This window comes from Aegilops tauschii, chromosome 1, assembly GCF_002575655.3.
Source record: "Aegilops tauschii subsp. strangulata cultivar AL8/78 chromosome 1, Aet v6.0, whole genome shotgun sequence".
Lineage (NCBI taxonomy): Eukaryota > Viridiplantae > Streptophyta > Magnoliopsida > Poales > Poaceae > Aegilops > Aegilops tauschii.
Genome location: NC_053035.3, coordinates 211,630,412 through 211,702,500, shown reverse-complemented (window position 1 = coordinate 211,702,500; position 72,089 = coordinate 211,630,412). Strand labels below are relative to the sequence as shown.

General features: G+C 47.9%; 2 protein-coding genes and 1 pseudogene across 2 annotated transcripts; 1 reads left to right on the top strand and 2 right to left on the bottom strand.

The window, feature by feature from the left end:
* Nucleotides 1-56,214: 56,214 nt before the first annotated feature.
* On the top strand, nucleotides 56,215-63,574 carry LOC109751533 (uncharacterized). The gene is made up of 2 exons (XM_020310417.4): nucleotides 56,215-56,397; nucleotides 62,687-63,574. Exon 2 carries the CDS (start codon nucleotides 62,705-62,707, stop codon nucleotides 63,167-63,169), a length of 465 nt encoding a protein of 154 aa, XP_020166006.1. The 5' UTR covers nucleotides 56,215-56,397; nucleotides 62,687-62,704; the 3' UTR covers nucleotides 63,170-63,574.
* LOC109751525 (uncharacterized) lies at nucleotides 58,551-60,342 on the bottom strand (annotated as a pseudogene).
* A 362-nt stretch (nucleotides 63,575-63,936) lies between the features above and the next one.
* Nucleotides 63,937-66,256, bottom strand: LOC109751530 (uncharacterized). The gene is made up of 7 exons (XM_020310416.4): nucleotides 66,037-66,256; nucleotides 65,736-65,853; nucleotides 65,595-65,638; nucleotides 65,270-65,380; nucleotides 64,746-64,838; nucleotides 64,543-64,661; nucleotides 63,937-64,195 (listed from the first exon to the last, which is right to left on the bottom strand). The coding sequence occupies exons 1-7, from the start codon at nucleotides 66,123-66,125 to the stop codon at nucleotides 64,071-64,073; spliced, it is 699 nt and encodes a 232-aa protein (XP_020166005.1). The 5' UTR covers nucleotides 66,126-66,256; the 3' UTR covers nucleotides 63,937-64,070.
* Nucleotides 66,257-72,089: the final 5,833 nt, after the last annotated feature.

The following is a 72,089-nucleotide window of genomic DNA, read 5'->3' as shown; positions in this document are numbered from 1 at the left end:
CATGAAGAAGCAGCTGGAGGATAGCCAAGGTATGCAGTAACCTGCGTGTATATTGAAGAATAAATGGTTCAAGCTGACTAAAGTGTCATGAGCTTTACTAGGGGCCATGACCGAGGTGGCGGCTAATACGTCCATTTTGCATCATGCTTTTATATCGATATTTACTGCATTATGAGCTGTTATTACACATTATGTCACAATACTTATGCCTATTCTCTCTTATTTTACAAGGTTTACATAAGGAGGGAGAATGCCGGCAGCTGGAATTCTGGGCTGGAAAAGTAGCAAATATTATAGACCTATTCCGCACAACTCCAAAAGTCCTAAAACTCCACGGAAGTTGTTTTTGGAAATAATAAAAAATACTGAGCGGAAGAAATACCAGAGGGGGCCCACACCATGGCCACGAGGGTGGGGGGCGCGCCCTACCCCCCTGGGCGCGCACCCCTGCCTCGTGCCCCCCCCCCCCGTTGGCCCTCCGGTGCCCATCTTCTGCTATATGAAGTCTTTCATCCGAAGAAAAATCATAAGCAAGCTTTCGGGACGAGACTCTGCCGCCACGAGGCGGAACCTTGGCGGAACCAATCTAGGGCTATGGCGGAGCTGTTCTGCCGGGGACACTTCCCTCCCGGAGGGGGGGAAATCATCGCCATCGTCATCACCAATTCTCCTCTCATCGGGAGGGGGCCAATCTCCATCAACATCTTCACCAGCACCATCTCCTCTCAAACCCTAGTTCATCTCTTGTATCCAATTCTTGTCTCTAAGTCCGGGATTGGTACGTGTAGGTTGCTAGTAGTGTTGATTACTCCTTGTAGTTGATGCTAGTTGGTTTATTTGGTGGAAGATCATATGTTCAGATCCTATATGCATATTAATACTCCTCTGATTATGAACATGAATATGCTTTGTGAGTAGTTACGTTTGTTCCTGAGGACATGGGAGAAGTCTTGCTATTAGTAGTCATGTGAATTTGGTATTCGTTCGATATTTTGATGAGATGTATGTTGTCTCTCCTCTAGTGGTGTTATGTGAACGTCGACTACATGACACTTCACCATTATTTGGGCCTAGAGGAAGGCATTGGGAAGTAATAAGTAGATGATGGGTTGCTAGAGTGACAGAAGCTTAAACCCTAGTTTATGCGTTGCTTCGTAAGGGGCTGATTTGGATCCATATGTTTCATGCTATGGTTAGGTTTACCTTAATACTTCTTTTGTAGTTGCAGATGCTTGCAATAGGAGTTAATCATAAGTGGGATGCTTGTCCAAGTAAGGACAACACCCAAGCACTGGTCCACCCACATATCAAATTATCAAAGTACCGAACGCGAATCATATGAACGTGATGAAAACTAGCTTGACGATAATTCCCATGTGTCCTCAGGAGCGCTTTTCTTTATATAAGAGTTCGTCCAGGCTTGTCCTTTGCTACAAAAAGGATTGGGCCACCTTGCTGCACTTTATTTACTTTTGTTACTTGTTGCTCGTTACAAATTATCTTATCACAAAACTATCTGTTACTTATAATTTCAGTGCTTGCAGAGAATACCTTGCTGAAAACTGCTTATCATTTCCTTCTGCTCCTCGTTGGGTTCGACACTCTTACTTATCGAAAGGACTATGATAGATCCCCTATACTTGTGGGTCATCAGCGGCCCTCAAAAAGGCGTTAGCCGAGGCCGAGGAAAAAGCGGCCAAGGAACGTGCCGCACGGGAGAAGCACGAGGCCAGGGTCAGCAAGATTCAGCAAGAGCTCCAGGACGTCGTCAAGAAGTACGAGTCCTTGGAGCGTGATTCTAAGGCACAAGAATCCGAACTTGCTAAGGCCCGCAAGAGCGCGCAAGATGCCCGAGCCAAAGCCCAGAGCGCCCTCCAGGAAATCCAGGCGGCCAAGAAGATTGCGGCGGGTAAGGCTGTCACTATGCAAGGCAAGTATGCAAAGGAAATAGTCCTTGAACTTACCCGAACTTGTGTTTTCTAGGGGCATTTACAGATCTGCCACGCAGCGTATCGGATGCTGCCGAGTTCTACCGGGCCGAAGAAGGGATGTCTACGGAGAAGTTGTTCTGGTCCCAATAACTTGGACCAGAACATCCGGTGCCCTTTAGCGACCAGTTGAAACAGCTGGTCGAGCTGCACAAGTTGGCCGAGTTAGCCATGAAGGACCTGATAGTCTGGATGTGGCCTGCCAAGCCCGTGCCCGGCAGCTACTTTGGACTTGTGAATCGGCTTTTGAGTGCCTGTCCATGGCTTGAAGTCGTGAAGCGGTCGGTCTACATTGAGGGTGCACGGATGGCATTCGCGCGTGTCAAGACTCACTGGGCGAAGATGGATGCCAAGAAGTTGATGACCGAAGGGCCACCTGAGGGCAAGGAGCATCGGCGACCCGAGCTGTATTTCGACGGTGTCCTAGAGGGATCCCGCCTTGTGGCAGAGCAATGTGCAAAGGACATGATATTCCCATGAAAACATTCGGGTTGTCCTGTAATATGAAACAAGATTCGTATGTAATATGATGCTTGTGATTTAAATTTTACCTCCTGTGCGGCCGTTTATTAACATCTGAGGGTTGACCAGTCATCGGCTTCTGCCCCCACGTAGATAATACGGGGGTGTTCGGGATAAATCTAAACACTCTTTACTCCACATTCTGATCCTTAAGGAGGTGTTTAGTGCAACGAACAAGGCAATCAGACTATACGGCCTTTATTACCCTCACTTAGCCATAGGAGTTTGACCATGAAAATTTCGGCGAAGCCCCTGGTGTTCGGAAGGCCGAACTAGGGGCGTTATATACGCCTAATCGCAGAAAACCGATTCCTCGCATAAAGCAGAAAAAAACTCTAGGGATTTGAGACCTCTCGAACAGCTGACTAGCTCTCGCCACATCATGACAGTCAGTTTTCTGCTTTCTCTACTGAGGTGCTTGTCCGGACGAACCGGGACACAATCGCAGTAGTTCTCCCTTTACTACCCTAGCCGATATAGCGGAACGTAAGGTAGCAAACACAGGAGTCGGGCAACCCAACTATTGACCAAAGACATGATTCGGAGCCAATGAATATAATGCTATAAGTTCGGGGTGCCGAACTATACTATAAAAGTGTTCGGACTTTTGTTGCCGTAATGCGGGGCGTGATGAAGCCCCTGGCGCAGTAATACGTACCAGAATGTACGCGTGCAACAAGTAATAAATACAAAGGAAGAAAAGGGAAGATTAAGTAAAAACTGACGCTGCCCTTTATTTTTATAATGTGATTAATACGTCGAGGCGTATTTGTACATGTAATATGATAAGCAAAAAAGGCTATTTAACATGCCAAGACCAAGTGCGAGCTGCGTGCGGGTATGTAAAACAGGTATAACAATCGTTAACGGAGGCCACCTGGCGGTTCCCTTGGGCGCCAAAGCTCCTTGCCTCCTTGGTGTGTCCGACAAACGGGTTGTCAGAAGAAACCTCGAAAAGAGAGAAGGGACCTGAAATGGAAAAGATAAGGTATGCGAATCCTGCGGTTGGTCAAGCCGCACTGTGGATCGCGAGCTAGCTATGCCTCCATCCATATTCATGGGTTTTTTGGGCGCGTAGTTATGTATGCGTGGGATGGAGGCCGAATTGCTAATCAAGCTCTTTATGAGCCGAGCTGTCCTGTTGCAGTGTAGTCCGGACGCTCTTAACGATGTCCGGGGGCTCGGCAGCCGGATTATAGTTCTGCTTGAGAAGGCCGTTCTGTACCTCTACCGCTAGGGCGGCTGTGTGCTCCTCAGTACGGAGGGAGCGTTCCGTGTTTCCATTGATTGTTATGACGCCACGTGGACCGGGCATCTTGAGCTTGAGATAAGCATAGTGTGGCACCGCGTTGAATCTAGCGAATGCGGTTCATCCGAGCAGTGCGTGGTAGCCACTGCGGAAGGGGATGATATCGAAGATTAGCTCTTCGCTTCGGAAGTTATCCGGGGAGCCGAAGACCACTTCCAGCGTGATTGAGCCCGTACAATGGGCCTCTACGCCTGGTATGACTCCTTTAAAGGTAGTCTTTGTGGGTTTGATTCGTGAGGGATTAATGCCCATCTTGCGCACTGTATCCTAATAGAGCAGGTTGAGGCTGCTGCCACCGTCCATTAGGACTCGTGTTAGGTGAAATCCGTCGATGATTGGGTCAAGGACCAGTGCGGCCGATCCGCCATGACAGATACTAGTTGGATAATCTCGACGATCAAAGGTGGTCGGAAATGACGACCACGGATTGAATTTTGGGGCGACTGGCTCTGCCGCATAGACGTCCCTGAGTGCGCGCTTGCGCTCCCTTTTGGGTATGTGTGTAGCATATATCATGTTCACTGTTTTGACTTGAGGGGGAAATTTCTTCTGCCGCCCAGTGTTCGGCTGTCGGGGCTCTTCATCGTCGTCCTCGCTTTGCTATCCCGTTTCCTTGCTCTCGGTATTTGACCTGCTGGCTTGCTTGAAAACTCGGCAATCTCTGTTGGTATGATTGGCTTGTTTGCCTGGGGTGCCATGTATCTGGAACGGACGATCGAGTATGCGGTCCAAGTTGGATGGTCCCTCGTTGTTCCTTTTATAAGGTTTCTTTCACTAGCCAGGCTTGGAGCCACTGAATCCGGTGTGAACTGCAGTGTCATCGGTGTTATCGCCATTACTTTGGCGTTTGTGTCTATTGCGTCGGGTCTTGCCGGTGCTGTTTTTGGCCTCGGAGGGGCCTGCCTCATTGGCTGTGTTTTTACTACGAGCCAGCCAACTATCTTCACCTGCGCAAAAGCAGGTCATGAGTGTCGTGAGGGCTGCCATAGACTTCGGCTTTTCTTGGCCGAGGTGGCGGGCGAGCCATTCGTCACGGGTGCTGTGTTTGAAGGCTGCTAGGGCTTCGGCATCCGGACAGTCAATGATTTGGTTCTTTTTGGTTAGGAACCTAGTCCAGAAATTTCTGGCTGATTCTCCAGGTTGTTGAACTATATGACTTAAGTCATCGGTATCTGGTGGCCGGACGTAAGTACCTTGGAAGCTGTCAAGAAAAGCTTCTTCCAAGTTCTCCCAACTGCGGATAGAATTTTCGGGCAGGCTATTTAACCAGTGTCTAGCTGGCCCTTTTAGTTTTAGTGGGAGGTATTTGATGGCGTGGAGGTCGTCTCCTCGGGCCATATGGATGTGGAGAATAAAATCTTCGATCCATACTGCGGGGTCGGTTGTTCCGTCGTATGATTCAATATTGACAGGCTTGAACCCCTCGGGGAATTCGTGATCCAGTACTTCATCTATGAAGCAGAGAGGGTGTGCGGCGCCCCTATATCGGGCCGCATCGCGGCGTACCTCCGATTGAGTCCGTCTGCGGTTATCAGCCCGGGCGTGACTAGGTTTGTTGCGTCCGAATAGGTAGCCGTCATCCCGAGTCGGGAAGCGTCCCCGCGATCCGTAGATTGATCTGGTGTGTCCTGCTCGACTGTCCAGGTCCTGCCGAAGGTCATATGTATGGTCCCGAGCTGTATTGTCTCTATTTTTATGAGGCGGTGGGGTGGGCTGTTGTTCAGCCTGAGTTGCCATTTTATCCCGACCGCGGGGTGGTCGGTCCGCCACACTATCCCGGCCACGTGGTGGTCGTTCCGCATTGCGTGAGGGAGGTATGGGCTCCGGTGCCTCCTCATCAAACTGAGGTAGCAGTCTGCGCTTCGGGTAACTCTTGGTTGGGCGCTTGAGGCCGTATTCTTCGGCTGCCAGGACATCAGTCCATTTGTCAATGAGTAGGTCTTGATCGGCTTGAAGCTGCTGCTGCTTTTTCTTCAGGCTTCTTGTAGTAGCTATTAGCTGGCGCTTGAAGCACTCCTGCTCGAGGGGTGCCTAAGGCACGATGAAATCCTCGCTGCCGAGGCTCTCCTCATCCTCGGAGAGTGGACGATAACTATCGTCATCCAGATCATTTGGCATGGCCTGTTTATCAGGGTTAACTTGCCCGTTGTCTTGTTCCTCCTGTTCGGATGTTGCTCCAACAGGGTCTTCGTTGTTTTCGGTGTCGTCCGGAGTACTATTTTCTTCGGTACCAGTGTTGCCATCTTTTGAGCGACGTGGCTTAGAGCGGCGTTTAGGGCGCCGGCGCTTGGACTGTGTCTCAGAAGGTTTATTCGCAACTGGGTCTTCTTTGTCATCGTCGCTAGCTTTTTTAGGTGTGTCAACTGTGTACACATCGTACAAAGAGGTGGCCGTCCAACGTCCAGTGAATGGCGGGTCTTGGCCTTCCTCCTTGTCGGCATCGTCGTCTATACCGTCGATGTCTTCGGAGCCATAATCAAGCACGTCGGTTAAGTCCTCGACAGTGGCTATGAAGTGGGTGGTGGGTGGGAAGCGAAATTCCCCATCATCAGCCTCTAGTTCGAACCGGACATAGTTCAGCTGTGAGTCCCCCACCAAGGACAGGTTTTTTTAATGAATTTAGCACATCGCCCAAGGGCGAGTGTTGGAAGACGTCTGCGACGCTGAACTCGAAGATCGATGACCGATCCAGCTCGGTGTCCGCAGGTGTACGCGGTTCGGAATTTATAGCCGGAAACGAGTCCGGAATTCCGTTGACGCGGATATTCCCAGGTGTTGAGTCTGTGTGCGGCTCCAACGCCGCGGACTCTATGGCTTTGGATGGTGCAATCTGCTCCGTGTCTAAGGCCGTGGCAGTTACAGGAACCATCTCCTGAATCTGGTCCGATGACAGATTTAAGTCATGTTCTCGGAGCGAGGGGGAGCGATCGCCGCAGTCTCAAATTGAAGATCAAGTCTCCACGGATATCCGCCACATAGTTCAAGCTTCCAAATCTGACCTGGTGGCCAGGGGCGTAGCCATTGATCTGCTCCAGATGGCCAAGCAAGTTGGCCCGCAGTACGAAGCCGCCGAATACGAAAATCTGTCCGGGGAGGAGGGTTTCTCCTTGGGCAGCATCACTACAGACGATTGAAGGGGCCATAGAACCTTTCGTTGACGGCACAGTGGAACTCTCAATGAAAGCAGCAAAGTGGGTGTCAAAACCGGCGGATCTCGGGTAGGGGGTCCCGAACCGTGCGTCTAAGGTCGATGGTTACAGGAGACAGGGGACACGATGTTTACCCAGGTTCGGGCCCTCTCTATGGAGGTAATACCCTACTTCCTGCTTGATTGATCTTGATGGATATGAGTGTTACAAGAGTTGAACTACCACGAGATCGTAATGGCTAAACCCTAGAAGTCTAGCCTGTATGAATATGGTAATGAGTATATCCTTTCCGGACTACACCCTCTGGTTTATATAGACACCGGGGGGATCTAGGGTTACATAGAGTCGGTTACATAATAAGGAATCTTCATAGTTGGTCGCCAAGCTTGCCTTCCACGCCAAGGAGAGTCCAATCCGGACATGGGTACAGTCTTCGGCCTTCATGTCTTCACAGCCCACCAGTCCGGCCCATGAATAACAGGCCGGACGCCCGAGGACCCCTTAGTCCAGGACTCCCTCAGAAGGCCAACGTCTTTCTGTCCTCGCTGGCCTTGCAGTGGCCTATGTAGACGATTTCCTCATAGACGTGGATGTGCAGGTCGACGGTTTCTTGCATGGCAAGGCGCTGCGCGACGAGCGCGGCCTCGAGGTGCACATTCTTCGTCGCGTCCTTCGGCACCTGCAGGGCCACTAGGGCTTGAAAGAGTTCGTCACCATGGAGGCCGATGAGGGTGGCAGGCAATGAGGAGCCTGGGCGCGCGGGCTGGAGCAGTACGGCAAGGTCGTCCGCGCGCTTCTTGACGGCGGTGAACTTGCGAATGGAGTTGACCATCATGTCGTCCATGCGAGAGGCGAAGCCGGCGTCGGTGAGGGCTACAACGCCGGCGGTCGTTAGCACCGTTTGGAAAAGCTGCACGGTGCAGGGCCGCAGGCCGGCGCCTTGGATGATTTGGCACAGCTGACTGCCGCTCGCGTCCATCTCCTCCATAGGTGCTTCTGGCTTCTGGTCACTTGGTCTTGGATTGGAGTGAGCAGTGTTGCGCAGAGACTAGGAGGAGATGGATTGGAGTGGTGGGGCACCTTTATATGAGAATCCAAACTCTGTTGCATTCACATCGTGCTGGCTCTATTCTGCTTCTCCAATTAATTCCCTCTGCATGTAATTTGAGGATGCATCAGTGACCGTTCAACGTCTCGGGAACCGCTACCCTCTCCCTCCTTGGCATTCAAGCACCTATGGAGGCGACCGCTGCTCGCGTCTATCGCATGTCAGGAGAAGTTCCCGTCGACGACGAGGTGCCTATGGTGACTTCGTAAATTTCAAGATGATAGTACTAGTATACTCAATATTGTGCATTGCGACCAAGGCGGAGAGGAAAACGAGAGAACTATGTATTTATTTACGGTGTAGATTCACTCATTTTGCTCCATATGTACTCCGTCTCGCTGTAGTCTAGTCACTTGTTGAAATCTCTAGAAAGGCAAATACTCCTTTCTGGTTTACAGGCTACACTAGCAAGTAATAGTGGGCTCACATAGCAATTTTGTCTCATGCAAGAGCCTGCTTATATGCATAGCTCAGTTGGCAAGGCGCGGGAGTTTGTAGCCAGCCCACCAGGGTTCAAGTCTCGGCTTGAGCGTTTGGTGCTCACGGAGTTTTCTTCTATAAAAAATGCCAACAGGCTAGTCTAGCCCGGGTTGGTCTCGTTTATTTATATGCGTGCTCCAAGGTTCGCAACTGCCACGTTCGGGTTGCGCTTGGCTCTTCGCCTCTTCGAGAAGACGAACAATGATGTTACTACTGCTGCTTCTACAGTATCGAATCCACCGTTGCATGTCCGCCCACCGCGTGCGGGAGGGATAGCCACCGTGCGCATGGGCGAGGGAGAAGGCGTGTAGTAGTAAAATCAAGCTTCTCCTCGTTGTACGAGTTGACGCGACACATCATAGCACTGGCCCCACATGGTTGCCTCTAAACTTGGCTGAAAGACCCGCAGTGTACAATTCTCCATTTGCTGCAACCTCTAACATTAACCCCACCACAAATTAAAATATATATTCCTGTCTTGACCAGATGAGCGTGCAAACTAGAATCACCAGGATGACAGGTAGGGCCAGAACATTATTTTAATCAAAAAGCATGGATCCGACCCTAACAATTTTAAGCTTAGAGGCACGGTACACGCTATCCTAGACTACTCTACACATGAAAGTGCCACACGAGCGTCCGGGCTGCGCTTGGCTCTTCGCCTCTTCGGGAAGTCAAACAATGATGGAGTACTACGGCAGTGGAGGAGTACTACAGTATGCTTCTGGCCATCTGACACCGATTGAACTGCTGCATGTCCACCGCGTGCGGGAGGGAGAGCATGTAGCGAACGAAAGCTTCTCCTAGTCTTGCCAGCCACCACGCTCATGGGCGAGGGAGGGACGCAGCTTCATTGACTTACTGCTCCTGCCTTTGTGTCTATGACAGGTGGGCCTAACAGGTGGGTGGCCCACCTGTCATGCAACCAAAGGCAGGTGCGGTTAAGGCGAGAGGGCGTTGTAGTAATCAAACTTCTCGGTCTTGTACGAGTTTACGCGACACATCAAAGCACTGCACTCGATATATTTCAATAATTTGCATTTACCGATGCATTAATTACAACGCATGCATGCCGTGACTCTCCTTTTGATACTTGCATGTGTTGATTTAATGCACCTTGAAGTAGTATGAATATGTGACGGTAAAGCTTTGTAATGCCCCGGCCCTAATAAAGCGAGAGATGGTTGTGCACGAGGAGGGCGAGATCATGCACACGGAACAGGACCCGACGATGGAGCTCTCCATGGTCTCGATGGACCTCACCTTGCTCCACTGCCCCTTGTGCCTCCGCCCCTTGAAGCCTCCAGTGTATGAGGTTCGAATACACCTCCTCCGTTCAGCTGATCGAGCAAGGTGCAGGTTTCTTGATTGATGTGATGTTCGATTGATTTGTGCAGTGCAAGGGAGGGCACCTGGCCTGCACGGACTGCCGCGTCGAGCGCCCCGAGAACCAGCGGCAGTGCCAGAAGTGCGAGCGCGGCAGTGGCTTCGACGTGCGGAACATGGCGGTGGACGCCATCCTCTCCTCGGCGAGGGTGGAGTGCCCGCACGAAGGTTGTGGGCTCTACGTCACTTACCACAAGCTCGACGATCACCAGAGCGTCTGTCCGCTCGCGCCCTGCAAATGCCCCATGCCCGTCTGCGGCTACGAAGGCCCGCCATCGGCGCTCTCCCACCACATCAGCACCGTGCATCCCATGCCCATGCACAGGATCTAGTATGGCAAGGTGCTCCAGCTGCAAGTGCCACTGTCAGAGCCACGGCTCTTGCTGTTCGCGGAGGAGGACGGCCGCGCATTTTTCTTGGTCGGCGGCGTGCTCGACATCAGCGCGCCTATCGCCGTGTTGGTCGTCTGCATCAGAGCGGGGTCATCCCCACTGCCACACTACATGGCCAAGCTGTGGGCAAATGGCCCGCCGGGGGAGCCCAAAGGCAGGACCGACGCCATCAAGGTGGAAATGGAGGTGACAAGCAGCAAGGATCCCGGCGACGTCGCCGTGCACGAGCTGACCTTCTTCACAGTTCCGCCCAAGCTGCTGGCCGGGGCTAAGCTGGTGTCCCTCCACATTCAGATTGACAAGCTCATGTCCTAAATGATTCTACAGTGCCTTCTGTTTATCTTAGTAATATGCTAATATAGGGGTTAGCTCGGTCTACTTTAGCTTAAGAGATGGTGGGCTTTGGTGGCGATGCAGCAATTACTTCAACATAGATCAGCAGTTAAAGTAATTTCCAACAGTCGAACGGATATTTTGTGTCTGTTGATTAGTATAAAGATCCTTTGGGTAAGAAGTATAACAGCTTATATGAAGTAAGTATAACAGCTTATATGCTTGTTTGTTCAGGAAGTGTTGCATACTTGTGCGAGTTGACGCGACACATCAAAGTAGTAGTACTACTACTACTAGTACTCCCTCCGATCCTAATTTCTCTGCGCATAAGGCTGGTCATAGTGGGAGTAATATAGGTAGTAACATAGATGCCACATAAGCAAAAATGATGAGGTGGCAAGTAATTAATGAGGAGAGAGGCAAATAGAGTAACATAATATGTTACCATCACATACGCTTTCCAATGCAAAATGAGTCTACAAAGTAATAAATGAAGACATCTAGTACTATCTCAAGGCCAAGGAGGAACGTGAAACCTATGATAGAGCCTATCGGATGGTTGAGAACACTACAATTCGTAGCTACAGATGCGTGTGTGAGAGAGGACGAGTGTGTGCGTGCACCTCTTCTCTTCCTGTATAACATACTAAACTCAGAGTACAAGTGTATGTGGGTGGCATCGACCTAGGGAGCTAGAGATGGTGCGTGCGAGAAGTCCCGAGAGATAGGTGTAATGCGTCTGGAAAAAAGACTAGTCTATAGCTCGCCACGAGACTATTCCTGTCGAATGCCCCAATAAGCGTAAGATATGTATCCGACGGTGCCAGTTATTGCACGTACACAGCAGTAGAAAAAGAACTAGTACCATGGCATATGCTACACCACGGCCGAGAACACGTGCCCATGTTACGCCATCCGGGAATAGTGCCGCACTTCGAAACTAAATCGTCAATAAATTTTGAGCGCGTCTCGTCACATTCCAAATTACTACTACTACCATGCTATATTTAATTGCAAACCTGTTCACACCGATCACAACCTACTCCGTCTGTCATCACCGGGACCAAGGAGGAGGGGAAAACGAGAGAACTTAATGTTTTATTTGCTAATTAATAGCATTGCATGCAATGAACTAACCACTGCATGTCGTGTTTGGTAGTTTTAAGTCATTAAAAGCATGCACACCCACATCTCTTATTGGTTGATATGTCAAGAAACAAGAAACGAGGTAGAAGTTAATGCACCGCGCCTAAGTGTTTTGGGATTATTTGGTTTCCCACTTAGAAGCGTATTAGTACTCGGTTATAAACACTACTATGCCAAGATGACGGCACATTCCTCCTAAACTCCTCATCCACAAAAACAAACAAGTCATTCAACATCCTTCCCTTGCGTTTGCCATGGCCAGCGTGAGTTCTGGGTCGAGAGATTACCACCAGGGAGAGGCGAGCATGGAAGCAGAAGCACGAGAGATGTCCTGCCTCGCCTCAAAAGCAGCCGACATGTCCCGCCGCGCGGAAGTAGCAGCACAGAGGTCTTGCCGCGCCGCCGAAGCAGCACGGAGGTCCCGCCGCGCCGTCGATGCAGCAGACTGCTCCAGCCGCGCCACGGAAGCAGCAGAGATGTCCCACCGCGCCATGAATGCAGCAGAGATGTCCCGCCGTGCCACGTCGGCCTGGGAAAATGTCTCGCGGGCAGGTGACGACTCTTACAGGCGCATGCATGCGATCGTCCATAGCCAGATGGATCAGATCTCCGACTGGGCGAGGTTGCAGGATGACATGAAAGCCTCGTTTGAACAGGCTACCGGCGTCATCCGGCAACTAAGGGAGGGCAATGAGAGGCTCCGGGCTGAGCGCGACCTGCTGAGGGCGAAGATCGTCCGAAGTGCAGAGCAGCAGGAGGTGACCAGTGCGTTGTTGAAGAGGACCGGCGTCATCGTCAAGAAACTTATGGACGATAATGGCATGCTCCGCATCGAGCGCCAAAGGCTGGTGGAGGAATCCGTGGATGCTCTTGAGGACACGACAGAGCTCATCGCCGCTCGCCGCGGAGACTAGTTCCTACGGCCTGCAGCAACGCATCAAGAAAGTAGAGATCAGCGAGCCAGATCGTTGTCTTCCTTCTTCTTTTGCCCTTCGGGCGTAGCCGCATGTGGCTTTTTTAATTATCTCCCTAATTATGTAAGACAATTATTATCCACTGTCGTCGTCCTTATATATTCATCAGTCTTGCTATAAGTCGCAGTAGATGCTATATAGGTCCGTCGGATCTTACATCAAGATCCGTGCAAAAATTTCTTTTCAGATTTTCTTTTTTGTCTCTTAAATCTCAGTCGAGGGAGACATAGCCACGCCATTAAACAGAGGCTCAGGCGCCATTAATGGAGACCTTGGGAGAGAGGTGGACGGCAGATGGAGGTCAAAGGGCTCTCCTCCCGATAAGCACGCGCACGGGTCTGATCGCACGCCTCCCGTACTCAAATAGCTACCCTACACGTCGCCTCCTAGCTAATAAAAAAGGGGACGCGTGGCTGCACGTAAATGGTAAATAGAACGCCCACAGTTTCAATAATACTTGTGTTTCCGATTGTAACGTGACAGCACTTGTTCCAAAATGACTTTGTTGATTGTTAATGTGTGCGCCTTCGCAAATCGGACAGCAAAATTACCACATCATGTTGGTGCCATGTCATGACACCAAGCCAAGTTTCATGATTTTCATGCGTGTTTTGGATTTACAGGAATTAAAAAACCAAGTTTCTCAATGTTTCCAGCCGAGCCACGACGCCCAGATGTTTGAATTTCATTCCCATTTCTTGCATGCATGGGACCTAGAAATTTACCCGAGGACACACATGTGATTTTTCAACCAACTTTGGTGCACTGGAGCATGTGCTTGTATTTCAAATTTGAATTATGCACACAAAGGTGACATGTTCCCTCTCAGAACCATGAGCCTTCTTGAGATAAGCTCCGGTTTGCAAGAAGCTTATACCAAAACTTGTTCCTATTCGGCCCATTTTTTTACCACGGCATGGTAGTACCATGACATGACACCATGCCGAGTTTCATGATTTTCAGGCGTGTTTTGGATTTACAAGAATTTAAAACCAAGTTTCTCAATGTTCTCGGCCGAGCCACGATGCCAAGATGTTTGAATTTCATTCCCATTTCTTGCATGGGACCTAGAAATTCACCCGAGGACACACATGTGATTTTTCAACCAACTTTGGTGCACGGGAGCATGTGCTTGTAGTTCAAATTTGAATTTATGCACATTAAATGACCAGAAACTCAATTAATGTATAAAAAGGCAAAACGAACCCGGAATAATTCCCAAATTTAATAGGGCACTCATGTAGTTCTATGTTGCCTCTGTAAATAAACTCAAGGGGGGCAGCGTATATCGTTTCGCACTCAAAGGTGACACGTTCCCTCTTAGAACCACGAGCCTTCTTGAGAGAAGCTCCGGTTTGCAAGAGCTTATACCAAAATTTGTTCCTATTCGGCCATTTTTTTACCACAACATGGTAGTACCATGACATGACACCATGCCAAGTTTCATGATTTTTAGGCGTGTTTTGGATTTACAAGAAATTTTAAAACCATGTTTCTCAATGTTCTCGGCCGAGCCACGATGCCCAGATGTTTGAATTTCATTCCCATTTCTTGCATGGGACCTAGAAATTCACCCGAGGACACACATGTGATTTTTCAACCAACTTTGGTGCACGGGAGCATGTGCTTGTAGTTCAAATTTGAATTATGCACATTAAATGACCAGAAACTCAATTAATGTATAAGAAGGTCAAACGAACCCGGAATAATTCCAAAATTTAACAGGGCACTCATGTAGTTCTATGTTGCCTCTGTAAAGAAACTCAAGGGGGGCAGCGTATATCATTTCACACTCAATGGTGACACGTTCCCTCAAGAACCACGATCCTTCTTGAGAGAAGCTCCGGTTTGCAAGAAGCTTATACCAAAACTTGTTCCAAATCGTACAATTTTTTACCACAACATGTTGTATGACATGACACCATGCCAAGTTTCATGATTTCCAGGCGAGTTTTGGATTTATATGAATTTTAAAACCAAGTTTCTCGATGTTCTCGGCCGAGTCACGACGCCAAGATGTTTGAATTTGATTCCCATTTCTTGCATGGGACCTAGAAATTCACCCAAGGACACACATGTGATTTTTCAACCAACTTTGGTGCACCGGAGCATGTGCTTGCAGTTCAAATTTGGGTTATGCACATTAAATGTCCAAAAACTCAATTAATGTATAAAAAGGCCAAACGAACCCGGAATAATTCCAAAATTTAACAGGGCACTCATATAGTTCTATGTTGCCTCTGTAAAGAAAATCACGGGGGAGGCAGCGTATATCGTTTCGCACACAAAGGTGACACATTCCCTCTCGGAACCACGAGGCTTGTTGAGAGAATCTCCGGTTTTGCAAGAAGCTTATACCAAAACTTGTCCCAATTCAGCCAAAAAATATACATATGAAAACAGGGTTTAGATTATCCCGAACATCTCGCAACCTAGACCAATGTACTCTTATTTGAATTCAACATAAAATGGATGCAAATATTTGAATTGGAGATCGTATGGTACATGTAGTTCATAGTGAAATATGATTACTGCTATATGCATGTTTTTTGTTATCAATATAATATTTAAATGATTGTATAACTTGACAACAATCGTATTCAAATAAGGAAAATTGATTCAAATTTAGTCCATATGGTAGACGACAATATATATGTTCATAGGGTGGAGTAATATGTTCATATATGATGGAAGATCAAAATGTAGGACTACATCCATTATAAACCGCAAGGTCACCTAACGATATATTCGAATTCAACATAACGTGGATTCAAAAATTGAAACTCGAGATCCTGGCATTTGTAACCATATAAAAAGGGATATGACTCTTTATTTTGGTGGGAATTGATTTGTTTTTTGTTGTTGTTGAGGGAAGTGCGAATCGATTTGGTACTGTACAGGGTAATCTAGTTCTCCCGATTTTTTTTACATTTTTCTTGTAGTTTTTTCAATGACATCTATAGCAATATAGTAAAGGGGGACATGACTCTCTAGTGTCTTGTATGAATTGTTTTTTGTACACGTTAAGTTTGTTCTGCCGAACAAGGAATCTGCGCCTTGTTATCCTGAAATTTTCAAGCTCGAGTATCTTTTGTCTCATCTGCTTTGAAACTCCCGCCTCTTCAACCCGCTCTGCGCCTTGTTCTCCCAAAATTTCGACGCGCGCGAAAACTCCCTCCTCATCCGAAATCGGTCCCGCAGCCCAGACACGTGAAATCCCCCTTCTACCCCTTAGCCGGAAATGTCGGCTCGATGTCGCGGTGTCAAAACCGGTGGGGGTACGCTGGTAACTTACCCTACATTTCGGACAAGCGCGTCCCTAAGCCATGGCTCCCCCTACCTTCCCCTTCGCCCCTCCCCCATTCGTACACCGAGGCCGCCAAAACCCGTGAAACCCCACGTTCCTCCATCGGCCTCCAGACCTCCGCCCAGCCGGAGACTCTTCCCCAACGACGTCGTCCACCGCAACAGCTCGCCGTCCCTCATCCACCGCACCGGATGAGGATCCATCGTCAATCTCGTTGTCCCGCCGGATCAGCCGCCCCGTCCTCCACCTCCAAGGAGCTTCCCTGATGTTCGCCTTGTCTATCGCGCCACCTCCATCCCCACAGCGCCGTCTTGACTTGCCCCACCGGAACCACAGCACCCTCACCAATTCCTCTGATGAAGCCGAGGCCCACTCGGCACCACCAAGGAGGTTCTGCACCCACCGCTGCATTTTATCTTTTATTCGATCTCACGGGGCTGCCGGTGCTCGATACCGAGCAGCCATGGCGGGTCTCCATCGACGGCACCGTCGCCGGCCATTTCATCCACGGCGTCTCTACCCCATGTCGTTGCTTCCTCGGCGGCGACTTCCACACCGGCACTAGCTGCAGCTGCTCCGGCTCTTGCTTGCGCTGCTGCTGCTGGCCCGGCTCTCGCTCGCGCTGCGGCTCTTTTGTTGCTGTCGGTCGCGCTGCTGCACTGCTCTTGCTTTCGTTCGTGCTGCTACTCTTCTCTGCTATTGTTGTCGGTCACGTTGCTGCTCCGCTCTAGCTCTCGTTCGTGCTGCTGCTCTACTCTTGCTCTCGCTCGCGCTGCTGCTGCTGCTGCACGACCTCCGGCAACTACAGGAGTTGGGTGGGCAACAAACAGTAGATGATCCATTCTCTATCTTTTTAAAACTGAAGCTATAATCTACCTGCTATCATTAGTTTTGGATCTATCCACTCGTTTGCTACCATCAGTCTTGATTTCTACATGCACACTTTAGGCCTTACAAAATCTAACTATTTTTTATTATGCATGTCAGTTATTGTACACAATCGTACTGAACATGTAGAGAAAAAGAGAAGACCGTTGCGTGGGAATATAATGTCATGCAGACGCCGCTCCATGGTGGGCGAAGTGCCCCCCCCAGATTGTATTCTAGAGGAAGATAACTATTCAGATGGGGATTCAGAGGGAGCCGACCACTCCTATTTACCACCTGAGGTGTTTGCTCTAACCTGGCATGCTGATGTTGGTCATATCATGCATATGGCGCCTCGCATTGCTTACATTATACATCTTATATGTCATCAGCTTAGTTTAGATTTGCTTTGTGTGAATGCCACCTGTTTGGTTTCTATATCATACTCCCACCGTTTCTAAATATTTGTCTTTTTAGAGATTTCAACAAGTGACTACATACGCAGCAAAATGAGTGAATCTACACTCTAAAATATGTCTATATACATCCGTATGTGGTAGTCCATTTGAAATCTCTAAAAATACAAATATTTAGGAACATAGGGAGTATATGGGAATTATGCAATGCCATCTTCTTTAGCCAGGCATCATATACATGAATCATGCAATGCCATCCTGTTTAGCCAGTCATTGTATATGTGAATTGTATCGTGCCATATTTTTTTCATAATTTATTCCATTTGTCAACAATGTTTATACATTCATCTACTCTTCCTGTGCATCAGCCATTTGAGTCGGTCATGGGAAAATCTGGAGTGAAAACAAGGTCTTCTGAGCAGTCAGTGCTACCTGTCGATGCAGATTTCTTGCTGGTTATAGATAGCTCCTCGGAGGAGGATTCAGACACAGATGACCAGTCGTATCCCCCCCCCCCGAGGTGCATGCTCTAACTTGGCAGGGTTATATTGCTCATATCATGCATATGGTGTCTTGCATTGCCATGCCATCTGCTTAGATTAGACATGCTTTGTGTGAATGCCTCATGTTTGCTTTCTATATCAGATATGTGAATTATGCAATGCCATGTTTTTCAGCCAGTTATCATATATGTGAATTATGCACCGCCATGTAGCCATGCATCATATATGTGAATTATCTCATGCCATCTTTTTTTTCATTACGTATTCCATTTGTCGACAATCTGTGTGTATTGAACTACTCTTCATGTGTATCAGCCATTTGAGCCGGTTATGGAAAAATTAGGAGTGAAAACAAGGTCTTCAGAGCAGGCAATGGTACCTGTTGAAGCATATATCTCGATGGTTACAGGGAGCTCCTCAGAGGAGGATTCAGAGACAGATGACCAGTCCTATATCCCACCTGAGGTGTATGCTCTAAGTTGCAATGTTTATATTTCTCATATCATGCATATGGTGTCTTGCATTGCTTAGTTTAGACATCATATGCACAATATTGAATTCCATCTGCTTAGTTTAGAGATCATACATGCGAGTGCCAGGTGCTTAGTATATGAATCAATTATGTCAATTGTATCATGCCATCCTGTAAACTTAGACAACATGTATGTGAATTATTTCATCCTAACCTATTTGAGAAAGACATCATATAGTTTTGTCATGTCATCTTGTTTAGCTACTCATCATATGTTGAATTATGCCATTATATCCTGTTAAGTTGTCCATCATATATCTAAAATTGTGTCATGCTATCCTGTTTAGTTAGGCATCATATATGTGAAATTGTGTCATGTTGTCCTGTTTGGTTAGACAACATATATGTGAATTAGCACATCTGTCTATCATACAATATCTGTACATTCAATTTCTTTTCTTGTTTATCAGCCATTTGAATTGGAGGGGGTGATGGCAGTATCTAAGGGAGCAAAAACCCGTTCTTCACAAAAGACAGTGCTACCCGTCGATGCAGATAGAACCATGGTTGTACTGGCCCACAAACTAGCCCCACCACACATAATCGAGACTCTTCCAGATTGCACACTTACACCGTTGGGCAGAGAACCAGCTACAACCCATCTAACCCCAACCCTAGCGGATAGTAACCCACTTCTAGTTGACAAAGCACCATGTCCACCACAGAGTACCCCCACACGAGCAGTTTGTAAAGCAACTGCAGTGCCCAAAGCACGAAGACCACCACAGCAAACCCAAACTCCATGTTTAAAGCAGAAGAGCAACTGTTCTCAGGTAAGATTCCATAGCTATGGTCCATACTCCTTTGCTATTGCATCACTGTATTTACTCATACCAACTACTTTCGAATTTGAAGGATCCAATTGAAACTCCAATGGCGCAATAGGTATGTTTTAAACCTATTTCTTTAACTGGATTGTTGTTCTAACTTCTTGCTCTATGTTGATTTCAGTTTCAGTTGTATAAACAGTTATGTTCTCATGTGATGCACATTACAAGTGTTGCCAATGCTGTGTAGTTTCTCACACTTATATTCTGTCTATGCTTCTGTGTCTTAAAAATATATGAGTTGAACTGTGTCTCTATCTTGATTAGGCAACATAAACTAGAATGATATGGACAATACAGTGACCATAGTACATAGATATATGTTTGTTTCATGTTGTTATCCTGTCCACCTTACTACTGAACCAGTTTACCAAAATGAGTTTCGTATACTACATGCTAAACATGTGATGTGTCTGCTTGTTTTCTCTTGTAGTATGCGAACAGAATATTGGAGAAGAGCACCCCACTATACAATGGTAGAGAAAGTAATGCAGATAAGGTTCAAGATAGTGAGACAGTCCTGTTGGTCTCCAAGAAAGGTGATAAAAACGATCTTGTAGACAGTGAGAAAACCCCACAGTCCTGCGTTGATGTAGTGTTCGAGTTACTGGCCAGTACCGCTGGCACAAGCTCTTCGAACTCGCCGCCTGAATCACTTCGGCTTCTTTAGTCTCAGCTACAAGCTGAAAGGCATCAGTCAACTGTGCTGCGGCAAGAAGCCGAAGGACTGAGGAAGTCCCTGCGGAATTCAGATGCATACTTTCTTGTGCAACAACAAGTGTTGGAGGATTTAAGCGCCAAACAAGAGAAAGTTAATAAACTTGCTAAGCATCTTGTCAGCATTATGGATACCCAGGATATTGTTTCTTGAGCTCTTCTAAAGTGGTTTCAGTTCTGGACTTGTTTTGCTACGGCGTTTATTTGCACTGGTCGCCAAGTTTGACAACCAGTATATATGATATGCGGCTTTGTTCCCTATATTTGCACTGGTGGCGAACTTTGATGTCCAGTGGATGTAATATGTGTAATAGCCGTGATAGCCTAGCGTAAGTTGCTTTCTTATTTATTTCCTTGTTGTCTTGTTTATTTGTTTGCTTGTGGTCAGTGCAGTTCTTTTTCCGCGGTTTGCTAGTGGCCGCAATAACCTATTTTTTAAAACTAGTCCACAATAACCATGGGCTACATATTTACTGTAGTTACCATGGGCCTCCTACGGGCCGTAGAAACAATGGGCCTTCTAAGGGCCGTAGAAACGATGGGCCTTCTACGGGCCGTAGCATCAATGGGCCTTCTACGGGCCGTATGATCGATCGGCCAAACATGGGCCAATAACAGGCCGCATTATGGGCCATAAACAGGCTATATTTGGAATCGTCTGTTCATGGGCCAACCATAACGGGCCATCGTTAATCTGCCGTATTTGATGACGCTATGAAAACTGCCCAACGGATTAACGGGCCGCAAACGGGCCGATTGTAACCACGGGCTGAATTTGGCCCACAAGCAGAAAAGGCCAGTAACGGGCCATAAGTAACCGAATACTGGAACTAAGCCCAAGAATAAATGGGCCCGGAGAAGGCCGAAACATAACACGGGTTGGAAACGGCCCAATGGAATAATGGGTCGTTAATGGATATAAAGCGGTACATTGTTCATTGCGGGCCAGATTCACCACGGGCCTTTAATGGGCCAAGAGTTACAAATGGCCTCGTATGGGCTGAAAGGCATCATGGGCCATACATGGGCCGGAAGTTACAACAGGCTGGAATCATATTGGACGGCCCAGATGAAGCTACTGGGCTTAATTCCGGTAGGCCGTAACGGGCCATGAGTTAGCGGGCCGTAAATGGGCTATATACGAATAGGTCGTTAACAGGCTTTCCGTGGGCTGGCCCGTTACCGTTTGACCAAGTCAAACTGGTCGGCCTTTGAACCGGAATGGGCCTCTGCTGGCCATGCCATGTGTCGACGTATCATAGGCGCCTCCTGTCCAATGAATGGATGACATCTGTCCAAACGGTGAGCCAACACGTGTTTCCTCCGGCCAATGAGAATTTTACACGTGGAAAATCCTCATTGGTCCGGGCTGTTAGCGGGTTATCGGATCCAAAACCGGACCCGATAGCTTAACGGCGCCCCATTACGGTGGATGCCACGTGTCGGTCACCCTTGACGAAAGCACTTCTATGACGCGCGATTTATCGTCATGGAAGTGGACACTTCCGTGATGATAATTTTGGTAATGTCATGGAACACTTCTACGACAGCACAGGTATGACTATCTTGATTCTGTCATAAAATTGTCATGGATGTACATGCATGACAGAAAACGTGACCTACTGTGACAAACACGTATCATCACGGAAGTGTATTTTTTTGTAGTGAAACCTTCGATGGCCTTAGTGACATAAAAAATGAACTTCAAGGACTCGGTGCCAAAGATATCACTGACCATGAGGTTGTGAAGAAACCGCTACAATCTCTTGACACTTCGTTTGACACGCTTGTTCTAATGATTCGAGAGCGTCCTGATTTCAAAAGCCTCAACTCCGCTGATGTCATGGAAAGACTGAACACACACGAGGAACAGGAAGAAGAGAAAAGAGATCTGTATGGCTCAACTCAACGCAAAAACCATGTTCTCAAGGTTGTGGCTGATTCCTCCTCAAAAGGAAATGATGAAGATTTAGATGATCCAGAATGTCTTAGCAAAGATCTCGCACTGATCACAAAATGATTCCAACGTTTCCACAAGAAGAGCCAGTTCCAGAAAACAAGTTCAAGCAACTCTGGGGGTTCAAAATCTTCAAAACCTACCGGAGAATACACCTGCTTCAAGTGCAAAAAGCCTAGACACTTCATTTCAGACTGCCCTCTCTGGGAAGTTGAAATCCGTGCTAGTGGGAGATATGATTCGAGCAATCATCGAGGCAAAAGAAAGAGCAAGAACTATGACTTCGATGATGAGAAGAAAACAAAGTTCTTCAAGAAGAAGGAGAGCTCCAGCTCAAAATCATCGTTAAGATCTTCCTCAAAGAATCCTTCCAAGTTCTCCTCCAACCGCAAGAATACTTGTCGGAAAGCCAAGGCTTATATCGTCAAGGAAATGGATTCTGAAGAAGAAGAATCGTCAGGTTCCAAAGAAGAAGAAGAATCCGATGAAGATTCTGACTCCGGCATGGCTGGCATAGCATGTGCCTCCTCTGCTACGACCAACTTCTTCGGGAATCCTTCAAGTGACGACGAATCTCCTGCTTACTGCTTCATGGCCAAGGCTTCGAAAGAAAAGGTATCCTCCAAACATCACAAGACTCACTCCAGTGATCAATATTCTTCTGATGAGGATGACCATGATAAGTTGATCAAAATTGCTAATATTCAACAAAATTATCTTGTGAAAATTGAGAAAACCCTCAAGAAATCTGAAGGGTTGTTGGTTGAGGAGATGGAGAAAAACCAGTCGCTGACCGAAGAGTATTCCACTCTCAAGTCACGAATGGATGAACACTTAACTCGTCATGATTTTCTCTCAACATACCCCAAAAGATTGACCTATGATTACCTAAAAAGGAAATAGGAACTCGAGGCGCTGAGAGAGGCTCATGAAGATTTGATGTAAGAAAATTGTCTTCTCACCCCACAACTTAAAGAGAAACCTGAAGCGTTTGAGCCACCATTTTTATAATGCATTGAACGAAATAATGCTGAATCATCTGTGAACGCTAACACCTCAATCGAGGAAAATAGTTCTGTTTCCGATAAAAATGCTAGGTTGAAGGATGATCTTCGGGCAAGAATGTTCAAATCTCTCAAAGGACACCCAACCCTTTCAATGTTCTGAAGAAATCTATTCTTCACAAAAATCACAGAAAGGAAGGTAACGATTTCAAAAGGAAACTGAATGAAGATGGTACTTACTGGGAACCACATCAATATCCTCAAACTGTGTGGGTTCCTGCAAAGAGCAAAACGCTCGACCCAGCATTACTTTCGAGATATAACTCTCCTGTGTCGATTGTCAAGGAGAATGGGGTGAAGAGAGTTTATCTTCCGTGTTAAGTCACAGCCCCTCCAACCAGACATAGTCCTTGTGCAGAAGGATGAACTGGTCGAACAAATACCTTGTCGCTATCGAGCATCTTCAGTTACCTCTGTCACTCATCTTTACTTTTGATGCATTCCATTCATGTAATTTACTTTGATGCATGCTTTAGTTTCCCTTCGACATTTCGTTGTAGTTCCTCTAGCTTGTTTATCCTTTACTCCGCTGCTGGGTTATGAGAGATTTAAGTTTTCCAAAGAAAATTTAAAACTCCCATTCACCCCCCTCTGGTAGACATACTTCGTTCCTACAAAGAGTCAATAGTATGCATTCTCATTTCAACCTCAATTATTCTCTAGTTGGCAAGCACCATGTGATGGGGAAAGATCTAGGCACATATGGTAGTCAAATATATTTGATCATGATTTATTATTGTTGACAATTATCTCTATGATAAATGAGTTGGGAGGCGAAACATTAAGCCCCTATCTTTCTCTGTGTTTGATGGATGCCATTTGTTATAAAAATATGCTTTGAGTACTAGCAATCATAGGAAGACTATATGATGATTGAGTGTGTGGAGCTCTTACTTAGACTTTGTTGAGAATAAGTTGAATTGCAACTGTTTGGTGACTAAGAACATAGGTTGTTAAGTTTCAAGAGAAGGCATTGTTTGAACCATAACATGTGAATTGATTGCTACTTTATCATGATGAGTTTTATGAGAAGGAGTTGCTGTTATGATGCTAGGAAAAGTGATTGAAATTATCATTGATCAAACTTACGCACTATGCTAGCATTCACACTTCATATTTTTTTATCATTTACCTACTCGAGGACGAGCAGGAATTAAGATTGAGGATGCTGATACGTCTCCAACGTATCTATAATTTATGAAGTATTCATGCCATGTTTACAACAATTTTATATGGTTTTGGTATGATTTGCATGGAACTAACCCGGACTAACGTTGTTTTCAGCGGAACTACCGTGGTGTTGTTTTTTGTGCAGAAATCAAAGTTCTCCAAATGCAGCGAAACTGTTTGACGATTTTTTTGGAAGAAAAGAGGCACTAGAAGCTTCGTGCGAGGGCCAGAAGAGCCACGAGGGCCCCACAAGGCACCTGGGCGTGCCAGGTAGGGCTGGCTCGTCCCGGTACCTTGCGGGCTACTCGTGGCCCATCTTCGCGTGACTTCAACGCTGAAAAATCCTATGTATATATATATAGAAACCCCCAGAAATAACCCTAGACCAGAAGTTCCGCCATCGCAAGCCTCTGTAGCCACGAAAAACCAATCTAGACCCTGTTCCGGCACCCTACCGGAGGGGGAAATCATCATCGAAGCCATCCTCATCATCCCGGCGGCCAGCATGATGAGGAGGGAGTAGTCCACCCTCGGGGCTGAGGGTTTGTACTAGTAGCTATGTGTTTGATCTCTCTCTCTCTCTCGTGTTCTTGATTTGGCACGATCTTGATGTATCGCGGGCTTTGTTAATATAGTTGGGTCATATGGTGTTTCTCCCTCTCTATCTGTTGTGATGAATTGAGTTTTCCCTTTGAGATTTCGTTTTTACCTGATTGAATACTTTTATAGATTTGAGAGCACTTGATGTATGTCTTGCTATGAATACCCATGGTGATAATGGGGTATCATATTGATTCACTTGATATATGTTTTGGCACTCAAAACTCGCGGATTCTCGAGGTGACATTTGGGTAATCTATGCATAGGGGTTGATGCACGTTTTCGTCCTTGTTTCTCCAATAGAAATCTTGGGGCACTCTTTGAGGTTCTTTGTGTTGGACTGAGTATTATGAATCTGAAATTGTTTGATGCATATCGTATAACCAACTCACGGATACTCGTTCTGACATTGTAGTATCTAGGTGACATTAGAGTTTGTTGATGTGTATCATATGGTGTTATTTTGGTACTAACTCTTAGATAGATTGATCGGAAAGGATAACTTGGTGATATTGTAGTCTGAACTCTTGGATAGATTAATCGGAAATGATAACTTTGAGGTGGTTTCGTACCCTACAAATAATTTATTCTTATGTTCTCTACTAGATAAGAACTTTGGAGTGATTCTTCGTAGCACGTTGAGGGATGGTTATACGATCCAATTATATTAGCATTGTTGAGAGATTGCACTGGCGGAAGTATGAACCCTAGGCCTTATTTTCAAGCATCGCAATACCGTTTGTGCTCACTTTTGTTACTTGCTACCTTGTTGTTTTTTATTGTTCCTATTACAAAAATCAATATCTACTATCATTACTACACTTATATCACCATCTCTTCGCCGAACTAGTGCACTTATACAAATTACCATTATATTTGGTGTGTTGGGGACACAAGAGACTCTTTGTTATTTGGTTAGAGGGTTGTTTGAGAGAGACCATGTTCATCCTACGCCTCCCACGGTTTGATAAACCTTAGGTCATCCACTTGAGGGAAATTTGCTACTGTCCTACAAAACTATGCGCCTGGAGGCCCAACACGAGTCTAGAAGAACAAGTTGTGTAGTAGACATGAGGCACCGATTATGAAACTCGGTGGCACAGATCAGTACAAAAATATGAACGTAGGAATCTCGGTGGGACCGACTGGAACAACTCGGTGGGGACGATGTGCTAGGGCTTAGGTCAAACTTCATCTCGGTGGCGCCGATTGCATCAACTCGGTGAGACCAAAGTGAAGCAATGAGCAACAGAGAATCTGTCAAGCCAACTCAGTGGGGTCGGTTGCATCAACTCGGTGGGACCGAACTGAATGCAACAAGTCACAGAGCGCTGGCAAGGCCATCTCGATGAGACCGAGATCCGTACCGGTGTGACCAAATTGTTAGGGTTTCTGGAAGTGACAACAAGATGAACTCGGTGGCTCCGGATAGGAAGTATCGATGGGGCTGAGTTTGGAATTAGGGTTTGGATATATTTGTATAGAGAAAGTGGCTGAGTGTTTTGGAGCAATATCACTAAGCACTTGAGCAAGTAGACCATTAAGCAACACCTCATCCCGTTTTAATAGTATTGGCTTCCCTATGGACTCAATGTGATATTGGATCACTAAAATAGAAATGGAGAGTCTTGAGCTTTTGCCAATCTTTGTCCTTAGCATTTTGAGGGGTCCACATCTCTAGTCCATGCCATGCCAATCATTGAACATCCTGAAATATTAATCTTGAATGGAAATTAGTTCAATGAGCTATATGTTGTTATGAATTACCAAAACAACCCGGGGATTAGTTGCACTTTCACCCTTTTTTAAAAAATGGAGTTGCACTTTCACCCTAACACCCCCAAAAAATGCCATCTATTTCAATCACAGAAATGCCACCTGACTACTGGAGTCAATGGCATCAATTTCCCCAAGAATGACAATTGTTTCAGTTTAAAAAATGCTCACTTCACTACTAGAAATTGATGACATATGTTTCCACAAAAATGTCATCTGTTTCATTAAAAAAAGTCCACTTGACTGTTGGAGTTGATGTCATCTGCTTCCACAAAAATGCCATCCACACATGTATCATAATGCCAACTAGCAAAAGAAATAAAAACCTCAATGCAAACCACATGACATTTTTCACACACCAAAAACATCAAAAACCCGAGTACACAAATAATGAAAACAAACCATGCTAAAACACTATAAGGCAGACATGGCATTTTTCACCAAAAATCTATGAAAAACACCTATAAAATCATATGGCATTTTCACACAACCCACATATCCTCACCTGACACAAACGGCTACACAGAAAAAATGCACCAATAACCATCATAAAAAGGACCCACTATAAGGGCATGCATGGCATTTTTCAACAAAAACGATGAAAATCACATGGCATTTAACACAAACCCACCGCATACCATTCACTAATTGTGCATGGGAGTTTCCACCATCAAATCCCTACACTAAACTACACAAAAGGGGCAGACATGCCATTTTTACCTGTGATGCCCGGATATTTAAGCTACAGTAATTCTCCGCTAATTATGCCACGTCACTTCGATTACTATTGCTAATCTCGCGTTAGTTCGAATCCGATTCTAATTCAAATCCAAAATCAAGCAAGCAATAAAAGTTTTCAAATATTAAAACTAAAATGTTCGGAGTGAACCAAATATTGCATAGATAATTATGGTCGAGAAACCACACCTTTATAAAATGTTTAAATACTATGAGATGAATAAAGCAGTAGCAAAAACGATTATTTAAATACCTTTTATAATTATTAAAATGTCAAACTAAGTTATTTGGGGTCTAGACTTTTTCTGACTGTGGACTAAGTTGAAATACTAATTTAGATACTAAGTGTATATTTTACTAAAATAAAATGCAACTAAAATAAAACAGGAAAGAATAAATAAAAAGAAAAGAAATAAAACAAAACAAAACAAAAAGGACCCCCCCCCCCCCCGCGCGCGCGCGCTGGGCCTTGGCCCAGCTGGCAAGTCCACTGGCCACCGGCCCAACCTAGATGGCCCACCTTCCCCGGTCGCTCTCTTCCTCCCCTGTTCATCCGACCGGGGCTCCTCCCGCGCGTCCCCGCCACACCACCTCGTCGGCGCCGTCCCGAGGGGATAAGGGCGACAGCCACGCCCCCTCGATCCCCTCTCCCACTCGGTCCCCGCTCCCCTCGCCCTCTCCTCCTCCCTCTCGCCCTTGTGCTCCAGATCCGCCCGCGCCCGAGCGCTGCCATGGCTACGCCGCCGTCGTCCGCATAGCTACGGCCGCTGCCTCGCCTCTCCGACGTGTCTGCTCGCTCCACCTCCGTCGGCTACGCCTCCTCGTCAAGCCGCGCGGCACCGGACGCCCTGGAACGCTGTCCCCGAAGTCGTCTTGCTCCTCTGCACCGCCGTCGCCATCGCCGGAATCCGCCATCCCCGAGCCTCTCCCGAGCCCGCTGTGCACCCCTACAGGCGCAACGTGAGGCCCTCATCGCATTCCCCCTCTTTCCCCGTCGAATCCATCGTCGTATGCCTCCACCACCGCGCGCCCGGATCTCAGTGGGAGCTCGTGCTCACCACCACTCCCGCTGTACTCCCCTGCGTGCATCAGCCGTGCCCTCTGGATGCGACCGCCTGCGCGTGGCAGCGCGCCCCTGGCCTCGCCTTCGTGTACCCCGACGCGCCCGGCGCACCCCTGCCCGCTGCTCCCTCGCGTCATCCATGCACACGCGACACCCGCTCGCCCACCCTCGTGTGCTGCCGCCGCCGCTCCTACTGCCTTTGCTTTGTTGCTGCGCTGCTTTGCTGCTACTCTGCTCCATGCTGCTCTGCTGCTCACTACTGCGGCTGCGTATGCTATCTGCTGCCTTGCTTCTGCGTTATTGTTGCGGTTGCTGATGGCCATGGCCGCCGTGGCTCAGCGCCCATGTGTGCTGACCATGCCAACACAACCGTGGCACAACCACTGGATGTGAGGCCGGCCCTTGCTAATTGGCGTTAGTTAGCTTGGGATTAATTTGCTGATTAATTAGTCTATAGCAAATGACGTGTGGACCACCTTGGTTAAGTAACATTTTATTAAACTAAAGTCAATGACAACGGGACCCGCTTACACTGTTCATATATTGACTAGTCAATCTTTGACTGGGTCAAACCAACCCCACTAGCCCCACTGTCATACATTGTGGCTAGAATAGCACTAGGTGACAAAGTTATTTTACTGTTTGTTTTCGAAGCATAAATAAATTCTAGAAAATGAGTTAAGACTTTGAAAATTAATATAAAATAATCCGTAACTCGGATGAAAATACTTTATACATGAAAGTTGCTGAGAACGACGAGACGAATCTGGATACGTAGCCCGTTCGTCCGCCATACATCCCTAGCATAGAGAACACACAACTTTCCTCCTCCGGTTCATCTGTCCGAAAACGCGAAACACCGGGGATACTTTCCCGGATGTTTCCCCCCTTCGCTGGTACCACCTCCTACCGCGTTAGGGCACACCTAGCACCGCGCATTGTCATGTCTTCCATCGTCATGCTTATGTTTGCATTATATTTATTGTTTCTTCCCCCTCTTCTCTCGTTAGACACCGAGACCGACGCCGCTGCTACCTAGTACGACTACGGTGTTGACGATCCCTTCTTGCCAGAGCAACCAGGCAAGCCCCCCCCCCTTGATCACCAGATATCGCCTATTCTTCTCTATACTGCTTGCATTAGTATAGTGTAGCATGTTACTGCTTTCCGTTAATCCTATTCTGTTGCATAGCCTGTCATTGTTGCTACAATTGTTACCCTTACCTGCAATCCTAAATGCTTAGTATAGGATGCTAGTATTCCATCTGTGGCCCTACACTCTTGTCCATCTGCCATGCTATACTACTGGGCCGTGATCACTTCGGGAGGTGATCACAGGCATATGATATATACTTTATACTGTTACATTACTTATGATACTGGTCGGAGATGGGGGCTGAAGGGGCAGTGGCTCCATCCCGGTAGAGGTGGGCCTAGGTTCCCGACGGCCCCCGACTGTTACTTTGTGGCGGAGCGACAGGGCAGGTTGAGACCACCTAGGAGAGAGGTGGGCCTGGCCCTGGTCGGCATTCGCGGATACTTAACACGCTTAACGAGATCTTGGTATTTGATCTGAGTCCGACCACTGGCCTATATGCACTAACCAACTACGCGGGAACAGTTATGGGCACTCGACGTCGTGGTATCAGCCGAAGCCTTCGTGACGTCAGCGACTGAGCGGCGCGTGCCGGATTGGACTGGAACGCCTGCTAGGCTAGGTCTGCTTCCGGCCGCCCACGCAACGTGCAGGTGTGCAAGATGGGCCCAGACCCCTGCGCCATAGGATTTAGACCGTCGTGCTGACTCTCTGTTGTGCCGAGGTGGGGCTGCGACGTGTTGATCTTCCGAGGCCGGGCATGACCCAGGAATGTGTGTCCGGCCAAATGGGATCGAGCGTGTTGGGTTATGTGGTGCACCCCTGCAGGGAAGTTTATCTATTCGAATAGCCGTGATCTTCGGTAACAGGATGACTTGGAGTTGTACCTTGACCTTATGACAACTAGAACTGGATACTTAATAAAACACACCCTTCCAAGTGCCAGATATAACCCGGTAGTCGCTCTCTAACAGGGCAACGAGGAGAGGATCGCCGGGTAGGATTATGCTATGCGATGCTACTTGGTGAACTTACCATCTACTGTCTTCTACATGCTGCAAGATGGAGGCTGCCAGAAGCGTAGTCTTCGACAGGACTAGCTATCCCCCTCTTATTATGGCATTCTGCAGTTCAGTCCATCGATATTGCCCCTTTACACAGATACCCATGCATATGTAGTGTAGATCCTTGCTTGCGAGTACTTTGGATGAGTACTCACGGTTGCTTTTCTCCCTCTTTTCCCCCTTTCCATTCTACCTGGTTGTCGCAACGAGATGTTGGAGCCCAGGAGCCAGACGCCACCGTCGACGACGACTCCTACTACACCGGAGGTGCCTACTACTACGTGCAAGCCGCTGTCGACGGCCAGGAGTAGTTTAGGAGGATCCCAGGCAGGAGGCCTGCGCCTCTTTCGATCTGTATCCCAGTTTGTGCTAGCCTTCTTAAGGCAAACTTGCTTAACTTATGTCTGTACTCAGATATTGTTGCTTCCGCTGACTCGTCTATGATCGAGCACTTGTATTCGAGCCCTCGAGGCCCCTGGCTTGTATTATGATGCTTGTATGACTTATTTTATTTTTAGAGTTATGTTGTGATATCTTCCCGTGAGTCCGTGATCTTGATCGTACACGTTTGCGTGTATGATTAGTGTACGATCGAATCGGGGGCGTCACAAGTTGGTATCAGAGCCGACTGCCTGTAGGAATCCCCTTTCCACACTCCTTGGCCGAAGTTGAGTCTAGTCGATGGGCCCATGGGCCCACGTCGCCATTGGGTGGTGTTAGGATCTTTTATTCCTCGACCTATACTCTGGGACTCTGATCTCTCTTCTATTCGGGTTAAAATGAATTTACTAACTCTGACTCTAGGTTCTCGTAACCACATCCACCCGGAGAGCCCCTTGTTACAGATGTTCGCCTGCTGCACCAGAAGATTCGGAAGATACTCTATGATGTTCTCTTGAGACTTTATGACATCGCTTTTGCAATTCCCTTCCATCAATAAACCTCCATGGATGACCACGTACACTTTCCATTCATACAATCATCCTTGTTGATCTTGTTATTACAAGATACCTTGAAATTCTCTCTATTGTTCCGAGAATACTTTGTGCCTATTGTCTTGCAGTTCTTTGCCACATGAATACCACTACGGATAATTTCTCGCACTCACCGGGTATTCGCTCATCCCAAGTTGATTCATGTATTTCAAAAAAGTCTTCGAAATACTATTTGAACTTCCGAAATCCTGAGCAGCCTATTGCTCTTGAAATTCTTGCTTGCTTACATTATGGTTAATCCCATAAGTCTCGTAATCATATTGGCATCCGTTGTCATTGTCATTTTGAGTCCGTTGATTCAATATGTTGCGAATGCTCGCAATCCTCAGCCAGTTCCTAGAATTCATCCTTTCGGCTCAGGCGTCATTTTAAACATGAGCTGGATCTTGACCAATCCAATTGTCGTCGATTGTACCCCTATGCTTACTCAACTTATCCATCCTTAATCAGAGCGTTTGCTTCTGATCCATTGATTTGGAAATCATAATTCCTTTGCATTTGAGCTTTGGATTAGTCAGTTGTTTCTATAAGCCAATGCCCTTGCATTGTGTTGAGGCATATCTCTCTAGACGTAGTTTTGGTGATTGATGACAACATGTTTGCGGACTAATCGTGGGCTTTGAGCTTTTCAGAGATTCATCCTTGGCACGAGGCGATTTCTTTCCCCTCGGAGTGTTATTCAAGATGGTGTAGCTCTTTCGTTTCTATTTTGGTGAACTAGTTCCGTAGGAGTCACCGTACTATCAAGAGGGGGTCCGCTTTGGTAAGGCTAGGGTGGAATCAACACGTACACATCCTTTTCACACCCTCTGAGCCTTTCTGCTTCAATGAAGAGCTCTTTCCCCTCTCTTTGTGCTTCGTCTGGTCCCAGCGGTAGTACCGCGGTGCCTAGCGGTAGTACCGCTTAGGAGTCACAGGCGGCAGTACCGCTCCGCAGCAGTAGTACCGCCGGTGGGTCCTCAGTTGTAGTACCGCTGCGGTACCAGGCCCCTACCGCGTCGATTTGAGGGGGTCGCTTCTCGTGTCGGATTGTGCGGCACTGTAAAGCCCACGATGCGGCTATATCTCCCACGTGCCGAGGCACGACTTAGAGGCATAACCGTATTGTAGGTATTGTCGCAAGAAGGGTCATCTTCACACAATCCCATGTAATGAAGAAGAATGGGATAACGAGAGTTGGCTTACAATCGCCACTTCACACAATACATAAATTAATTCATACATCATCCAAAATCCACACATGGACCGACTATGGTCAAATCCAAATGAAAATAAGATAACCCCAAATGTTAGATCCCCGATCGTCCCAACTGGGCTCCACTACTGATCATCAGGAAAAGAAACATAGTAACGACCACGTTCCTCGTCGAACTCCCACTTGAGCTCGGTTGCGTCATCTGCACTGGTATCGTCGGCACCTGCAACTGTTTTGGTAGAATCTGTGAGTCACGAGGACTCAGCAATCTCACACCCGCGAGATCAAGACTATTTAAGCTTATAGGAAAGGATGGTGTAATGAGGTGGAGCTGCAGCAGGCACTAAGCATATATGGTGGCTAACATACGCAAATGAGAGCGAGAAGAGAAGCAACGCAATGGTCGCGAAGCTAGAAATGATCAAGAAGTGATCCTGAAACTACTTACGTTCATGCATAACTAAAACCGTGTTCACTTCCCGGACTCCGCCGAGAAGAGACCATCACGGCTACACACACGGTTGATGTATTTTAATTAAGTCAAGTGTCAAGTTCTCTACAACCGGACATTAACAAATTCCCATCTGCCTCATAACCGCGGGCACGACTTTCGAAAGATAATACCCTGCAGGGGTGTCCCAACTTAGCCCATCATAAGCTCTACGGTCAACGAAGGATAAACCTTCTCCCGGGAAGACCCGATCAGTCTCGGAATCCCGGTTTGCAAGACATTTCGACAATGGTAAAACAAGACCAGCAAAGCCGCCCGAATGTGCCGACAAATCCCGATAGGAGCTGCACATATCTCGTTCTCAGGGCACACCGGATTGTCCAAGCTTCCGATAGGCGAGCCCAGAGTTGCCCCTGGTGGCCACCGGCGACTGACAGGTTGGACCAATACTCAGAGGAGCACTGGCCCGGGGGTTTAAAATAAAGATGACCCTCGGGCTCGCGAAAACCCAAGGGAAAAAGGCTTAGGTGGCAAATGGTAAAAACAAGGTTGGGCCTTGCTGGAGGAGTTTTATTCAAGGCGAACTGTCAAGGGGGTCCCATAAATCACCCAACCGCGTAAGGAACGCAAACTCAAGGAACATAATACCGGTATGACGGAAACTAGGGCGGCAAGAGTGGAACAAAACACCAGGCATAAGGCCGAGCCTTCCACCCTTTACCAATATATAGATGCATTAAATAAATAAGAGATATTGTGATATTCCAAAAATATCCATGTTCCAACATGGAACCAACTTCAACTTCACCTGCAACTAGCAACGCTATAAGAAGGGCTGAGCAAAAGCGGTAACTTAGCCAAACAACGGTTTGCTAGGAAAGGATGGTCAGAGGCTTGACATGGCAATATGGGAGGCATGATATAGAAAGTGGTAGGTAGCGCAGCATAGCAATAGAACGAACAACTAGCAAAGCAAAGATAGAAGTGATTTCGAGGGTATGGTCATCTTGCCTGCAAGGTTCTCAGAGTTGTCGAAAGCTTGATCCTCGTAAGCATACTCAACAGGTTCCTCATTCACGAACTCGTCTCCTGGCTCTACCCACAGCAAGAACACAAGCAATGGAACCACAATCAATCACGGGAAATGCACAAGCAACATGATGCAATACATGCATGATATGCGAGATATGATATGCGATGCGTATGCGTGCTCTGAAAAAAAGGATGAACAAGGCAGTAACTTGGCAAACCAAGTATGCCACTGGAAAGATGAGAAGATTTCGGTCGAAATCGATATAAAGATCACCGGAAACAGATGCACGGTTTGCAAATGGCAAGCAAAACAAGAATGACACGAATCTGCGATTAACAGCATGATAGCACTTAGAATACATCAAGTAACTATGCTACAGCACCCCACCATAGCAACAAAGAATATGGCAGTGATCTACAGAAGATGCTTGACAAAAGATGAACACTGAGCTACGGCTAGATCACAAAATAACAGGTTCAAACAAGCATGGCAAAAGTGCAAAAGATATCAGCTTAACAGACTTGGAGAAAATACTGGACATGGCTGAAACAGCATCAGGTAGCAATGTTTAGAGCAAGCAATAAACATGCTACAGGAACTTAACATAGCAAAACAAGGCATGGCATGAATCTACTAAATGCATATAACAAAAGTTCCTTACTGACCATGAGCCAAAAAGGATCAGAAGATATGATGGCACCCATGTAAACATAGCAAGTTTCGTTAACAGGTTTCAGACTTGGCAGAAAACAGAGCATGGCATTAACAGAAATTATGAAGGCATCATTGTGAGCTCGATTCACTCATCACAAAGCAATGCATGACAAAACTAGCATACCTACAGAAAGATGGCATGTTTATGAAGCTAACTATGACAAGAGAAAGTTCATAGCATGTATGTATCAACTACAACAACCTTGCCAAAATTGAATATCATGTTAACATTCTGCCAAAAATATTTTATAGCAAAAGTAGAGCACGATTAAGACATGCTATGGCACTCTATAATTGCAAACAGGGGCATGGATGGATAGAGCACAACAATATCTACAAAACATCCTTACTGAACATGCACAAAAGAAGCATGGGTCTCTCTGTAGACACATGGATACATGGCAACAAAATAACAGCAGTCACAGACTTAGCAAAAATCCTAAGTCTCTGAAAACAGAAACATCACGAAGCCTAGTTTGCATGCTTGTGCTAGTCACCACATAGATCACAAAAATACATGGCATACACCTCTGTAAAGATGGCATGACATAGATCAAAACACCTGCAGAGCTCATGCTGATAAGATGCACACATCAATTGCAACAAAAATAACAAATCACCAAGTTCTGATAAGTAACAGCAGTAAACATCATATAGCACTCTTGCACCACAGATTTGGGCACCAAGATGGACTCAAACGAACATGGCACAATGGAACAAAATGAAGAGCATCTCGAGAAGAACATTTCGATATATCATGCGCAAAACAAAGCAGTATGCCATGAGATATGATGCGATGAATAGGAGCATATAATGCAAAAACTTCGGGACTTGGAGGATTTCGGGGGGGGAATCAACCTCGTCCCAGATCTGGATCTCACGCGAACCGAGGCGCCGGGGCGGCTCGCCGGAGAACTTGCCGGAGAGGGCGAGGCCGGGCGCCGGAGAGGGAGGAGATGGCGGGGACGGCGTCGCCGGAGCTCGGGGAGGAGGCGGAGTGGGGAGGCGCTGGGGCGGAGGCGCGGTCGGGCGGCGGCGCACGCAGGCCGCGGGGGCCGAGCACGGGCCAGGCGGCGGAGAGGGGAAGGGGTAGGGTTTGATCTGCGCGAGAATTGCGGGAGGATCACCTATTAATATGTAGAGGGAGCTAGGAGACTCCAAATGGAGTGCGGTTTTCGCCCACACGATCGTGATCGAACGACCGAGAGCATGGAGGGGACTTAGGTGGGTTATTGGGCTGTTTGAAGGGGGTTTTGCTGCAACACACAAAAGGACTTTGCGGTTACCCGGTTAACCGTTGGAGCATCAAACGACCTCCAAATGGAACGAAACTTGACAGGTGGTCTACCGGTGGTGTACCAAGGCCACTTGGCAAACCTCGGTCCATTCCGAGAACGTTTAACACCCGCTCACGAAAATAAACAAGAGGGGTGCGCCGATGCATGTGGGAGTGCCGGATTGCAAAACGGACATCGAGGAAAATGCTCGGACGCATGAGACGAACACGTATGCAAATGAGATGCGCATGATGACATGATATGAGATGCATGACATGAACAAAATGCAAAATGAAAAACAAAACCCAACCACGGAGGGAAATCATAACACATAGCCGAAAATGGCAAGAGTTGGAGTTACAAATATGGAAAGTTACATCCGGGGTGTTACAGGCACTAAGCAGCGGCAGTAGAGCGGTAGTGCCGCTCATGAGCGGTAGTACCGCCCTATCACCGCGGCAGTACCGCACTGGGTCCCTCTCTCCCCTGCCCTCCAGACTGCACAGCAGTACCGCCTGGGGGAGCGGTAGTACCGCTGAGCACTGCGGTAGTACCGCCCTCTGCGGGGCTGTTTTGGGGGGGTAATGGGTGGATTGTTCCCCCCACTATATAAGGGGGTCTTCTTACCAAAGTTGACTTACCTCTGCCCCCAAAAGCTCCATTGTTGCTCCAAGCTCCATTTTCGCCCGATCTCTCTCCCTAGCCAATCAAACTTGTTGATTTGCTCGGGATCGGTTGAGAAGGCCCCGATCTACACTTCCACCAAGAGAAATTTGATTCCCCCCACTAATCCCTAGCGGATCTTGTTACTCTTGGGTGCTTGAGCACCCTAGTCGGTTGAGGTCACCGCGGAGCCATAGTCCATTGTGGTGAAGCTTCGTGGTGTCGTTGGGAGCCTCCAATTGAGTTGTGGAGATTGCCCCAACCTTGTTTGTAAAGGTCCGGTCGCCGCCTTCAAGGGCACCAATAGTGGAATCACGACATCTCGCATTGTGTGAGGGCGTGAGGAGAATACGGTGGCCCTAGTGGCTTCTTGGGGAGCATTGTGCCTGCACACCGCTCCAACGGAGACGTACTTCCCCTCAAAAGGAAGGAACTTCGGTAACACATCCTCGTCTTCACCGGCTCCACTCTTGGTTATCTCGTACCTTTACTTTCGCAAGCTTACTTGTGTTAAACCCCTTGCTTGCTTGTGTGCTTGTTGTTGTTGCATCATATAGGTTGCTCACCTAGTTGCATATCTAGACAACCTACTTTGATGCAAAGTTTAAATTGGTAAAGAAAAGCTAAAAATTGTTAGTTGCCTATTCAACCCCCCCCCCCTCTAGTCAACTATATCGATCCTTTCAATTGGTATCAGAGCCTCGTCTCTTGATTAAGGACTTTACCGTCCGAAGAGTATGGTTGATGTCGTAGACGGTGTGGAGGAGCACTCCGGTGCGAATCCGGTCTCGTCTATGGGAGATGCGAGAACCTCGGTCTCTCGTGAGGAATTCAATGTGGCGTTGGACACATTGAAAACCTCCATGACGACCGAGGTCGAAAGCATGTTTAATAAATTCTTAGAAGGGCTTAAACTTTCCACCGCACCATTGAAAGTGGGTGATCCCGCTAACAAGGTGACGATGCTACCTCCGACAAGGGGGAAGCTACTAGCGAGAAAGCTCCTTCTTCTAGTGGTAAAAATGGCACCGGCATCTTTGCTCATGTGGAACCTCCACTTGTCTATGGTGGACCGCTTCCTTCCACTCATTTGAATCATGCCGGCCCGGCCCCTAAGATTGAGAAGAATGTGGAATTTGATTCTTGGGTCTATCGTTTTAAGCGTCATTTAAATCATGTGAACACTAACCTTTGGAGAATCATTGAAGAAGGTTTTTATCCGCATGACCGAAGCAACTTCACTCCTAGAGAAGCCGTGGATAATCAATTCAATGAGAATTCTCTCTTCATCATCCAAGAAGCAATCCCACTCAAAGATCTTCCTCATCTCCGGCCCTACTCCATGGCCAAAGATGCTTGGCACCAAGTGGTTTCCCTCTATCGGGGAAGTGCAAGCATTCAACGCTCCAACTATGAAGTGGTGCAAGATGAAGCCGATGAGTTTGCAATGAAAGAAGATGAAGAACCTCGTGAGCTATATCGGAGGGTAACCAAACTCGCGGTCTCACTCCGAGATCATGGAAGTAAGGACACGGATGACAATTGGATCAAGCACAAATTCCTCAAGGCAATGATGCCATACCACAAAGCCATGTCCTCCGTCATTCGTCAGAGGCCGGACTTCCACACTGTCCTCAAGTGAAGTGTTGGATGAGTTTGTTGCTATGAGCATCTTGGACAAGACCGCCGACAATGCGGTTCTTCGCTCTCAAAGAGTAAAGAAGCCCAACCTTGCACTAAAGGCCAAGGTTAGTTTGGAGGAAGAGGATGAAGAGGAAGAAGAGGAGAGCAACCTCAAAGATACGAAGTATGCCTATCATGAACACATGGCTCTTGCTTTAAGGCAATTTTGGAGCAAGAAGAACTCAAGGCCCAACTTCAACAAGAACAATTCAAGTGGCGCAAAGGGCAAGCAACGAGTGAGGACTTGCTTTAATTGTGGCAAGGTGAGCCACTTTGTTGCGGAGTGCCCTTATGAGAAGAGGGAAGACAATGGTGGCAAGCTCATTCGAAAGGACAAGGCCAAGTCTTTTCCCAACAAGAGCAACTTCACCAAGAAGACTCCTCCCAAGGCATTGGTGGTTCAAGAAGAGTACAATGAGGATGAGGATGATGATGAAGATGGTGAGTCGATTGCCATGGCCTCTGTTGCCATTGCGATGACTCCACGGATGTCTCTCTTCGACTCACCCAATGAGAGCATCACCGCCAAGTGCCTCATGGCTAAAGCCACCAACAAGGTAACCCCCAACATCAAAACTACCATCATTGATCATCCTTCTTTGACGGATAGCATTGATGAACATGAGGGAACAAATGTGGAGGAGAATGAGTTTGAGACCTCTATGGGTAAACTCAAGGGTAAATCCAAGAAGCACTTCGTTGCCCTTTTGGAACAACTTGGTGAAGCCAATGACATGATCGAGGCTCACAAAGATACCATCTCTAAGATGGAAGGGCATAGTCGTGACTATGCCGACGAGATTTTGGATCTTTCCAATGCTCTTGAGCAAGAGCGTGGTCTTCGTTTGTCTCTTGAGGAGTCACACAACGATGATCATGCTAAGATAAAGAAAGATCTTGATCATGCTCTTGTTGTTTCTCATGTGCTCAATGCCGAGAAAGCCAAACTTGGGGTTGATCTTGCTAGACTCAAGGAGGAGTTTGATATACTTAACAAGGCTCACAAAGTCTTGAAAGGTACTCATGCTAGCCTCAAGGAGTCTCATGATCAACTCCAAGTGAAGCTAACCAAGGAGAAAGCCACCTTTCCTCATATGGTGTTAATTGATAACGCAAATGCTACTAACCCTTGTTGTGAGCATGTGCATCTTGTTGAGGAGAATGCTAAGTTGAAGGAGCAACTTGAGAAAGGCCTCATGCCATGCATACAAGGTGAGAAGAACCTCAACGACCTTTTGAGCAATCAAAAGGAAGTTGTGGCCAAGGAGGGGATTGGGTTCGCACCCAAGCCCAAGAACAAGAAGAAGAATGACAAGACCAAACGACCTCCTCCTCTCAAGCAAACTTTTGTGAAGGAGGGAGAGGGTGCTTCCAAGGAGAAGAAGAACAATGCGAAGGGTGGCGCTGTCAAGAAGGGCAATACCACCCCTCCCAACAAAGTCGGCGACTTTAACCCTTCTTATGTGTTATGCCGTGCTAGTGATGAGCATGTCTATGCCAAATTTGTTGGTTCTCCTCATGAGTATATTGAATGGTCTATTTAGGTTCCTAAGACCCTTGTTACTAACATCAAAGGACCCATCACAAAATGGGTACCTAAAACCAAGCATTGATCTCTTGTAGGTGTTTGCTTCCAGTGGGGGATCATGGTTGCTCGATAGTGGAGCTACAAATCATATGACCGGAAGCAAGGACTTGGTGGTGGACGTGCACAAGATTCCATCTATGCCCACCAATGTCGAGTGGGATGATGCCTCATCTTCTAAGGTATTGGGACTCGGCAAGGTTGTCATTTCTCATGATCTCACGATCGAGAAAGTCATGCTTGTTGAGTCCCTTGCATACAATTTACTTTCTGTTCGTCAACTTGCAATCATGGGCTTTGCCACTTTCTTTGATATCGATACCGTGGCCCTCTTGTGGAGCAAGACTCTTAAAGTAGCCTTTGTTGGGCATGTCGATAACGGTCTATATGTGATTAACTTTTCGGAGCGACCCAGTAAGACCGCGACATGCCTAATGGCTAAAGTTGACGTGGGATGGCTTTGGCATCGCCGTTTAGCCCATGTCAATATGATATCTTTGCAAAGTCTTCTCAAGGGGGACCATGTCCGTGGACTAATGAACATTAGTTTTGCTAAAGACCGTGCTTGCAGTGCTTGTGTCGAAGGAAAGCTACATGAGAAGGCTCACCCTCCCATGACTATCATTTACTCGAAGAGGCCTTTGGAGCTCCTTCATTTGGATCTCTTTGGAGCTCCTTCATTTGGATCTCTTTGGGCCTCCATCCTTTGGTAGCCTTGGGGTAGGAAGTATTGCTTAGTGATCGTGGATGACTATTCAAGATACACTTGGGTGTATTTCTTCAAGAGGACGAGCGAGACCCAACAAACCATCATTGACTTTGCAAATGAAGCGCAACGTCAACACAATGCAAAGATCTTGACTATAAGAAGTGACAACGGCACCGAGTTCAAGAACTACACATTGGATGAGTTTCTTAGTGATGAGGGGATCAAGCATCAATATTCCGCACCATACACCCCTCAACAAAATGGTGTAGCGGAGAGGAAGAACCGGACGTTGATGGATGCGGCAAGGACCATGATGGCGGAGTTCAAGTCTCCCTACAACTTTTGGGCCGAAGCCATCAACACCGCGTGTCATGCATCTAACCGTCTCTACCTCCGCAAAGTCTTGAACAAGACTCCATATGAGATACTCACCGGCAACAAGCCCAACCTCAAGTACTTCCGGGTGTTCGGGTGTAAGTGTTTCATTCTCAAGAAAGGTGTCCGTTTGTCTAAATTTGAGGCTAGAGCTTATGAGGGCATATTTGTTGGTTATGCTACAAACTCTCATGCTTACCGTGTCCTCAATAAGTCCACGGGGCTTATTGAGGAGACGTGTAACGTGGAGTTTGATGAGAATAACGGCTCCCAAGTGGAGCAAAGTGGCACTTGTGATGTAGGTGATGAAATTCCTCCTCAAGCCATAAGAAGAATGGGTGTTGGATTTATCCTACCCATTGAGGAACCCCTTGTGGCCGAAGGAGAAGGACAATGCTCCACTCAAGTGGAGCCATCACCAACCCAAGGCCCACACGCTTCCAAAGAACAAAATGAAGGCCCTCAACCTCTAGAACAAGACCAAGGGCAAGATCAATCTCAAGATGGTGTTGTAACAACAAGTGGTGCCCAAGGTCAAGTTCTATCCTCCGAGCAAGTTCAAGATCAAGAGCCTCCTCGAGATCAAGAACACGCTCAAGACGGTGCTCAAGATGATCAAGTGACCGCTCCTCCTCTCACCCCTGAGGAGGAATTGGAGCGTCGTGCCGCCAAGATTGCTTCCAAGCTCCCCACCAAGGGTCATCTCATGAAGAATGTGCTTGGAAGCATTCAAAAGGGGGTAAGCACTCGTAGACAATTGGCAAACTATTGTGAACATCACGCGTTTGTCTCTTGTGTTGAACCCCAAAAGGTATATGAAGCACTCGAAGATCCGGATTGGCTTAGTGCCATGCATGAAGAACTCAACAACTTTGAGTACAACAAGGTGTGGAGATTGGTGCCAAGGCCAACGGGGAACCACAATGTCATTGGAACCAAGTGGATATTCAAGAACAAGCAAGATGCTCACGGTACCATCGTTCGCAACAAGGCAAGATTGGTGGCACAAGGCTACTCCCAAGTCGAGAGTATCGACTACGGTGAAACCTTTCCTCCCGTTGCTCGCCTTGAATCCATTCGTTTGTTGATTGCTTATGCTTCTCATCACAACTTTAAGTTGCAACAAATGGATGTGAAGAGTGCTTTTCTTAATGGTCCTATTAATGAGTTGGTGTATGTCAAGCAACCCCCCGGGTTCGAGGATCCCTACTTTCCCGATCATGTGTATCAACTCGATAAGGCACTCTATGGCCTTAAACAAGCCCCACGCGTGCAGTATGATCACCTTACCGAGTTGTTACAAGATCGTGGATTTGAAGTTGGGCTAATCGACCCCACTCTTTTTACTAAGAAGGTCAAAGGGGAGTTGTTTGTGTGCCAACTATATGTTGATGATATTATCTTTGGTTCCCCTAACAAAGCTTTCAATGAGGAGTTTGCCGCACTCATGACCTCAAAGTTCAAGATGTCTTCCATGGGAGAGTTGAAGTTCTTCCTCGGGTTCGAAGTGAAACAAAGAAGAGAAGGAACCTTCATCAACCAAGCCAAATACACTCAAGACATGCTTAAGAGATTCAAGCTAAGTGATGTCAAGCCAGCTTCCACTCCAATGCCCACCAAGTGCCAACTTGACATTGATCCCAATGGTAAAGTGGTGGATCAAAAGGTATATCGCTCCATGATTGGCTCCTTGCTTTACCTTTGTGCATCTAGACCGGATATCATGTTGAGTGTGGGAATTTGTGCACGGTTTCAAGCTGCACCTAAGGAAAGCCACTTTGTGGCGGTCAAGCGAATCTTTCAATATTTGGCTCATACCCCAAACTTTGGCTTATGGTACCCAAGAGGAGCAAACTTCAAGCTTGTAGGATATTCGGACTCCGATTGGGCGGGAGACAAGGTGGATAGGAAGTCCACTTCCGGAGGGTGCCAATTCCTTGGTTGCTCTTTGGTGAGTTGGTCTTCCAAGAAGCAAAGTTGTGTGTCTCTCTCGTCCACCGAAGCGGAGTATGTGGCGGCCGGTAGTTGTTGTGCACAACTCTTATGGATGAGGCAAACTTTAAAGGATTACGGTGTCATTTGTGACAAAGTGCCTCTTTGGTGTGACAATGAAAGAGCCATCAAGATTTCTCTCAACCCGGTGCAACACTTCAAGACGAAGCATATTGAGATTCGGTATCACTTCATCCGGGATCATATTAGGCGAGGGGAGATCGAGCTCAACTATGTCAACACTCATGATAACCTTGTAGATATTTTCACGAAGCCTTTGGATGAAGAAAGATTTCGCGAGTTAAGGCATGAGCTAAATATCATTGATTCGAGCAATGTTGCTTGAACCCTTGCACATCCCACCATACTCAACTTGTTATCTTGTTTAGGTGTAGGCATGGACATAGGGGGAGTGTTGTTCTCTCAATGAACTCTCCCTCCCCCCATTATGCATAAATTGATCAACTCTTTCACATTAGCCATTTTTGATGGTACTTGTGCTTCAAAGACGAGTTTTGGTCATGGGCCCAAGGATAATTCTTTGCGGTGCCATACCAATTGACTCAAACATAGGTGGCTCCGGCCACCGCCCTCTCCTTGGAGAGGTTGTGTCTTGTGGTTGGTCCTTGTTGTCTGTTGCCTTTCTTTCTCTCTGTTAGTCTTAGTTTCCTCCTCTTGCCGTGTGTTTTCCCGTTATTTTTGAGCCAAGCCTTTTTGTCTAGTCGTTGAGTCTCGCTGGGCGGTACTACTGCTGGTGGTGCGTGGTACTACCGCTTATGTTGACAAGCGGTACTACCGCCCACCCGAGCGGTACTACCGTGGGGGGGCAGGACCAGGGGGTTATGTCGGGGCGGGGGAGAGGTTTCGTCTCTCCCGTACCCATTCGCCCTGCTCCCTCGTTCCTCTTCTTCTCTCCAGCGTCGCCTCGCCGCGGGAGGGCTCCGGCGGGCCGCCGTCTCTGGGCCGTCCCTCTCCATTCCCTTTGGTGGAGTCGATCCCCACCCCGTCCTCTTGCCATGGATGCCGGTATTGCCCCCGTTCCTCCTCTTTTTTTTCTAGTTCTCAGATCTAGTGTCTTGGGGAAATAGTGGTTGCATCTCTCGATTTTTGGCTAAATCTAGGCTTGAGTAGTTTGGAGAAAGCGACTAGACTGTTTGGATTAAGGTTTGGTAGGTTTATTTTTGAATTTGGCAGCCCCGGTAGTGCCAGATCTGACCACGGCAGTAGGGAACCGCCGGTTCCCAGTCTTGAGCGGTACTACCGCTCCCAGTGGAGCGGTACTACCGCTTGGGCGGTACTGCCGCTTATGGCCAGCGGTACTACCGCTGCATGTCTGATTCCATCCTTTTCCTACCACTTTTTGATCCATGTTGTTTTGTTTGGAGGCTCGTGCTCCTTCTTTCGTGTTGGTTCTTCTGTTCGTGTGTTTGGTACTAGGTGATGAACATCCTGAGCAGCAAGTCCGCCGTGTCAACCCCGGACGTGCAACATCTAAGCGCTACCGCACCTCTGAGTCAGCAGGTGCTTCCTCCAGTGCGCCACCTCCGCCTCAACTCCAGAAGAAACCTACCAACAGGCCGAAGCCAAGGGGCAAGACTGTGACTGATTTGTCTGCCAAGGAGTTCTGGGAAAGGCGTCGCCGCAACCCCTATGCGGAAGCCCAAGAACCCAATTTGGTCAACCGCCCGTTCTGGAACCGCTTTTAGTTTGCCATCTACTTTGATGTGATCAAGACCAAGAAGAGTCTCTATGTTGATGTTCGCTCCATCGACACGGATGCCATGGAAAAGGATCCTGAGTACTTTGGTGAAGCTCTTTAGATGTGTTCTCAGCTGAACATTCTCAGGATCATGCAGTTCAACAAGGATTTTGATGCAGATTTGGTGGCTCAATTCTATGCTACTGTCCATCTTGGGACTGATGCAGAAAGGACTCTGACTTGGATGACAAATGGCAAGTTGCTTTCTGTCAAGTGGAAGGCCTTCATGGAGTTACTTGAGGTGGAAGATCACGGGCCTGAGACTCCTGTCGGATTCCGCCCTCACCGCAATGCAAACTCCACTCACAAGCAAGCCCTCTGGCCCTACTGTTCTGTGAAGGTTAACCCTGTGACTAAGAAGGAAACCTATGAGCTGTCTACCTTTCTGGACATCCTTCATCGTGTCTTTCGAGAGACTCTCTTCCCTCGCATCGGGAATCTGGATATGGTCCACTCCTATCTCGTGGACATGCTTCTCTTCTGCCAGCATGAGAAGGAAGCAAACACTGGCGAGTCCCTGGACATTTCTCATGTTATGTGGTCTGAACTTCTTACTGCCATTTCTGAGCGCAAGTGCCCAATCTATGGTCCGTTCATCATGCTGCTCATTGAGAAGGCCTGGGCACGTGTCTATCCCAAGGTTATGCTGGAAACTGGAGAATTGGTTTCTCATGAGATCAAGCGTCTGAGGAAGAAGGACAATTGGGGCACCCCAGCTCCTAAATCCGGGGGTCCATCTACCGCTGCTGACATGGAGACCGAGGGCGGGACTGAGGCCGATGATGACGATGAGGACTATGAGCCTTCTGGGACAGAGCCCTCTTGGGCAAAGAAGCTCAAGCGCAAGATGAAGAAGCTCTTCTGCATGGAGTCTCATGGTCAGTACATGACTCATGTGGCTGAGAAGAAGGCCAGGGGCGTCACAAGGAGCTCATGCGTCAGCTGGGTGCGACCGTTGTCAGCGGTTCTGAGGGCCAGATCACTGAGGAGGAGGAGTGGATTCAGCGGCACTGTCCGTGGACCGATTCCGACACCGAGCAGTTTCCGCCTGGGGATGGCAGTGCGGATGACCCTGCCAGGATGTGATGAGAGAGATCCTCAGTTTGCTTTCATCTGGAGCCATAGCAACGCTCTTTTCCCTTTTGGTGTCTCGATGCCAAAGGGGGAGAGAGTTTAGGGATTTGTGCTTTGTGGTGTCGTCGTTTCTCGTCGTTTCTTTGTAGTGTCGTTGTGTTGTTATGTTTTCTCGCCATTTGCTTTGTTTGGTTTTGTGCCAGTGAGACCTAAGTTCCAGACATATGGTGTGAGACATATGCTACCCTATCTTTATCTATGTCTATCTAGTTCTTTAGTAGTACTTTAGTATCTTATGAGTTGCTTGTTTATCCGGTTATATACCCTGCTCTCATGTATCCTTTCCTTAGGTTGTTGGGCTATAAAATATAGGGGGAGTGTTGATCCTAATTTGTGTGTCTTGCATTCCAAAGGCACTACTAACTAGGTGCACACATTCAGGGGGAGCCCGTCTATATTTTGTAGTTCTAAGTATCTTTACGTTCATGTTATATCCTTGTGCAAATCCCTGGTTGTCATCAATCCACCAAAAAGGGGGAGATTGTCGAGGCATATCTCTCTAGACGTAGTTTTGGTGATTGATGACAACATGTTTGCGGACTAATCGTGTGCTTTGAGCTTTTCAGAGATTCATCCTTGGCACGAGGCGTTTTCTTTCCCCTCGGAGTGTTATTCAAGACGGTGTGGCTCTTTCATTTCTATTTTGGTGAACTAGTTCCGTAGGAGTCACCGTACTATCAAGAGGGGGTCCGCTTTGGTAAGGCTAGGGTGGAATCAACATGTACACATCCTTTTCACACCCTCTGAGCCTTTCTCCTTCAATGAAGAGCTCTTTCCCCTCTCTTTGTGCTTCGTCTGGTCCCAGCGGTAGTACCGCTTAGGAGTCACAAGCGGCAGTACCGCTCCGCAGCGGTAGTACCGCCGGTGGGTCCTCAGCCGTAGTACCGCTGCGGTACTAGGCCCCTACCACGTTGATTCGAGGGGGTCGCTTCTCATGTCGGATTCTGCGGCACTAAGCAGCGGCAGTAGAGTGGTAGTGCCGCTCATGAGCGGTAGTACCGCCCTATCACCGCGGCAGTACCGCACTGGGTCCCTTTCTCCCCTACCCTCCAGACTGCACGGCAGTACCGCCTGGGGGAGCGGTAGTACCGCTGAGCACAGCGGTAGTACTGTTGCCTCCTGCGGTAGTACCGCCCTATGCGAGGCTGTTTTGGGGGGGTAACGGTTGGATTGTTCCCCCCACTATATAAGGGGGTCTTCTTCCCAAAGTTGACTTACCTGTGCCCCCAAAAGCTCCATTGTTGCTCCAAGCTCCATTATCTCCTGATCTCTCTCCCTAGCCAATCAAACTTGTTGATTTGCTCAGGATTGGTTGAGAAGGCCCCGATCTACACTTCCACCAAGAGAAATTTGATTCCCCCCACTAATCCCTAGAGGATCTTGTTACTCTTGGGTGCTTGAGCACCCTAGTCGGTTGAGGTCACCGCGGAGCCATAGTCCATTGTGGTGAAGCTTCGTGGTGTCGTTGGGAGCCTCCAATTGAGTTGTGGAGATTGCCCCAACCTTGTTTGTAAAGGTCCGGTCACCGCCTTCAAGGGCACCAATAGTGGAATCACGGCATCTCGCATTGTGTGAGGGCGTGAGGAGAATACGGTGGCCCTAGTCGCTTCTTGGGGAGCATTGTGCCTCCACACCGCTCCAACGGAGACGTACTTCCCCTCAAAAGGAAGGAACTTCGGTAACACATCCTCGTCTTCACCGGCTCCACTCTTGGTTATCTCGTCCCTTTACTTTCGCAAGTTTACTTGTGTTAAACCCCTTGCTTGCTTGTGTGCTTGTTGTTGTTGCATCATATAGGTTGCTCACCTAGTTGCATATCTAGACAACCTACTTTGATGCAAAGTTTAAATTGGTAAAGAAAAGCTAAAAATTGTTAGTTGCCTATTCAACCCCCCTCTAGTCAACTATATCGATCCTTTCACATTGTTTTCTTCCTCTGATTGTGTGTCGATGCTCACATCAGCTCCGTTATGGACTGTCAGATCCTTTGTTGAATTTATTATCCGACAGTGTCCTTCATATTCAATAACCTTGTGAGCCTTTCCGCGGGTATGAAATGCCTTTGGTAAATTGTATCCTCTGCTGTGTCAACCATGCTCTACTTTCGAGCTTGTATTATTTACTCCGAAGTTTGTGGTATAGGTTCCTAAGATGCCCCGATGGGTTGAACCAACGCCTTCCCTAATCTGTGTGAACCCGAAAGATTTGATGGGTCATACTTATCTGGTATTGCACCAGGTAAAACTTTCAACAACTAGTGTCATTTTCAAAACACGAGAAGTGAATGAAAGGTTATGCATTGGAGAATTGGGAGTCGACCTTGAACTTTGTGTTCATGCCCATGGACACAATATAGATCTTATCATTAAAACCTCTCTTAAATTAATTATTTCCTTGGCATAAGTTCATTTATATCTGGGATCTGGCCTTTTGCAATCGTGGTTCCGACCATGTTCTCCTTTAAATATCATTTCTCATGCAAGTTTAAGCCCTTGTCTTCTGCAGAGCAATACCCCAGTCCAACCTCTATTTTGATCTGTCGTCAAGTATTACCCCCTGGTAGCTCGAGATTATCACGGAACTGCATAACCTCTTATGAGTTCTTCATCAAGTACTACATCCTCACTGATTCCAATTTCTCATGGGCTCCGAGTTTTTAAACACTCAAAAACACCGATAACTGAATCGAGTCCGCACTGCGATTAAAACAACTCTTAGTAATCTTCTTTACTTATGAGTTTGTACCCGATCACGTCATTCCTAGCCTGATTGGCTATATCATTATTGTGTTGATTTTAACTGTGCTACTTGGACCTTATTCCCGGAGCACAACTCTCGATGATGAGCTAAGCTTAAGTCGATCTTCCTCGTCATATCATTTCTCCTTGAACAGAAAACTTGAATTCGGGGTTGTGTCGTACCCATGGTTATAATAACCTTTCGCTTCATCATTCCTTAAATTTGATGTCATCGCCGATCAGTTACATCTTCATGAAATCTCTCGACAAATGTTTCTAGAATATCAATCGGATCCATGATGAGAGATATCATCCTTTCCCCCTTGATGATTGTGTTAACATCGACAACATTCTTGCATTTCCGCAACACAAAACTTGTTCTAGTTTTGCGTTGTGCCTTGAGTTCCTTGCTATCCGACTTATGTTATGCTCTGCCTTGAAGTATTACCATCTTTTATGTCAAGAAGGTCGTGAGAATTGCTCCGCCTCTTAAAATTTCTTGGTATAGTGATACTTCTCACCATCACCATTCTTTCTTGGTCCCAATGTTGATTCTAACCAGAATACCAACAAGTGAACGGTGCTGCTTGGATTCTGTACTCCTAGCAACCCTATTTGCATTGGAGCTAATGGTCGACAGTTCATTCTTAGACTATTGGATAATTAATCACCATTCTAACATTGATCGTGCTACCTAAGCCCATATGTCGGGTGCACCTTTCAACCATTTTTAATTGTGTATGATTTCCTCGAGCATACATCATTATATCATTTGATCTGACTAATGATATCTCCTTGTTCACATAATTGTGGAAACCCATCTTTTGGAAGTCTCGATGAATTGTCGTTGAGTTCATCAGCTACCTCCTTATCCCTTCATTTGTTTAATGAAGAGCTCTTGTTTCGAAACTCGCTTCCATAGCACATTTCCCGAGAATCTTACAATGTCGTCTCGTCAATTTGTGTTGCACCTTTCCTTCTCAGGCATCCTGAGTCTGAGGTATCCTGCCACCTATCAGAACTGAATCTCGGTCTGATATGATGGTTGGAACATATTTCCAAGAGTTATAACGATGGTCATTATATGACCAGGTAAGGTGGTGTCATACCTAGCCACCTGGCCGGAGGCCCTATTGTTATAGTTCCCTTTAGCAATGTTATCCATTATTCCATGAGGAAACTGTAAGACTTATTCTACAAGTTGTTCCTGATGAATCCTTCGTGTATCCAAAGTACGACCTTTGCTTGAAGACCATGTGAATGCTATCTCGAAGCATCTCTATGGTACTCTGTTTTTCAACAAGAACATTTGAAGCCCAATGCTAAATGTTTCTTGCTCAATTATCCAAACACCGTTGTATGGGTAATGTCATGAAATTTCTCTCCCCTTACCTAAAAGGTTTTCTTCATTGTATCCTGCCACGGATATCATGCCCCGCTTGTCCTTGGGAAGGATATATCCCTGAAATATGTGTTTAAACACATTTTCCTTTCCATTGTTCTGTTTACTCTGATAATCATATTTTCCTTTCCATTGTTTGGTTTAACCTTTCTTGTGCTATATGATCTAAGCAGTAATATTTTCTTGCTTATGAAAACACCTCGGTGTACCACCTTATCAGTCAGACCCTGTTACTATTGTTGATGACATTCCGGTAACCACCGATGGACGAGAACTTCGCCTATTGGTCCGCCTCGTTTCAACGAGCAGGAGAATGGTTCTCATCGTCCCTCGCCCTTGGTACCGATGTTGTTGCCGACATAACTGACCGGCTATCCTCTGACATGCCTTGCTTGCATGATCGTGCAAGACATCACCGCCTTCCTATTTTTAACCCACATGGTGGGCCCATAACCCACAGTTCCACAGGATCGAAACCTGACTCTCCTGCACCCCCTGTTCCCAAGGTTGTTCCTCGCGTGTGGCCTCATATGTAATTCACGAGCCACCTTCCGAGGGATCATCAAATCTGTTACCGGACGCAATACTTATTCCCGATTGCTTTGAGCCCCTTTCACGCCCTGTTTCAGGCATCGGACGGTTACCTGCTCGCTCGAAACTTCCCATGAAACCTCATTACTTTGCTCTCGATATTTTCTTAAGTTTCAATTTGAGAGTTACTTTCTGCCACCTTCCCCGATGTTATCGACCAGATAGTCAACCTTGTAGAGGTTCGTTCTCCCGGAATAGCCTCCCTCTTTTTATTCTTTCGTAAGTACGATGGAGTTCCCAAAGAAAGGATGCCGACTTCATCATGATGACCTGAAGCAGAGAAATGAAGACATCAACGTAATGAATCGACCGCTTTGAGAAGAGCAACTAAGACCGAGAAGAATCGTTAGAATTTAGTAACCACATCTTTCCCCTTACTCCGCCTCTTAAAATCTCGGGACGAGATTTCTTGTAGTGGAGGAGAATTGTGACGCCCGAATATTTAAGCTACAGTAATTCTCTGCTAATTATGCCACGTCACTTCGATTACTGTTGCTAATCTCGCGTTAGTTCGAATCCGATTCTAATTCAAATCCAAAATCAAGCAAGCAATAAAAGTTTTCAAATATTAAAACTAAAATGTTCGGAGTGAACCAAATATTGCATAGATAATTATGGTGGAGAAACCACACCTTTATAAAATGTTTAAATACTATGAGATGAATAAAGCAGTAGCAAAAATGATTATTTAAATACCTTTTATAATTATTAAAATGTCAAACTAAGTTATTTGGGGTCTAGACTTTTTCTGACTGTGGACTAAGTTGAAATACTAATTTAGATACTAAGTGTATATTTTACTAAAATAAAATGCAACTAAAATAAAATAGGAAAGAATAAATAAAAAGAAAAGAAATAAAACAAAACAAAACAAAAAGGACACCCCCCCGCGCTCGGCCTTGGCCCAGCTGGCAAGCCCACTGGCCACCGGCCCAACCTAGATGGCCCACCTCCCCTGGTCGCTCTCTTCCTCCCCTGTTCATCCGACCGGGGCTCCTCCCCCGCGTCCCCGCCACACCACCTCGTCGGCGCCGTCTCGAGGGGATAAGGGCGACAACCGCGCGCCCTCGATCCCCTCTCCCACTCGGTCCCCGCTCCCCTCACCCTCTCCTCCTCCCTCTCGCCCTTGTGCTCCAGATCCGCCCGCGCCCGAGCGCTGCCATGGCTACGTCGCCGTCGTCCGCATAGCTACGGCCGCCGCCTCGCCTCTCCAACGTGTCCGCTCGCTCCACCTCCGTCGGCTACGCCTCCTCGTCAAGCCGCGCGGCACCGGACGCCCCGGAACGCCGTCCCCGAAGTCGTCTTCCTCCTCCGCACCGCCGTCGCCATCGCCAGAATCCGCCGTCCCCGAGCCTCCCCCGAGCCCGCTGTGCACCCCTACAGGCACAACGTGAGGCCCTCATCTGATTCCCCCTCTTCCCCCGTCGAATCCATCATCGTATGCCTCCACCACCGCGCGCCCGGATCTTAGTGGGAGCTCGTGCTCACCACCACTCCTGCTGTATTCCCCTGCGTGCATCAGCCGTGCCCTCTGGATGCGACCGCCTGCGCGTGGCAGCGCGCCCCTAGCCTCGCCTCCGTGTACCCCGACGCGCCCGGCGCACCCCTGCCCGCTGCTCCCTCGCGTCGTCCATGCACACGCGACACCCGCTCGCCCACCCTCGTGTGCTGCTGCCGCCACTGCTGCTGCCTTTGCTTTGCTGCTGCGCTGCTTTGCTGCTACTTTGCTCCATGCTGCTCTGCTGCTCACTATTGCGGCTGCGTATGCTATCTGCTGCCTTGCTTCTGCGTTATTGTTGCTGCTGCTGATGGCCATGGCCGCGGTGGCTCAGCGCCCATGCGTGCTGACCATGCCAACACAACCGTGGCACAACCACTGGATGTGAGGCCGGCCCTTGCTAATTGGCGTTAGTTAGCTTAGGAATAATTTGCTGATTAATTAGTCTATAGCAAATGACGTGTGGACCACCTTGGTTAAGTAACATTTTATTAAACTAAAGTCAATGACAACCGGGACCCGCTTACACTGTTCATATATTGACTAGTCAATCTTTGACTGGGTCAAACCAACCCCACTGGCCCCACTGTCATACATTGTGGCTAGAATAGCACTAGGTGACAAAGTTATTTTACTGTTTGTGTTCGAAGCATAAATAAATTCCAGAAAATGAGTTAAGACTTTGAAAATTAATATAAAATAATCCGTAACTCGGATGAAAATACTTTATACATGAAAGTTGCTCAGAACGACGAGACGAATCTGGATACGTAGCCTATTCGTCCGCCACACATCCCTAGCATAGAGAACACACAACTTTCCCCCTCCGGTTCATCTGTCCGAAAACGCGAAACACCGGGGATACTTTCCCGGATGTTTCCCCCCTTCGCTGGTACCACCTCCTACCGCGTTAGGGCACACCTAGCACCGCGCATTGTCATGTCTTCCATCGTCATGCTTATGTTTGCATTATATTTATTGTTTCTTCCCTATCTTCTCTCGTTAGACACCGAGACCGACGCCGCTGCTACCCAGTACGACCACGGTGTTGACGACCCCTTCTTGCCAGAGCAACCAGGCAACCCCCCCCTTGATCACCAGATATCGCCTATTCTTCTCTATACTGCTTGCATTAGTGTAGTGTAGCGTGTTACTGCTTTCCGTTAATCCTATTCTGCTGCATAGCCTGTCATTGTTGCTACAGTTGTTACCCTTACCTGCAATCCTAAATGCTTAGTATAGGATGCTAGTATTCCATCTGTGGCCCTACACTCTTGTCCATCTGCCATGCTATACTACTTGTCCGTGATCACTTCAGGAGGTGATCATGGGCATATGATATATACTTTATACTGTTACATTACTTACGATACTGTTCGGAGATGGGGGCTGAAGGGGCAGGTGGCTCCATCCCGTTAGAGGTGGGCCTGGGTTCCCGACGGCCCCCGACTGTTACTTTGTGGCGGAGCGACAGGGCAGGTTGAGACCACCTAGGAGAGAGGTGGGCCTGGCCCTGGTCGGCATTCGCGGATACTTAACACGCTTAACGAGATCTTGGTATTTGATCTGAGTCTGGCCACTGGCCTATACGCACTAACCAACTACGCGGGAACAGTTATGGGCACTCGATGTCGTGGTATCAGCCGAAGCCTTCGTGACGTCAGCGACTGAGCGGCGCGCGCTGGATTGGACTGGAACGCCTACTAGGCTAGGTCTGCTTCCGGCCGCCCACGCAACGTGCAGGTGTACAAGATGGGCCCAGACCCCTGCGCCATAGGATTTAGATCGGCGTGCTGACCTCTCTGTTGTGCCTAGGTGGGGCTGCGACGTGTTGATCTTCCGAGGCCGGGCATGACCCAGGAAAGTGTGTCCGGCCAAATGGGATCGAGCGTGTTGGGTTATGTGGTGCACCCCTGCAGGGAAGTTTATCTATTCGAATAGCCGTGATCTTCGGTAACAGGACGACTTGGAGTTGTACCTTGACCTTATGACAACTAGAACTGGATACTTAATAAAACACACTCTTCTAAGTGCCAGATATAACCCGGTGGTCACTCTCTAACAGGGCAACGAGGAGAGGGTCGCCGGGTAGGATTATGCTATGCGATGCTACTTGGTGAACTTACCATCTACTGTCTTCTACATGCTGCAAGATGGAGGCTGCCAGAAGCGTAGTCTTCGACAGGACTAGCTATCCCCCTCTTATTCTGGCATTCTGCAGTTCAGTCCATCGATATTGCCCCTTTACACAGATACCCATGCATATGTAGTGTAGATCCTTGCTTGCGAGTACTTTGGATGAGTACTCACGATTGCTTTTCTCCCTCTTTTCCCCCTTTCCATTCTACCTGGTTGTCGCAACCAGATGCTGGAGCCTAGGAGCCAGACGCCACCGTCGACGACGACTCCTACTACACCGGAGGTGCCTACTACTACATGCAAGCCGCTGACGACGACCAGGAGTAGTTTAGGAGGATCCCAGGCATGAGGCATGCGCCTCTTTCGATCTGTATCCCAGTTTGTGCTATCCTTCTTAAGGCAAACTTGCTTAACTTATGTCTGTACTCAGATATTGTTGCTTCCGCTGACTCGTCTATGATCGAGCACTTGTATTCGAGCCCTCGAGGCCCCTGGCTTGTATTATGATGCTTGTATGACTTATTTTATTTTTAGAGTTGTGTTGTGATATCTTCCCGTGAGTCCCTGATCTTGATCGTACACGTTTGCGTGTATGATTAGTGTACGATTGAATCGGGGGCGTCACATTACCAACTTATATAAATCATTAGAGAATCACATAGCATTTACCCTAAACACCACACAAATAGTTAGCTAACACACATTGCAGTTTTCCCACCGGTAAAAAATACCTACACTACTCCCCAAAACTGCCACACACCGTACTGTCGCCCCTCCAAAAAAGCATATCCATGACAAAAAATGCCACTCCTAAAATGCCATCCGAGATTGCAACCCTTCAAAATGCCAAACCTCTAAAATGCCACCCCCAGAAAATCAACAGAGGCCGCAAACCCTCCAAAAATGCCACCCCCTAGAACCAAATCTATGTTGAAAATGCACCCTCCAAAACTTAATACAGTTGTGTCGTGACAAAAACTCAGACGCCGCCGATGTCAAATTGACATCGACGCACGACAACAGCCACCGCAACACCGGTCTGACGCAGTCCAGAAGACTACTAGGGTAATGCCTGCTCAACCCCTACCCTCAACAGCAACCTCCTCCCGCGCCACCTTCTCCATCCCTCCCGCCATTACTCTGCCCGCCTCTTCCTCCATGGCCTCGAAGCTTCCGCCGGGGACAACCGCGATTACCCAACAAAACATGAGAATGAACGAAAATCACTCGCTCGCAGACACCTCGACGAGCTACGAACATACCTCAATGCCAGCAACAACGCCGCATGTGCTGGATGAAATCTTGACGCCGACGAGGAGTTCACTTGGTGGGGAATGCGCCGCCGCCACTTACTGGGAATCGATGCGGCCCGAGGGAGCAAACAATGAGGAAGGGAAGGGGAATGGGAAGAAGAAACTGACTTGCGATTGAAAGGGGTGGGTGCGGGAGTTACTGTGCGTCGTGCAGGCGGTGGGTGTAAGGGAGTTCGCTCCAGACCACATTCCAAATGAATTGCTCGGGCAAACTGACGTGGCACATGGCAATGCCTTAAGATTCATCCGCAAGCGACTGATGGATCGATCGTGGTTCGCTGACTCTTGGCTCCTGGGGAACGTTCCCCACCTAACATTTTCGAAGAAAAAAAGTTCCGACAGTAGGCATGTATGGCCAGAACTAGGCTTGGGCATAAAAACCGACCAACCGAAAACTGAACTGAAACCGAGACCGAATTAACCTAAAAAAAAAACTAAATTATGGCCCACGGGTCAGAAAAACTCGAGGTATACCCTAAGCCCGGCAACTACTCGCAAAACACAGTCAGCCATACAGGTCGATCACGGGAGTTTTGACTCTTGAACCCGATTTCGAGCAACCGAGCGGCGAGCGGCGCGGGCGCGGGAGCGGCCAAGGAGTGCGACAGTGCGACCGGCAACCGGCAACCGGCGCGGCTTGCTGTCATCTCGGCGAAGGCGCGCCCAGGTTTGCCTCAACTTCTCGGTCTCAGCGTATAGCGGTCGACCTCGAATGGAATCCCCAGTGGTGTGCGCCTGCTTTCTTTTCTCGGGACATGTATGCGATATGCCACCACGCATTGTACGACGGGACTGGGCGCGTTCTTGGTTCCAGTTCAATCAAGAATGCCAGAGTTACCTCGTCCGCGTTGCGCCTGTGCGCTCTCTTCAGTACCCGCACTCCTCTCACGGCACCTGGAAGGTGTTCGGCGAAATGCCCGAGACGACGGGTCAGATGCCAGGCGGAATTCAGGGCCTGGCCCAGAAGATGCGCCCGAGCCTGTGTGCGGTGTATCTCTCGAGGGCTTTAGGAGAAGTAAGATTGTTGTGGGTTATGTATTCAAGATTTTGTGTTTAAGGTTTATTACTTGTTTGCGTCTCGATGCCTCCTCTGTCCTTGCAAAAGAAATGGCCATCGTGGTATTAAGGGTGATCACAAACTTGTCTTGAGCAGTGAGTTCTCCCTCGAGCGCATCCTTTTTTTTTAAGATCCAGCAATTGCTGGCCTTGCATGATCATCCCCTCACTATCTATGTCATGGTGGCTCCCCGAACAGGCTCTCGAGGCATCTTGCGCCTGCTATCCTCCAAAGCTCAATTGAGTTGGTGATCCTTTGTATAATATGTCGAGTGGATGGGAGCTTCTTTCTGAAAGTGCAGTGGTTCCGTTCCTGCCAGATCTCCCAGCACGCCAACAGCAGCAGAGTTCTGGCGCCCTTCTTCCACTTTGACTCGACGCCCTCGTAGATGTGGTGAGCAACCGCCGTGGAGGAGGCGTTGTGCCAGTCGTCCGTGGGCGCGAAGGAAGAGCAGCCCTGCCATCGTCCTATCTCCGTCCATACCTCATGTGTCTTCGTGCACTCCCAGAAGAGGTGATGAGCAGACTCGAGGTTCCGGACGCACATCTGACAGAAATAATCATTGGCCCAGCCCCGTCGTTGCAATCTGTTGTTGCACCATAGTCTATTCTGGAACATCAGCCAAGCAAACATCTTGATCTTCCCCGGCACCCAAACCCTCCAGATATCTTGATCAAAAGTTGTGGCAGCTCTCCCCACAAACTGCATCGCATAGGCTGATTTTAAAGAGTAGTTTCCTGAGCTTTCCCATTCCCATTTGATCTCATCCGCCACCTCCGCCTGCAGCCCTTCTGTCGCTCCCCTGATGGCTCTATGCATGTTCCGGAAGTCTGGAAGCAGCTCCTGGGCGCAGCCGTGCGCCAGGTCCTTTATCCAAGTGTCAGTGTTCAGTGCTTGCGTGACGGTTCTGTTCTTCCTCCTCGAATGCGTGAACAGCAGAGGGAATTGTTGGGCAAGGGCGGCCGGCCCTGCCCAGGAGGAGTGCCAGAAGGCTGCGGTTGCACCATTTCCGATCTTCACCGTAGTCGCCGCCATGAAGAGCGCTCTGTCCTCCGTGCTGCATGGTGTCTCCAACCCCACCCATGGGCGCTCCGGGTGTTGCCAAGTGATCCACAGCCACCTGAGTCGCAGGGCGCGGCTGAAGCTTTGCAGGTCGTGGATGCCGAGGCCGCCGCACGCCGTCGGCGAGCACACGGACGGCTAGTTGATCTTGTAGTAATCTCTTCGTCTTGTCGCCAGAGGAAGCGCCTCCAGCACTTGTCCACCTCCTTGAACAGCTTCTTTGGTGCCTTCAACACTGTCAGTGCGATCGTCAGCATCACACTAAGCATGCAACGCACCAGCACACGTCTGCTCGAGATCGGCAACAGCTTGCCCTTCCATCCTGCTAGCCGGGCCTTGATCCTATCGATGATGAATTGGAGGTGCACGAGTCGGAGGCGACCTGGTGTCACTGGGAGGCCTAGGTACTTCATCGGAAACACCACGGTGGATCCCCCAAAACCCCCGAGCACCTCCTGAATGTTAAGCTCTTCACATCTAATAGGTGCGAAGATTTTACCGAGTTTATGCAGAGGCCCGTCGTGTTGCCAAAATCGTGCAGGATGCTCATCAGATTGTCCACCTCCTGCCTACTGGGGTTTATGAAGACTACAACGTCGTCGGCGTACAGACTCACTATGAGTTTTAGCTCGCGCCCCGGAATTGGCATTAGGATTTGCTAGTCGACCGCCGCCGTCAGGAGATGGTGCAGGGGATCTATGGCTAAAATGAAGAGGAACGGCGACATGGGTTCACCCTGCCGGAGGCCACGCCGGTGCACTATGGTGTCGCCTGAGATCCCATTGAGCATGTAGGCGGAGGAGGTGGCTATAAGCAGCCAACCCAATCACGGCAGCGCGCGCTAAACCCTAATCTTTGGAGCAGCTCCGGGAGGTATTCCCACGACACCATGTCGAACGCTTTCGCTATGTCGAGTTTCATGAGGAGGGCGGGGGGTTTTCGTCGATGAAGCGCTCGGACACTGTTTTGCACGAAGAGGTAGCTGTCGTGGATGCACTTGGTCCAGAGGAAAGCCGTCTGGGCTGGAGATATGATTGTGTGGATCACCTTCGCAAGCCGAATGAAGAGCACTTTAGAGATCAATTTTGTTACGGAGTGAATGAGACTAATCGGGCGGAAATCAGTGATCTTCATGGCCCCATCTTTTTTGGGTAGTAGGACAACTAGGGCAGTGTTAAGCGACGCGAGATCTCCCCCTGCTGGTGGAATACTGCCATGATATCTAGTTTGATAATTGGCCAACAACATTTGAGGAATGTGCCATTGAAGCCGTCCGGCCCTGCGATTTCTCTTCCCGTGGATGATGCATAGGGTAGCCCGCTGGCTCACTGGTACCGTGGAGGAGTTGCTTGCTTGGCGCGCGCTCTGCCGTGTTGGTGTCACCGTCGTCTTCCTGGTCCTGAGCGGTGTCTTTGCCCGCACCTTGCCTTGCCCGAGCAGCCGACGGAGGGATGTTGGTGAAGAGCTGCCCCGACGCCCCGCTGCCGCTTCCTTTTCCCAGCTGAAGGTGGCACACCTGGTTTGTCACCGCTCTGAGCTGTAGGGAGTGGGTGATCGCCGCCTCGGGGGTGTGACGCGCCAGCGAGAGAGCCGGTCCCATGTCTAGCGGGTCGCCGTTTCCCGCGCTCCCTCCGCTGGCGAAGTTTAGTGGCTTGTCGAGCTTAGCCGCCACCGTGGCATCGAGCTCGGAAGCGCGCGAGTCCGGGCGTGATGGAGGAAGCACGTCTACTGCACCGTCGAAGAAGTCAGCAACCGGGTCCACCCTGGTGGGGGCCTTTGTGGCGTAAGCGGCCTCGGAGGAGCAAGGAGGGAGGCGACAGTGGATGCACCCGGAACGGCAGACGAGTGCCCCGGCCCCTTGCTGCGGCTGGTCGCACGCTGCCCCTTGCTGAGGTTGGCCGCCTGCTGGTTGCCGTGTCCGGCGGAGGAGCGGCGCCCACGCGGCGTGCCCTGGCGGTGGCGCGACACCGGGGTGCGGCTCCTGTGGCGGTTCGAGGAAGAACCCGCCGTCGCCGGCTCCTTGCCGCGCGCCCGACCAAGCAAGGTGTCCTTCCAGGAACGCCGTTGGCCACTGTGGCCGTCGTCTCCGTCATGGCCGCACCTTGGCCTTGTCGAGGGCATGCCCCGACAGCCCGTGGACGCCACACGCACCTGGGAGCGCCCGCGCCGGTCAGGCCCCAGCACCGGCTTGCCGTCCTCCTTGCCATGCACCCAGCCGCCCATGGGTGGGTTCCGCGGGTACGGGCGGTCGTCCTCGTCCTCTTCGGAGGAGGGGATGCCGCTTTGCCTTGAGTGGGATGAGCGCGGAGACAGGGGCGTCCAGTCCTCGATGCGGTCCAGGTGCACCAGGACGTCCCACCTCTTGAGATGCGCGGTGGCGCCACCGCGCGGCTTGGCGGGGAGAAGCCGAACATCTCTTCGACGAGGCCAACCCCCTTGGTGTCCTTCCAGAGCGTGCGCCGCGTGGGGATGTGGGCGAGGTCGGCGACCCATGCCCACATGGCGAAAGTCTTTGTGTCGGCGCGCTCGAACGTGCGGCTATCCAGCCGGTCGATGATCACCTTGTCCCCCAGCGCGTCCGCGGTGCCCTCCAAGGTCTAGAGCATCATGGGCAGCTTCTCAATGACGATGCGCACATGGATCATCTAGGTCTCGAGCAGCGCGTGCATGTCCTCCCTCCAAGGCTCCAGCAGGAATGTGACTTCGTCCACCACCAGCGAGCCACGACGCACGACGAGCTCCTTGTGTGCCGGCAGGTTGAAGTGGATAAAGAAGTCTTCGGGGTTGTGGTTGGTGATGCGGAGGTGGTGCGCGGGGATCTGGAACTCCTTCTCAATGGCCTTGCCGATGGAGTAGGGGCTGACCGCGTGGATCTTGCTCACCGCGGTGACCACGGCGGCATGTTGCTGGAGCAGGAAGAGCTGCTGCTCCATGTCCGGCGAGGAAACGATGACCTTGTGGCTGTTGCGCGGCCGGCGCTGATGGTCGATGTAGGGGGCGTCCGCCGCAGCCATCGCCGCCGGACTGGGGAAAACAAGGCGCTCGCGCACCAGTCGCGGCTCACCCAGCCTCTCCTTCACCGTGCCGCCCCCCGTCGATTCTTCGGGTTCAGCATGCACTCTCTGCCGAAATGCCCGGCCTTCTTGCAAATGATGCAGTGCAGTGGGTCTCTACAATCTATCCGGCGATGGTGGGGTCTGAGGCAATGAAAACAAAGGCCTTTGAATCTGCTTAAGAAGGCCTCGTGCCCGTGGGAGGACCTTTTGCCCCTGCGCTGGCTCCCCGCGCCGACCAGCGGATCTTTGCTTGCGCGCCTGCTCTTGCGGGATTGATAGGTCATCCATCCCTCCTCGTCAATGGCGCCGGAGGAGTGAATGTGCGTGGATGGAGTGACCACGATTGATTTGAGCAAGGGAGGGGGCACAACCATGATGATCTAACGCAGGATTCGCGGCGGCGTATCCCAACGCCAGCCCGCAGAGGAGGACGGGGTGGCTGGAACCTCAGAGGAACCGGGGGACATATCCCGACCAGCGGAAGCACCGCATTGAAGGCTGGCCGGTGGAGACGCGGGATCCCGGAGCTGGGGGCACGGAGGTATGGGCGGAGGCGAGCGCCCGGGTGGGCGGTGGTAGGCGTGCGGTGCCCGCCGCGGCCGGAGTGGCCAGCGGCGCGGTGTGCGGGGAAGCCTAGTCCTACAGCCGAGCGCTACTCCTCCTTTCGTGATTTTAGGGTGTCAAAAACTCAAAATCCATGAAATCCCCTCGAGCGTATCACTTGCAGAATTCTCAAACCTTTCGTTTTCATGGTGGTAATCATTGTTTCTAAATTTGAAAGAGGATTTGTGGTACCGCTTTGATCTAGGGGTCACTTTATTTATGTATTTTTTGAGACTGTTTGCAGAGCACCCAGATATTGCAAGTCAGTGTCCAACAAGTTGTCTGCCTGAATAAAACGTTGTTTTAGTTGGTCTCCTCATCTGAAATAGATTCAGTGAGCTGACAAGCCAAGTAACTGTATGAAAGTAATGATCAAAATAGAGCAATTGTTATGTATCTTTGGATTATATTTCGATTGCGAGCATCTACAGTGGGTTTCCCTGTTGGTGCGTTGAACTCGCTTCTTCCCTTTCCCGTCTCCTGAACAATCTTGGATCGGCTTTGTATTTCCGTTATGCTTCAATGGAAAGGGGTTTAGCCCGGTTAAAAAAAAGTATCTTTGGAAAAACAGTATGTAGTTGGTCTCCTCATCTGAAATAAAACGTTGTTTTAGTTGGTCTCCTCATCTGAAATAGATCCACTGAGCTGACAAGCCAAGTAACTTAATGAAAAAAAATCAAAATAGAGCAATTGTTATGTATCTTTGGAAAAACAATACAGGAGATAGTTCCAGAAGGTTCATTGGATTGCCCAGATATATTACTTCATCCGCAAAAGCCAATCAGTTGCGCCAATCAGTCTGACTGCTTGTAACCACATGTTAGTAGAATTGTTCATCATTTGACCACATTCTAGGCTATGTTGGATTGACTGAAGAGGGTGTCGAAAGAGACTAGGAATAGTCTGTAACTTGCTTCTGCTTAGAGCAGGTCAAGGAATTTCCATGCCACTGTGTAAATCACCTTTCCTCCGACGCTAGCTCTTCAGGTACATTACAAGTGTATCTTTGGCATCTAGTGGTATATAATTCAAAAGTTAAAGCCGTCGAGGAGGCAGATTGCAGACCCTAAGTCTGATATGATGCTTTCAGCAAACACCTGTTGAGTTGTCTTGCAATTTTTTCATGAAATTCGTTGAAAACTCTGCTAATTTCATTTAAACTCTCGTGTTTACTGCAGATCTACTAAAGCAATCACATGGCAACTCTGAAAGATGCAGTAGCACGGAAGCCTATACTGGCAACAATCCGCCTGCTTGTTCCAGCTGGTGCTGCACGTCCTGCACCACCAGTTGGTCCGGCACTCGGTTTTTATAGGCTCAATTTGATGGCATTCTGCAAGGATTTCAATGCAAGGACCCAGAAATACAAGGCAGAAACTCCTATGCAGGTCACGCTAACTGCCTACAAAGATAGCACTTTCGAGTTTGTAGTCAAGTCGCCGTCCGTTTCATGGTTCCTCAAGAAGGCAGCAGGAATTGAGACCGCCAGCACTCGTCCTGGTCACAACGTTGTGTCATCCCTAACACTCCGCCACGTTTATGAGATTGCAAAACTTAAACAAGCTGACCCCTTCTGCAAGCATATGTCGCTCGAGGCGTTGTGCAAATCTATCATTGGCACAGCTAACTCAATGGGCATTGAGATTGTCAAGGATCTCTGAGTGGATTGGCTCGTCTCCAATAGTACCAAGCTCCTACCTTCCTAGGTGACATTTGTGAGCTGTAGTTTCTCATTGATGTGGGAGAAGATGGGAGTTCTTCAATTGTTGATCCTTACTGAGCTCTTCAGCCCAGGCAATATTTTCATTTTCTTCATACCCAGTCTTCAGCTGTTCCTGCTGCAATGTTGATCTCTTCCATGGGAGATATTTCATGGAAAATAATGTTACTTCTGAGCTTGCGCCAGACGAACAATATTATCCATTTCTGTTACCTTGCCAAGTTGCTAGTTGTTTGTTTACTTTTGGTATCATTGTCATTTCTCGTGTAATGGCAATGTATTTGAAACACAAATATGTAATGGTTAATTTTGGCGCTTTTACATGACTTTTACTTGCAACTTTAAATATCTTATCATTCTCAGATCTTTCTCAGTGTAATCAGCAGTTAACTCTGCTAATTCTATTTGATGGAATGAACACCAGCACACGATATCATTGAAAGAGAAGCAGTCATACTCAACAGATATTGCCTTTTTTTTTGGTTAGGCAGCATCAAATAAGCCGAATTCTGAGTGTGGCTTCCAACTAAAGCATATTCCCTCTGTTCAAAATACTTGTTGTGGTTTTAGTTCGAACTTAACTGAAACCATGACAAGTATTTTGGTACAAAGGGAGTACAAGCAATCTTATGTATCGACTAAAATACTTTTTGCATCTTACTGTTCCAAGGGAATGGCCAACACCAGAGTAGGAACTTAGAGTTAGAATTTACAGCCAATTCATGGACGAATCTGAATTGAAAATCTTACCAAAGTAGGAATTAAGATTTGGGATTTACAATCAGCTCAGGGAAATCTGAACCTAAAATCTCGCACAGTAAATTCAAATAAATAGCAACGTATTATTCTTTTATTTCCTCAAGAACAAGGTACTGTAAAGCTATTGAGTATTTAGCTGCTCTTGCTTCCTTGGTTCCACTTTGTGGAGTGCTAATGTTCTTGAGTAGATATGAACCTAAGCCGTCACCTGAGGAAAGACAGTAAGATTAAATCATGAAAACATACTAGCTCAAGAGTCATCAAATTTATATTCACTTTATGGCCATAAAAACAAATATTGGGAAAGTTCTATGGATTTCAAATAAGGCGAATTGGCATTTTGAACTAAATGTCCTCGTGTACTTTGGCATTTTCACCTGGGTACTCTCGACAAAGGCATCTTATAATATGGAAAAGAGAATAAGCAAACCAACCAGCTGGCATGCCTTATATGGGATGCAAAATGTACTACTAAGGGATGACAAATGGCAGTACAAAATGCTTACTTAATAAATGTACGAATGCACAATAATAATGGCTACATACACAGTTTACCTTGGATTGTATATATGGAACCTATCCATCTCTTGTAGATGAACAGGGACCTTGGGTTGTCACCTTGATGTACATCAGAGAGCAAGAGGTTGCAAGATCCAATGGTTCCAAGCTTTGCACTACAAAAGGGATTGAGATGTCTTACTCTAAACAACATAGAAAATGGAGATACTTAAAGATCTGGGTTTGACTTCATCACTTACTTTGCATGCGAAATAGCATTTTGACACAACGCTAATATGCGAACCAATGCTAGATCACGAGCCCTAGTATTTCCATATCTTAACTGACAGCTCCTATTACAGCTTCAACATGGTAAGAATTAGTCATATAAAATATCAAGAGTCTGTATTTTACGTCAATTAAAGAGCTTATAATTTCTTTATTTTGATGGTTGACATCTCAATAACATCTGACCATCCTGAACAGAGTAAAGGTGATCTATAACCAAAGGTTTCAGTAAAACAATTGAAAGCATGTTATGAATGGAATATGCTGAGCTAGGAGACAAAAGGACACCCAGCACACTGTAATGACTTGGTACATACAGTATTAGATATTACCATTATTTATATTAACTACAAATGCTGAAAATCCTCAACTGCGTTTCTTAGAAGAAAAATATCAGAAACAAATCCATCTCATGGTTAAAGTCCAAAAGGAGAATTGTGTAACACATTGTTGTAAGTGTCATTAATGGTCAGCAGAAAGGAAAAAATGATAGCACCTCTCCGAAAAGAAACCGGTAAAATCATCGACAATGACTGCAGCAGGAAAGTCGTCAAGCAGGTGAAATGCAGCGAAGTACTTCCTGATTCCCTCATCGTCTTCAATGTATCTGCAGGCACAGAATGCACAGAACTAAGCATAAATTAGTTATGACTGCATGATATAGCCGAGTCTACCATATCACCATAATTCCAAACATTAAACCGGTCCGAATAAACACTGAAAATGTCACAGTACATAGCATGACCAATACTCTTACTCTTATGGAGTTTAAGCAAGATATTACAAAAGTAAACCAGCATTGTAGGTTCAACACTCCTTACTTGATTTGTATTCTCTGAAGCACGCTCAGGGATGGCTCAACACCCTGGAAGCAAGAGGAAAAGTTGTGGCTTCAGAAATCGGGAACAACCAGCGTATCCAGTTTCACCTCATTAGCTAAACTGGCAGGCAAGAATCCTCACCTGGGACAAGAAGGGGGGGCTGTTCTCCAACCTCCCCTTGCTGCAAATGAACACCACGTGCCGACCGCTCTCCGCCGCACGGTTTATGGCGAACTGGAAAAGGAGCGAGGTCTTCCCGCTGTTACACAGCAGCAAGAAAGGCCACAAAATCGATGCGGCGGGGAGTGAGGTAAGCACGGATCACGGGGATAACGTACTGGATGAAACGCATGGATTTTACGACAGCTTCGGTTTGCTCCGGCGCGCAGGACGGAAAGGAGCTAGTTTCAGCAAGCCGAGGGAAGTTTGGGAGGCGGCATACCAGCACGGAGGGCCCGAGAGGAGGATGATGCCGGCGTCGTCGAACGGAGGTGCGGCGGTGGACGTGCCGGAGAAGAACCTCTCCGCCATTGAAATGTTCGGTAGACGTAGGGATTTAGTCGCCGAAATAAGGAGGAGGCAGCGGTGCCGGTGAGCTGTTCGGTAGAATGGCGCCTCCCGGGTAGCGGAGATAGCGGACAGTTATTCGGGAAATACCCCTTGGCTCTCGGATGCACCAGCACCTCATATGAAAAATTATTTTAGCAATTGCCAAAAAACTCAACAAATTCTGAAACTTTCTGAAAACAAAGTTGACCTTTTGTCGTACTCGTATAAAAAGTTTCGCTAAGTAAAAAAACCCCGTTGATTTCAGGTAAAAGAAATAATCAGGACCAAAAGTATGAACAGTAATGTGAAAACAAACCTGTTGATTTCAGGTAAAAAAAATAATCAGGACCAAAAGTATGAACAGTTATGTGTATATAGTGTTGATTTTGTTTGTTTATTTTTTCGCCCGGAACACCATTTTTCAAGGACACGTCCCTGGAGACGTGTCATGCTTATAGAAGGAAATACGAGAACGGTGTGCATGTATGAAAAAAATAAAACGGCATCTGGACGACTCACTGTCGCTCGACATGTCCACCTGTATTAAAGGACCCAAAACGCCTATCTCTAAATAGTGATGCGGTAGTCTAGTTGCTCTCCTCGTTGTGGATTCGTTGCAACACTACGCTCACCGAGGGGTGGCTCCAGTGAAGACCACGTCATTTTGATGCGCCCAAATGGTCCAGGTGATCAAGATGATACTGATCAAAGTATCTCTATCCACTGCTCTTGGAAGACCACCAGTGAAGCAACTCCTTATCAGGTGCAGGCATCGAGTGCCCAAGCCGGCAAGCCCCCATGACCCCGATACTGCGTGCCAAATCTACCGAGCAAACACACATCCCAACAGGATATGTTGTAGAGACTCGGGCTCCTCAACACAAAAGGGGCAAGCCTGCTGATGTGGTAGGCTTGACGCTGCAATTTGTTAGCAGTACAACAAGTACAACACCTATCCTTCGGGGCTAGCCAAGCAAACATCTTGTAGGTTGAATGTGCCTGCGAAGGACAAACCTGGTCTGCTCCTGATGCCGCCACACGGCCGCCAAAGAGAGCCATGTAGGTCGTCCGCACTGAGAAGCGATGGTCACCCTCCCACACCCATATTAGTGCATCGACCGACCCCTCAAGTGGAATGTTGGTCGTCCACTCTTCCATGTGGAGAAACTCCTGAAGCGCGTCCACATTGAGATTCAGGCTAACAGCCCTCCAGCAACCTCCTCACACCCCTTCTCTCACCGTGCGGGATCGATCTCCCTAGTCTAAACGGAGGCAGATAGGCATGATGTGATGTCGCTGATGTGACCTTCTTGGAGCCACCAATCAATACAAAAGAGAGTGTGACTACCGTCCCTAATGATTGATCTAGTGACGACACTAAAGATCACCAGTGATTATGCGGGCATCTGGATGTTGGAGCCTCACCACGCCTTCTCAGCCACCGCGCGCTGCAACCAAGGTCATCTAGCACACAAGGCTATGTTGAGCATTCTAAGCCATTGGAGATAAAGGTATCGTTGTTGTCATGTCATTTTCTAAATAGGTGAGTAATGCTGCTTTATTTTGCTAACATGTGGTGCTACATGTTACATGCACATCCACAAGCTGCACAATTTTGGTATGCTCTACTAGCAGAGGAGGATAAAATGTCAGTGGTTTTTTATACTTATTGTGTCACAAATGATAATGTGAAGATGCAAACTCGCACATATCAAGGTGATCTCTCTCAAATTAATTTAGAGGAGAATTCAGGGTGTGAACACATTAGGAAGGCTAAGTTACCCCTCTTCTGAATCAAGCAAGGAGTGGTAAGAAGAGGTCATGCCCTTATTCACCAAGTTCTAAGATGAATAAAAATTGGACAAGTGAAAATGCTAAAAATTAGGCTTTTGTGCGCATGATGGCAACCTTTGTTGCTATGGAGGAGAGGGAGGGTGCATAGGAGAGTGCAAAAAAGACTGCAGATCCAAAAACATAAGAGATTCAAGACATGATGGCCATGGTGGATGCAGATGGTGCCAAACCAAGAAGTGATGAGCATTTCTATTACTCCTCAATTGCTGAACATAACGGAGTTCAATTTGTTGTTACTTTTACCCATGATTACAATGACAAAGTAGTATGATTTCTAAAGGAAATTTGGAGGATTTCAATACATATATTTTTTGAGATGTTAATCATGAACGATTGAAGATGGCATGTCACTCTTCATGTATTTTAGAAATCCTGCAAATCAAAGAGGCCCGTGTTCAAAACTGCAGCTAGGCACTAATATGTTGTCTTCGTTTGCATATACGAGCAGGCTGAAAAGCGGAAAATATGCGGCAAGATAACAATCCCATTAAATGCCTTATTCTTCATCTCACAGAAATTACTTTAAACGAGTACCAAGGCACCACACCAGAGATTAAATTAGTGAGGTTCTTTATTCAGAAAGCAAGTGTGCTCAAGGTAATGAGGTTTGCCCTACATATAGCATGCATAAGTGAATGGTTTGCTAATCAGCTCAGGCGTCTACAGCTGAATGGAAAATGCTCTGCAGAAGCAGAATTTCAGTTTGTAACTTCATCTGACAGATTGTTCGGAAGTTACTATATCAAGCCGCTATATGACTTCTTGGTGGCTGATCCTTTCATAGAAATAATGCATAAACCAGATTCTGAAGAAGATGGATTTGATTTGTAAGAACAGTTTGAACCTTGTAATTTTTGAATTTAGGCCTTGTAATGTTGGAATTTGAACCTTGATATTTCTGGTATTTGTGATATAACGTAAGGATGTTTAATTTAGTTATGCAATCATGTCCTTATAAATATATATGTTGTTGTTCCATAGACAGAGCATAGATATTGTGCAGACTGAGGAAATCCCAGCATGCAGATTAAACTACGGAACCCGTCAGTGATTATTTCATCAATCGCTGACAATTTTTTACCACTAACCGTTTACCCACAACACACACAACTTATCTGGAGCAATCGTCTGTGTTATTATCGGTCTTCCCACACATTTCTGATTACCGACCTGTTTCCCGTGAATCACACGCATCTTGTTTAGACGAACCGTTTCTTGTTTTGGCTCGTCGCAAATAGTTCATCCAAGTGAACTGTATGCCATCTATCAAACACACCTTGATCTGGCTGACTGTTCCTGCTATGTCCGCTAATCGCAAATAGTTAATCCGAGTGAACTATATGTCGTATATCGCAGACACCTTGATCTGGCTAACTGTTTTTGTTGTTATGCTCATCGCAAACAATTCGTATGAATCAACTGTATGCCATGTAGCACACACGTAACTCTAATCTGAATCATGCTTGATGTCTCAGCCATCGCACATTGTTCGTCTTATTGGTAATGGTTTTATTATGAAACCATTTACAATTCATGCATCACACACAGTTTGATCGAAGGGTCTCTGATTCATGTGTCGCGTTAGCAGCATCCTGCAGTAGTGTTCCACAAGCTCCTGGGTTGAAAAAAGTTTGCTCCATAGAGGCAGAGGTTCAGAGGCAGAATCGAACTATGCTCACGGCACCATAAGTGGATGCAGGAGGAAGAGGTGTTCGGCTTCTCCAAAGATTTGAATGTAACTTTATTTTTCTGTTACGGGTGAGTTTGTAAGGACACATGTTCCTTAATATTTGGCCTTAGGCCTTTTCACAAAGGAAAAAGGAATTATTGCTTTTTGGACAATGAAGTGTGGATGTGAAAAACACACCCTAATGTCCGTCATCAGCGCCTAGTTCAACTTTGCACCGTCATCAGATGGAATACTACTGGTGCATGGAATAGTCTTTGGGTGGCTTGGCGGCTCTGCGTAAGGGAAAAGGCAGTCCCCCCGCCGCTGGATGGAGATGCCGCCTAGCTCCAAACTTGGCCCGTTGGCACACTCGTTCTGGCGGTTTAAATAAAAAAGCTCTCTGAAGAGCAGCAGACTGGGTTCTTCTCCAAGGTAAACCTCGCAGAACACTTGGAAGTTGCAGATATTGGACACTGAGTTGGGTCCTATGTCCTGAGGCCGCAGATCGAAGAAATTCAGAACGTCTCTGAAAAACTTTGAGCCGGGCGGTGCGAAGCCCCGACTCATGTGATCCGCAAAAATGACCACCTCCCCGTCCCTTGGCTGTGGTCTCTCCTCTGACGGGTCGGGGGCACGGTAGGACATGACGTCCTTCTTGGGCAGATAGCCTGACTTGACAAACTCTGCTAACGTCTCGTTGGTGACATTGGACCTCATCCAGTTGCAAGTGATGGAGGCTTTAGGAGCTTTGGGAGGCATGGTGACTGTTGGAAGCCTATGATACAGGGAAAAATGTCCGGTTTAATAATGAGCCGGAGGAGACTTACAAGTCAAGGTTTAAGGTGGCGGCTTATCGAGGGGACTAATGACATATGCCTAAGTGCACTGGGCTATTTAAGCCGCTTGAAGTACTGAGAGTAATTCGATTGTCTACGGCCTTATCACAGATGAGCCGGAAAATTCTATGGTGCATGGTCTCCTTTAAGTCGGAGGGTTCTACGGCGCGTGTTTTCTTTAAGCCGGAAATGTAAACCGCCATGGCTCAACGAGGGCAGTTTTTTTACTAAGTATGGTGAAAACAGGTTTCACACATTGCGGTAAATATTTTGGATCAAAGTGGTCGGGCAAAAGAAAAGTTTCTAGACCTAGAAACAGACGCGAGGGAAGTTATTGAGCTCGAATGAGGCCCTTATGCAGTGAAAAGAGACCTACTTGCGTTTGAAATAAGTACTAAACAGCCGCCGCACTAGTTCTACATTATACTAAGATCAAAAAGAGGCAGTAAAATTCAAATCTACTGAGGGCCGCGATGAACTACGAAGAACGGAGGAAGAACTATGAAGCCCTAGTGCGGATCTGCCCTATGGAGTAGCGAGGACTCACCGGTGCTGAAGAGGAGCGGAGGTTGCCGCCGTTTGTCTGGACCGAGTCAGGGTGATGCAGCAGCCAAGGTTGACGAAGACCGGGGGCGCGGCGGCGGCGGCAGAGTTCGAGCTCGAGCAGAGGAACAGTGGCGCGAGGAGGAAGAAGGGTGGCTGAAAGGCCCGTCGGGCCGGCCTATTTATAAGGGCGAGCTCATAAAGTGGGCGCGAGAAATGAGGAGACCACGGCGTGGTTATCTCCCCACGAAACGCCTCGATTTTCGGGATGGCAGTAAAAGATAAGATCCGTTGCGGATCTGGTGGAGTAAAAAATGGGCTTAATGGAAGATGACGTCACGGCGGATTACCCGGAGTCCGGAGGATGACGTCACGCCGGGTTATGGCTCTCACACAATGGTAAGCCGGAGGATTTCTGTCGAAGAATTGAAGATTGATATGAGCTGGCTCAAATCAATCTGGGGCCTAATGTTGAGGATATAGACCTTAGAGTCACCCGCCAGGAGGGGCCGGGTTATTCTATGGTCATTGCCAGAAGCCCGGCACTAAGCTTGAAGACGGTGGGCCAGAGATGGGCTTAAGACCCGGATACGGCTTAAGGCCCGTAGTTGCAAACATTATTATGGTAGAACTTGTAGTGTAAGGCAAGAATAGTTGAGAGTCCGAGCCGGACACTCTTATGAGCCGGCCGGGACTCTGAGAGCTGCTGGGCATCAGCCTCCCTATATAAAGGGACGACCCGGCAGCGGTTTAGGGAGAGAAAAAAGATCTCGTCGAGAGCCAGGCATAGCTGTTTAGCTCCCTGGTCATAGAAACCCTAATCAATACCACCTCAAACTGGACGTAGGCTTTTACCTTCACTGTAAGGGGCCGAACCAGTATAAACCCTCGTGTTCCTTGTCCCACTTAACCCCTTCAAGCTTCCTAGTTGCGATGGCTCCACGACTAAGTCCTAGCTCGAGGACATCTGCCGTGACAATTCCACGACAGTTGGCGCCCACCGTGGGGCCGGCGCACGGTGGATTTGAGTTCTTGAAGGGCAGC

What these genes read in the sequence shown, in the direction of transcription:
- LOC109751533 (XM_020310417.4), top strand. Translation starts at nt 62,705, where the DNA reads ATGGCAACTCTGAAAGATGCAGTAGCACGGAAGCCTATACTGGCAACA.
- LOC109751530 (XM_020310416.4), bottom strand. Translation starts at nt 66,125, where the DNA reads ATGGCGGAGAGGTTCTTCTCCGGCACGTCCACCGCCGCACCTCCGTTC. An exon ending in ACCGGTTTCTTTTCGGAGAG is followed by an intron (nt 64,839 to 65,269) that starts GTGCTATCATTT and finishes AAGCTGTAATAG; the next exon opens with GAGCTGTCAGTTAAGATATG. An exon ending in AATGCTATTTCGCATGCAAA is followed by an intron (nt 64,662 to 64,745) that starts GTAAGTGATGAA and finishes TCCCTTTTGTAG; the next exon opens with TGCAAAGCTTGGAACCATTG.